This window comes from Lagenorhynchus albirostris, chromosome 19, assembly GCF_949774975.1.
Source record: "Lagenorhynchus albirostris chromosome 19, mLagAlb1.1, whole genome shotgun sequence".
NCBI classification, from domain to species: domain Eukaryota; kingdom Metazoa; phylum Chordata; class Mammalia; order Artiodactyla; family Delphinidae; genus Lagenorhynchus; species Lagenorhynchus albirostris.
Genome location: NC_083113.1, coordinates 5,834,712 through 5,898,592, shown reverse-complemented (window position 1 = coordinate 5,898,592; position 63,881 = coordinate 5,834,712). Strand labels below are relative to the sequence as shown.

At 40.1% G+C, this 63,881-nt stretch overlaps 3 protein-coding genes and 1 non-coding gene across 6 annotated transcripts; all 4 read left to right on the top strand.

Annotated features, from left to right (window-relative positions):
- Positions 1-3,643: 3,643 nt before the first annotated feature.
- Positions 3,644-3,750, top strand: LOC132510540 (U6 spliceosomal RNA). The gene has a single exon (XR_009537344.1). It is a non-coding gene; the product is annotated as a U6 spliceosomal RNA (small nuclear RNA).
- Positions 3,751-29,410: 25,660 nt separating this feature from the next.
- LOC132509831 (zinc finger protein 525-like) lies at positions 29,411-46,090 on the top strand. Of its 2 annotated transcripts, XM_060131346.1 has the most exons (6): positions 29,411-29,555; positions 34,695-34,786; positions 36,170-36,296; positions 41,489-41,584; positions 42,784-42,875; positions 45,743-45,786. In XM_060131346.1, exons 2-4 carry the CDS (start codon positions 34,772-34,774, stop codon positions 41,563-41,565), a joined length of 219 nt encoding a protein of 72 aa, XP_059987329.1. In that variant the 5' UTR covers positions 29,411-29,555; positions 34,695-34,771; the 3' UTR covers positions 41,566-41,584; positions 42,784-42,875; positions 45,743-45,786. The 2 variants fall into 2 exon arrangements, with proteins under 2 accessions (XP_059987329.1, XP_059987328.1); XM_060131345.1 differs by lacking the exon at positions 41,489-41,584 and having other exon boundaries at positions 45,743-46,090.
- ZNF525 (zinc finger protein 525) lies at positions 42,892-45,877 on the top strand. Of its 2 annotated transcripts, none has more exons than XM_060131274.1 (2): positions 42,892-44,091; positions 45,743-45,877. In XM_060131274.1, exon 1 carries the CDS (start codon positions 42,924-42,926, stop codon positions 44,088-44,090), a length of 1,167 nt encoding a protein of 388 aa, XP_059987257.1. In that variant the 5' UTR covers positions 42,892-42,923; the 3' UTR covers position 44,091; positions 45,743-45,877. The 2 variants fall into 2 exon arrangements, with proteins under 2 accessions (XP_059987257.1, XP_059987256.1); XM_060131273.1 differs by having other exon boundaries at positions 42,892-44,098; positions 45,743-45,876.
- Positions 46,091-52,513: 6,423 nt separating the features above from the next.
- Positions 52,514-53,415, top strand: LOC132510211 (vomeronasal type-1 receptor 4-like). Its single transcript, XM_060132010.1, is given in 2 exon segments — positions 52,514-52,535; positions 52,538-53,415. Coding segments are annotated over 2 exon segments (900 nt in total).
- The last annotated feature ends 10,466 nt before the right edge of the window (positions 53,416-63,881 follow it).

The following is a 63,881-nucleotide window of genomic DNA, read 5'->3' as shown; positions in this document are numbered from 1 at the left end:
GGAGGTGGGTCTCAGTGGATATTCTGCTTTGATGACACGTTCTTCCACCCCAAAGTGAGTTCTTCCTAATTATCAGACCACTTAGCTGAACTACCATTAAATTAGGAGCAAAGAAATGAAACCAAAGTACCTGAGAAGGATTTTCAAAGAGATACAAGAAAAAGGGGGGGTTTGATACCAAGAGTTCAACGACAATTAGGCTGGAATTATAGACAATATGGATCAGATCGTCAAACATGCCATTCCTTCATCTACAAGACAAACAAATGCTACTTACTCAATTCAAGAGTGCTGGCTGGTTACCGCAATCTTCTACACTTACTTTTTGTCGAATTTTCAGAAATGAGCACTGGTTGCTTTTGTGATTTGTTCAGGAACATAAAAAAACGGAGTTCAAATTAATCTTTTGGGTTTTTTTTTCTCCTACAAACAAATCTGCGTTTTATCCAGGTCCATTATCCAGTGCCTCTCCGTTTGCAAGTATGGGGTTAGAGCCATAACGGTGGACACCCTCTACCACACGTGAATTGAGCCTATACACAGACACACACAGATACACACACACAAATATAACAAAACACATGTTGGCACACACATACACACCAAATACACAGTGGCTCTTAGTGCAATGCAGAGCTCCCTGAGAAGAAAGGGACTGGGCATTTGGCCTCAGGGCATCTTCTTTTTGGAAACTCCGAGAGGTGTGCTAGTCAGAAATCTCCTGTCCCAACACCTCTCTCCCACCAGCCTGGGTGCCTGTCGTTGAAGACCAGGCTTTGCGGCTTTGCTGTCCTACTCCTTGGGGTTCAGCTGAGCTCTGCTCCCCTGACTGCTTTCAGAGATGCCCCTGCCATCCTCAGAGGGGAGGCCTCCCAACCCCATGAAGCATCAGAGACCCAGTCCTGGGGGCACAGGCAGAACGTCTGTCACCACACATAGTTACAAATTTTGTGGGTGTGTGATGAGGACTTTTAATATCTACTCTCAGCAACTTGCGAATACGCAGTTAAATATTTTAACTCTAGTCACCATGTTGTACATATATCTCTGTGACATTTATTTCATAACTGGGAGTTTGCATCTTTTGTGCCCCCATCCCTGCAACCACCAATCTGTCCTCTGTATCTATGAGTTTGATTCTCTTTTTTAGATTCCACGTGTAAGTGAGATCACGGCGTATTTGTCTTTCTCTGTCTGCTTTCTTTCACTTAGCATAATGCCCTCAACGTCCATCCATGTTGTCACCAAAGGTAACATTCTTTCCCTTTATATGGTCGAATAATGTTCCATTGATGTACATACACCATTTTCTTTATCCATTCATCCGTTGAGGGACACCTAGGTTGCCACTGTATCCTGGCTAAGCCAGGCTGTTCTTAACCTTGGTTTTCATGGGTGCCCAGGAGGTCAGGGTCTCCAAAGTCCTGGGTTGTCACTGAGCTAGTGCCACTGGGAAGACTGAGTTTTCATTGGCAAGATGCAAAAAGAATAAGCCAGCATGTTGAGATATGTTTTTAAAAATAGGCTTTATTTTTCAGAGCTGTTTTTTTTTTTTTTTTTTTTTGCGGTACGCGGGCCTCCCACTGCTGTGGCCTCTCACATTGCGGAGCACAGGCTCTGGACGCGCAGGCTCAGCGGCCATAGCTCACGGGCCCAGCCGCTCCACAGCATGTGGGATCTTCGCGGACCGGGTCACGAACCCGTGTCCCCTGCATCGGCAGGCGGACTCCTAACCACTGCGCCACCAGGGAAGCCCTTAGCTGTTTTTAACTCACAGCAATAGAAGCAGAAAGTCCAGAGATTTCCCATATACCCACTATCCCCACTCATGCACAGCCTCTCCCATAGCGACATATGTATAAATATTTTAGACACAGTGTATATTGTTAAAATTACATAGTTATACGAATGTAGTTTTAAAATCATAGAAAATGGCAAAGACCAAAATACAGCGTATTGTTTCAGATGTACAAATTTGAGAGAAAGTGAGAGTGTGAAGGAATGGTAAACACCCAATAGAACATTGCATCCGGTCAGTGGATTGTGGGTGATGATTGGTTAGCATGTGATTAGGTTAGGATGATGAGATTAACGGCAGGGAAACTCCAGGGGGTCCTAAGACAGTGTAAAGCCCAGCAGAAGAAGGAATTCTGGTCAGTGGTCTCTTCTCCAGGCATCCTGGCAACCACTCTCTCTCCGGTGGTTTTGTCCAGTGTCCACATATCTGGGCGGTTCTGGACAGACAGCAGAAGCGCACTTTACTTTTCATTACTGTTTATCGTCAGTGAACTAGGAGAGTGGAAACAAGCAACAGAGGGCCGTGTTAGACGTTGAGGTAAGGATTAGTTCATTGTTTAATAGAATTTCTTAGCACAGTGACTGATTCACAAAATACTTCCAAAATGTTAATTTTTCAATGAATGTCAGACTTTTCAAAGAATGGTCACCAAGCACTTGATTTGTGTGTGGTGGTGGATGAGCAGTTGTGGAACCCTTTGAGCGAGGGCTTTATAAAACTATAAGCAATTTGTTCATCTATCTTTCATCCTAGTGTATTCATGAGAACTTGTTTGGAGGTGGCTGAAATTCAGGACCCTGACCCTAAGCCTGTACACAAAACAGAGCAGCACCTCAGGTGAGAAGCTCCTAGTGCAACGTGGAAGCAAGAGTTATTCTACCTTATTTTATGGTTGGGAAATCCTTCCTCACTACTTGATTTTGGTCATTGAAATTTGAAGAGGAAAGCGTACTTTATTCTAGACCTTCAAATAAATCAGCCCCAATATCCGACATAGCATGTTCTGACCCTTTCTTTCCTGTTTCTATGGCAAAGTTGTCTTTTCTTTTTCTTAATATAATTTAGTATGATAAATTATATGTACTCTTCATGACAGTCTGTGGAATAAGATATTTTCCTGTTGCATTCTATTTGTATTTCCATTAGAACCTGTTTAACTTTTAGTTAGCCAATTCCCCGTTATTTATTTATTTATTTTACCTTCTGTAATTTTTTTTCTGTCCTCGTTTTCTTAAGATAAACACTTTGGTAATTCTCCGGCCGTCCAGTGGTTAGGACTCCACGCTTCCAATGCAGTGGGCCCGGGTCAGATCCCTGTTTGGGGAGCTAAGATCCCGCATGCCGTGTGGTGTGGTCAAAAACAAAACCAAACAACAACAACAACAAACCCAGAACACTTTGGATAATTTTTTTGTTTTTTGTTTGTTTATAACGTGTCCATTTAGACTAAAGAATTTCCCCTGAAGTCAGATTTTGTCCTGCTCCTAAGTTTTGACCCAAAATGGTTTACCTGTTTTTTCTTCTTTATGATTTCCATTTGAATTTCATTTCTGATTTTAAGGAATTTGATTTCAGCGATCTGTGGCAGTGTATTTCACATTTTAAAAAGTACTTAGTGCTTGCCGGCTTCCCTGGTGGTGCAGTGATTGAGAGTCCGCCTGCCGATGCAGGGGACACGGGTTCGTGCCCCGGTCTGGGAAAATCCCACATGCCGCGGAGCGGCTGGGCCCGTGAGCCATGGCCGCTGAGCCTGCGCGTCCGGAGCCTGTGCTCTGCAATGGGAGAAGCCACAACAGTAAGAGGCCCACGTACCGCAAATAAAACCCCAAAAAACCAAAACACTTAGTGCTTGCTTCGGCAGCACATATACTAAAATTGGAACGATACAGAGAAGATTAGCATGGCCCCTGCGCAAGGATGCCACGCAAATTCATGAAGTGTTCCATATTTTTATACAATGGAGAGGATTTGAAAGTGACTTACATTTTGTGCATAGAGCAAAATAACTGCTTTTGTAGATGGTTTCTAAATCCTATATAAAAAGTATAGTCTTGACATAACACGGTGCAATAATTGGTTTAGAAGCCATGAATCAGAATAAAAAAGAAAACTGATTTTTTATGAATCAGAGATTAAAAAGCAGTAAAAAAAAAACTTAATGTTATTAAGAAATGTAAAAAAGTAGTTATATTTAATTTTGTTAAAATGGACAAAGGGGAACTCTAGATTGTAAAATATCTTGAATTTTCTTTGAGAGCTATTACCTGAATACTTTTTCCAAGTATTTTCTGGTATATAATATAAGGTCTCTAAATATGGAATGTGCATTTATTAAGTATAATATGTTAAGTAGTTGAGGGGGAAAAATCAGAAATTTCTCTATGGCAAGATAGTCGATCTAAGTCAGAATTGAAACACACATAATATTCCTCCACATGTCCCCATTTGAATGGGACAGGCCTTCCTTTCCAAATGTGCAATTTACACCCACATTATACATTAACCGGAACTTCTCAAGGCAGGAGGATATAGTCAAACTTTGAGAAAAATTGTCCCTTTCTTCAGATGCCAGCATTGTAATTTTTTTTTTTTTCAGCCTCTCCTGTTGCGGAGCACAGGCTCCGGACGCGCAGGCTCAGCGGCCATGGCTCACGGGCCCAGCCGCTCCGCGGCATGTGGGATCTTCCCGGACCGGGGAACGAACCCGTGTACCCTGCATCCGCAGGCGGACTCTCAACCACTGTGCCACCAGGGCAGCCCCAGCATTGTAATTTTTAAGATTAATATTTCTTTTTCATCCTGTACATGGGATGTTATTGACCTAAAAGTTCACTCTGTCCGTGCATACCTAACCAAAATATCTCTGATGACATTCAGGTATAATGTTAACCTGTCCATATGATACATAATTCATTGTCTTGAAAAGTATAAAACTGCACCTCTAACTCCTGACCAGAGGAACGTTCTCAGAGCTTCTGAGAGTCTGTCTCCTGGCTTATCATCCTCAGTTTGGTTCGAATAAAGTACTCTTTTTTTCTTCCTAGCTTGATTGTTAATTGAATTTTCATGGATATAGTGGAGAAACTTAAAAAAAATTTTATCACCTTATTTTTAAAAAATTATTTTATTGAAGTATAGTGATTTACAATGTGTTAGTTTCTGGTATAGAGCAAAGTGATTCAGTTTGTATATATTCTTTTCCATATTCTTTTCCATTATGATTTATTATGGGATATTGAATATAGTTCCCTTTAGTATATAGTAGGGCCTTGTTGTTTATTCGTTCTTTATATAATAGTTTGCATTTGTTAATCCCAAACTCCCAATCCATCCCTCCCCCACCCTACCTCCCCCTTGGCCACCACAAATCTGTTCTCTATTTCTGTGAGTCTGTTTCTGTTTCATAGATAAGTTCATTTATGTCATATTTTAGATTCCACATAGAAGTGATATCATATGGTATTTATCTTTCTCTTTCTGACCTTACTTCACTTAGTATGATCATCTCTAGGCTCATCCATGTTGCTGCAAATGGCATTATTTTATTCTTTTTGGCTGAATAGTATTCCATTTTATATATATAATATATATAATATTAATAATTATATAATTATTATATAATATAATTGTATAATTATATATTATAATAATTATACAATTAATAATTATATAATATATAAATATATAATATATAATATATATATAATATATAATTTTGGCTGAATAGTATTCCATTATATATATATATATATCACGTCTTCTTTATCCTTTCATCAGTTGACAGACATTTAGGCTGTGTCCAAGTCTTGGTTATTGTAAATTGTATCAGCTTATTTTTCATTAATTGGTACTCTGTTCCTAGTAGAAGAATATGTACATGTACTTTGAATAAAAGGTAGTAGTTGAGATGGTGGGCAGAGAAGAGGGATGGGACTTGACTGCATCCTGTATGTGTTCCAGGGATGTACAAAATTCAATGGTTTCCTTTTCTACTCTCCACAGAGAAAAAGAATCCTTGGGGTAGTACTGGCAGCAATGGACCCCAGCAAACTTTCAATGGAACAGGGCAAAGCGTTCTTAAAGAAGGTTGGGATTCCACAAAGAGATGTAAGTGTGGGAGATGTTAGGTTGGGCAAATGAGATGTAGAGGGATGAGGTGGCCTCCTGGTCTGGTATCAGTGCTCAGGCAGGTTCTCCTGTGCCCAGGGGTGAAATTCAGTGGTTAACAACATGGGTGCACAAAGCAAAGGGTGGTTGGAGATTTAGTTCAACCACACGGCCAATAAGTCAATCAATGAAACTGAAAATTCTGGATACTGATGTTTGTGTGAGCTTCCTGGCTGGTGAACACATTGATGTGCTAGGAGACGGACGTGTCCTGATTCTCTGTGTCAAGGACATGGAAGCTGTGTTTGGAAACCTCCCAGACCTCACCCTATGTGTATCCTTTATTATAAAACTGTAATTATAAGTTCAGCAAAAAAAAAAAAAAGAAAGAAAGAAAGAGAGAGAGAGAGAGAGAAAGAAAGAAAGAAAAACAAAACAAAACAAAAACATGGGTGCATGGGCATTGGCCAATGAAAATGGACATGCAATGATTAGATGGACAGGACATATGCAACAGCTGTGGCACCTCAGTTCCCACCTGGGGATCACCAGCATTCCCTCAACACTCTGATTTCACTCCTTGCCGCCTGCCCCTTGGAGGTCACAAGCAAACTCATTGGGGGATTGGAGGAAAGAACTTTTCCACTCCAATTAGCATTACATTAAAGAACTCAAGAAACTGGGAGTTTTAATCTTCTGTAATCTCAAGTCTTCTTCCTGTGTTCAGAACTCTGGTTGTGTCTTGATTCTCCATCAGATCAACTTGATGACAGAGAAGTGGGTAGTTGATGCTGCTGTGGAGGTTCTGCTACGGTTTCCTCTGTTGCCGGGAGAGGATCCAAGTGCCCGCTGTGTCCCGATTAAGAAATGTCATCCTTCAGTGGTCCAGCCTCACAGAGCTTCCGGAAGACCTGGAGTCCAAGAGGAGAGGTAGGTCAAATGTCAGGCAGTGATGGGGTAGAGCCTGGAGGGTTTCCAACAGGGCACAGGTGTGCGTTGTAGATTTCTGCTGGGATAGAATTTTGACTTGTGTATCCCTCAGCATAACACAGGCTTTTATTTGTGAGTTGCCTGGTGTGAATTTGCACATATATGTGAGCTTGCACAAGCATCCTCAGATTGCTTGTTCCTCTGTGGCTTTGTGCAAGCCTCTGTTGAACACAGGCATATGGTTCAGGGGTCATGTCTGAAATTTCACAGGTGTTCATTAACTTACTATCAAATCTTTGCCAAGCTTTGTTAGAAGAACTGACAGGTTTTCTCAGGAAGAAGCTGTTCTGCGAAAATTGTGAGTTTCCTGAAAATATGTGGGAAAAAAATCCATAGTTGTTGTCTGCCTGTGCATTGGCTTCAATAAATATTGATAGATGCTTAAATGTTGGAGGGAGGGCCTGTCTAAAAACCCAAAACACAGGCCCAAGTTTACACTGAAATTCTCAGGGAGAAACATTATGAGAAGCCCTGAGCACAGCCAACTCACCAAAGCCAGGCATTCCAGGTTGCAAATCTAATTTCACTGTTTGTTCATCTAGGGGTCTTATCACAGGCAGTGTCCTGCTCTGGGAGTTAGTAATGATGGAAAAAGGTCACAGATTTCCCAGAATGGGACATCACTTCCTGAGGAGAGACCAACTCATAGTGGGAATGACTTAGTGGTCAGTGAGCCCCCACATTCATTCAGAAGTAGGGGTATGATGGGCTTCTGTCTCTGTGTCTACATACTATTTTTTATTTTTTTCTTGTGTCTAGAAAACTGAACAGTCAATTCCCGAGGAAGAATGACCAGAAGCCCAAGGACATGAGGCAGATAAAAGGTCACAACATTCACAATCCGCCCCAAAGACCCGCTACAGCCCAGAATGTGAAGATGCTACAGAGGGGACCAGTGGGGCAGAAGACTCCCTTCTCAGGAGAGAAGGGTACCAAGGTAATTGGAGGCTTGGATATTTCAAGAACCAGGGTGTCTGCATGGATCCCAGAGAGTGGTTTTTTTTTAATTAACTTAAAAAATTAATTTATGTTATTTTATTAATTTATTTTTTATTTTTGGCTGCGTTGGGTCTTCGTGGCTACACGTGGGCTTTTCTCTAGTTGTGGCGAGCAAGGCTACTCTTTGTTGTGGTGTGTGGTCTTCTCTTGTTGCAGTGCATGGGCTCTAGGCACATGGCTTCAGTAGTTGTGGCATGTGGCTCGCGGGCTTTAGAGTGCAGGCTCAGTAGTTGTGGCACACGGACTTAGCTGCTCCACAGCATGTGGGATATTCCTGGACCGGGGCTTGAACCCGTGTCCCCTATATTGGCAGGCAGATTCTTAACCACTGCGCCACCAGGGAAACCCAGAGAGTGGTTTTTACCATGGAAACGCTTGCGGGATCTTTGTTCCCCGACTAGGGAATCAAGCCCCGCCCATGGCAGTGAAAGTGTCGAGCCCTAACCACGGGTCCACCAGGGAACTTGGAAACGCCTGTGCCTTATGACAGATGTTCTTACTTATCCAAGTCAGGCTGGCCCGGTTTGTAGTATCCTCACCTGGGTGATTGGCCCGTCGGCTCCTCTGAGGAGCTACCTTATTCCCTGTTCAGTGTCTTGACATTGAACAGTGTCCCTGTTCAATGTCAAGCTTGGTGTCTGTCCAGTGCACAAATCTGGCTCATTTTCATCACCTTTAGATACTAAATTCTCTTCTCCTTGATCTCTCTCGAAAATGCTCCATGGGCAGCACCATAGTATCTCGAATGTCCTGGCAGTTCTAATCCATGTCCTGTATCCCAAACCGCTATCCAACTTCAAAAATCTGTCCTTATGCAGGTGACTCTGGAACAACAAAGGGGTTAGGGGCAGCAAACCCTAGTCAGTGGAAAATCCACGTATAAGTTTATAGCCAGCCCTCTGGCCCTTTGTACCTGAAGTTCCCCACCCGAGGATTCAACCAACTCTGGATGGTGTAGTACTTTAGTCCAGGTTTATGAAAAATATCTGAGTGTAAGTGGACCTGCCCAGTTCCAACCCACATCATTGAAGAGTCAACTGTGTTAACCTTTGAAACTTGCCTGCAGGGACTACCCTGGTGGTCCAGTGGTTAAGACTCCGTGCTTCCAACGCAGGGGGTGCAGGTTCGATCCCTGGTCGGCGAACTAACATCCCACATGCCCACAGCATGGCCTAAAAAATAAACGACCATAAAATAAATAAATAAATAAATTTTTAAAAAATAATTTTATTTATTTATTTTTTAGATGTTAGGGGTAGGAGTTTATTAATTAATTAATTTATTTTTGCAGTGTTGGGTCTTCATTTCTGTGCGAGGGCTTTCTCTAGTTGTGGCAAGCGGGGGCCACTCTTCATCACGGTGTGCGGGCCTCTCACTATCGCGGCCTCTCTTGTTGCGGAGCACAAGCTCCAGATGCGCAGGCTCAGCAGTTGTGGCTCACAGGCCCAGTTGCTCCGCGGCATGTGGGATCTTCCCAGACCAGGGCTCGAACCCGTTTCCCCTGCATTGGCAGGCAGATTCTCAACCACTGTGCCACCAGGGAAGCCCCAAATTAATTAATTTTTAAAACAAGAAAGAAACTTGCCTGTGGTTTCTGTTGACCCCACCCTCCTCCTCCACCCCCAGGTGAAATGCAGGAACTGTGGAGCCTTTGGACACTTGGCCATCAGCAAGTGGTGCCCCATGAAGTCCTGGGGTGGGGCCCTTGCTCCCCAGCCTTTGGGCTCCAATAAGAAGGAGAATCTGACACCCACGAACCCCCAGGACCTCCGGACTCCAGGGTCCGTCAACACGGCTGCCAGAGAGAAGGAACCAGAACTGAGGTGAGGAACCACAGGGTCAGAATGAGTTGGGGGACAGTGGTATCAAGGGAGACGGTCTTGCCCCTCTACTCTTTCTATATAGATCTCTCAGGTGCAGACGGGGAGACTCAAGAGCAGCGTTCGAGAGCTTTGTGCCTTCCAGGACTGCACACTCAGAGCTCAGTCTAGTCCTGAGAATCGTGAAGTGGGAGGGGCCGGAAACTCCCTTGGAATGATGCACATGGCAGGCAGAGAACCACCTGAAAGTATTCAATGATGAAACCACGGTAGGGAAGGAGGTGCTTCCCGGAAGTGAGGGCTGCCTCTGAAGTCAGGGAAGGACTTGCCTTTACAAAGGTCACAGGGTCTCGGATGCCTCCTTCACCCCCAAACAAGGGCTAGGACTGGGTTCCCACCGTCTTCTTGGTTCCCAGTCACTGGTGAGGGCATCCAGACACTTAAGATGAACTGTTCTGCAGGCAAGAGGGGCGGCAGAGAAATCCTCTACCACAGACGTGTCCCGAGAGACGCCAAGAGAAGAGGCAGAGACCCTGGAAGGAACCCGTGGAATCGTGTGCCTTTGTGAGGGTGAGTCCTGCCCCTGCTCCCCTGCTGTTTCTCCCCTCCATCCCCATTGTGCTTCAGTCCTATGGCCCTCATGTGTGCAGGATTATGTTAAACCCAGGCTGGATGCTAGGAGTCCTGTTACTTTTCTCCCTGTATTTCTCATATTCTAATTTTTTCCTGTGTTTTACATATTCCTTTTTTTTTTCTCTATGGGTCAGGTAATCCAAAATTCTGGTCCCATTTTATTTTTGTCCATTTTTTTTATTTGAATTTTTTTCCTATTTAGTGCAAGTAGGCCAGCAAATGCTAGTGGAAGCCTTTCAGCGCATGTGTGAAGTGGTTTTTGTGTGTGTGTGTGTGAACTGTTTTATCAGCTTCCTTCTCTGGCTTCATGTCAAGACAAGGGATCATTTAACAATTGTCCTTTAATTGTCATTTAATCAATTGTCCTCAAAAGGATAGTTGCTGTTGATATTCTCCACACTGCACAGGAAAATGTTTTTACCCTTGACCTCAACAACAGGCAATATGAGGAAAGTTTTCATACCATATCTGATAGGCAAAAAACTCAGATTCGTACTGTAATTTTTTCTCTTGACCACCTCTGAGGTGGGTATCTCTGCAAATGTGTAATGATCATTTGCGTGCCTTTGTGAAATTTAATTTTGCATGTGTTGTCTATTTCTATTGGGTTGTTCCTCTTCCTCCTGATACAGAAAAGAATCCTAGCGTATATTGGTTATTTTCTGCCTATTAGTCTGCCAGTTTCCCTTTGTCCTAAGTTGCTTATGATTTTCCTGTTTTCTATTATGATGTGGTTGAAACTGTCAGCCCTGTATTGCATGCAGTTTGATAATTCTGGCTCCTGAAGTGTCTAAATGAATTTCCTCCCACAGCATCCCACCCGGCCAGTGCCTGTCCAAACGTCCAGGAGGAGATCTGTCCTGGGTCCTGTTCTCACAGGTCAGCCACCAGTCAAGAACCTTAATAGGAGGTGATTCTGCCCTACACAGTCTCTCAAGAAAGCCCCCGGGCTTCCCTGGTGGCGCAGTGGCTGAGAATCCGCCTGCCGATGCAGGGGACATGGGTTCGTGCCCCGGTCCGGGAGGATCCCACATGCTGCGGTGAGAGGCCCATGTACCGCAAAAAAAAAAAAAAAAGAAAGCCCCTGAACTGAGTGCTTGTGGACCCAAGACATGAGGTGGATTCCAGTGCCTTGCTCCAAGTTCTAAAGAGCTTCTGCCGGGATGCATCTTTCGTGGACAAGTTGACAGCCAGCAGGCCTGATGGTGTCTCCTGTGACGTTCTGCAGTCTAACAGGAAAACACTCGCCCTGGGTTGTGTCTGTGACCTCCAGGCACAGGTCAACTGTCCTGATGGGGATTCGAAGCCCAGCCCACAACCTTCCACACAACAGTGTGGCCAGAACTGTGAATGTAGCATCAAGGCATGATTTGAGAGGTCATCTCAGATCCCCTCCAGACTTGCCAGAATTCTCCACAAAAGAGCAAGACTCAGCCTATCCTACAGCTCCCAGCCCACTTCTCAGTGACCTGGTCTGGGGCTGACAAGCTCTTCAGCTTCCCCTCGTACACCTGGACTTGGATCCTAGCAAGCAACCCCACGTGACCAGGAAGACACCAGCCCTGATGCCCAGCTTTTTTTTTTTTTTCTGGCCGTGCAGTATGGCCTGTGGGATCTTAGTTCCCCAACCAGGGATCAAACCTGCACCCCCTGAAGTGGAGGCACAGAGTCTTATGGACCGCCAGGGAAGTCCCCTGATGTCCACCTTTGACCTGCAGACTCTATCCGACTCACGTTGCCTGAGCCCAGTCGAGATTTGCAGTGTCCCCAACACCCACCATGAATGTTTCAGGCCAGCTGGACAGAACTGTCTTTATGAGACTGGATAAGCAATGGCCGAGCTCTGAATCTCAAGTGCTCTCATCTTCCTCAAGAAGTCTACACTTGTTCGTCGGAGCCCTCACGTCATAGAGGAGTCTGAGGGACAGGTTCTTCAGTCCTAATAAGTGTCCTGGTCTCTTCCTCCCATTGACTGTGTGACCGTCCCCCTCCCCACCGCCATGGAAGGAGGCCCAACCTCAAGTCTCATGTGATTGGACGAGACTGAAAGACTGAGGATGGGAAAGATGTAGGAGCACCTGTGTCTGGTGAAGCAGCACTTCCCCACGTGGTACCGGTGCAACTTCTGGAACTCCAAATACGACTAGGGACTAAGGGACAAACACTGCCTTTAAATTTTGTAAATTCATGTTGTATTTAAAATGGAGCTTGTGAAGTTGTCATATGTAGTCCTTTGTCAGTTACGTGTATAAGAAACGGAGTCAATACAAGGAAACCGTGTTACACTGTAATGTCAGTAGAGTGCTATGAAATTCATCTGTGTGGGTGAATAAATGAAATTTGGGTAACTGGACAAAAGGCCTTTTTATGATTTTGGAAAAGGTCAGCACTTTTTAAACAATGTTTCCTGTGTGTAGAATTTTTGACGCTGGGGAAGAGTTTCAGTAGAAATTCTCTTCACCTTGGTTAATGGGAACTATTTTCTTAATCTGGACAGTTTGTTATCAAAAACCATTGCAATGTTATGTTTGATCGATTTCTTTCAATATTAATAGACTTCTCTGAAATAGAACATATATTGCAGGTGTGTTGATTTTTCCTTATCACCTCAGGTCAATTTTCTTTATTTTTTTCATCAAATTTTACTGACCTGAGTAAAGAGGACCTTGGTACCTACAGTGAAATCCAGGGCCCTGTAGCTTGTAAGGAATACAAGTTCTCAGGCATAAGCCAGCCCTCTTGAACCAGTATCTTGGTGCTGAGTGACAATTCCAGGTGTTTCATATTTAGGTTGAAGTGTGACAAGCATAATTATGTAGGTTGATAAGCACGAAAATAAGCTGTATCTGAATTTGCACATCAGAATCACATGGTGAGTTTTAAAAAGTATAATGACTTGTGCCTGCCCCCAGAGATATTTATTTATTGGGTTTGGTTTGAGACATGGTATGAGACAATTAAAAATATGTATATTCAGATTGCCAACAAACACATGAAAGGACTCTCAACATCACTAATCATTAGAGAAATGCAAATCAAAACTACAATGACGGGGGCTTCCCTGGTGGCACAGTGGTTGAGAGTCCGCCTGCCGATGCAGGGGACACGGGTTCGTGCCCTGGTCTGGGAGGATCCCACATGCCGCGGAGCGGCTGGGCCCGTGAGCCATGGCCACTGAGCCTGCGCGTCCGGAGCCTGTGCTCCGCAACGGGAGAGGCCACCCAGTAAGAGGCCCGCGTAATGCAAAAAAAAAAAAAAAAAAACAAAAACTACAATGAGGTACCACCTCACACCAGTTAGAATGGCCATCATCAAAAAAATCTACAAACAATAAATGCTGGAGAGAGTGTGGAGAAAAGGGAACCCTCTTGCACTGCTGGTGGGCATGGAAATTGACACAGCCACATGGAGAACAGTAGGGAGGTTCCTTAAAAAAACTAAAAATAGAACTACCATATGACCCAGCAATCCCACTACTGGGCATATGCCCTGAGAAAACCATAATTCAAAAAGAGTCATGTACCACAGTGTTCATTACCGCTCTATTTACAATAGCCAGGACATGGAAGCAACCTAAGTGTCCATCGACAGATGAATGGATAAAGATGTGGCACATATATACAATGGAATATACTCAGCCATAAAAAGAAATGAAACAGTTATTTGTAGTGAGGTGGATGGCCCTAGAGTCTGTCATACAGAGTGAAGTAAGTCAGAAAGAGAAAAACAAATACCGTATGCTAACACATATACATGGAATCTAAAAAAAAGAAAAAAAAGGTTTTCAAGAACCTAGGGACAGGACGGGAATAAAGACGCAGACATAGAGAATGGACTTGAGGACAAGGGGAAGGGGAAGGGGCAGCTGGGACGAAGCGAGAGAGTGGCATGGACATATATGCACTACCAAATGTAAAATAGCTAGTGGGAAGCAGCCGCATAGCACAGGGAGATCAGATTTGGGCTTTGTGACCACCTAGAGGGGTGGAATAGGGAGGGTGGGAGGGAGACGCAAGAGGGAGGAGATATGGGGACATATCGCCACCAGGGAAGTCCTGGGTTTTTCTTTATTTAAGTGGACATAAGGATTGTGAAACACTCTGCACTTATGTATAACCTGCATCCTCTCTGGAAGGAGAGGGCAAAGATAATGCCCCACTAACCCATCCTCTCCCGTTTTCAATATATATATATATCACACTAGTGCTGTTTCTTCAACGTTGAGTACCCAGGTTGCTGCAAAGAGGATTCCTTGGAAGCAGAAATAACACCCCTAAGACACCCACTAAGCACTGCAGAATAACAATATGATATTGATGTCAGCTTCAGAGTCTCAGTGAGTCTTCTGAGCTCCCCTGCTTCCAGCCCAGCTTAGCAAGCTGGAGAAAAGTGACAGCAGTTGGAATCAAGAGCCCTACAATCACCAGTGATGCTTTGATAAACAGAAAATTCGGATTCTACAAGAAATTGTCATTGGGTTGGTCCAGGAACCTATGACTTGAATTAATGTCCTGGGTGTTCTTGATGCAGATAATCTAGAGACAAGCACTAAGAAAAACTCATCCTGGGACTTCCCCGGTGGTCCAATGGTTAGGACTCTGTGCTTCCACTGCAGGGGGCATGGGTTCGATCCCTGGTCGAGGAACTAAGATCCCACATCCCACATGCCACACAACATAGCCAAAAAAAAAAAAAAAAAAGAAAGGAAAAACTCATCCTGGAATCTTTAATCAAAGACCCACTTGGTATGCATTTGGTGTTTTTCTGTAGCAAAATTTCCACCATCTGAGGTTATTTACCTCGGTTTTCCAGCTGAGTCAATTTGACAAACCTGGGAGTAAATCAATTTGAAGGCTATTTGTCCCCCTTTTCTATATTTAAAATTTTTTGTTTATACATGTGAATAACTATTAAAATATATACAATTGATATTTGATTTTTTTCCACAGTATGGATAAATACTGTATGTATTTAAGGACACTGTATTAATTTAAGGACATTAGCACATTTATTTATGATAAGGTGACAATGTTTTTGAACCAGGTTCCTTTTGCCCAACACACAGCAAGCCAAAACCCTGAGATGTCAAGGTTTGCAGCAAAGAGAGGGTTTATCCACAAGGTCGCCAAGCGAGGAGACGGGAAAACAAGTCTCAGATCTGCCTCCCGGAAAGGAAAGCGGTTTGAGGTATTTTAGGGGCAAAGAATAAAGAAGCAGGTTGGTCTGAGGCATGGGGGGTGTGGGGAGCTCGGGGAAATGTGATTGGAAAAAGGTGCAGTAATCATCGTTCTGTGCAGGCTTCTGCACGTTCAAAAATGGAGACACAGCACAATCTGGGGGTGGAGTTTTCTTCTCTCAGACACCAAAAGGTCACTGAGTGGACACTTGTGCATGTCCAGTTGCAGGGTCGTGGGTCCTAACCAGACTTAACTGGCTCAGCTCGAAATAGATACAGCTGACTCCACGTTCCTGGAAAATAAGTTGGGCTAACTTATTGTTCAGGCTATACATGCTGCTTGGAGGACACACAGGTCTTTGTAGCAACAATTAAAACGACCTTGATTAGTGAAGGTGGGTTACCGGTGAAATGGATTTAACTAATGATTACCCATGGTTTCAACAACATTCTTCTTGCTGCTAAGGCTTGGTCTGTGTTGGGAGTTGAACTAAGTGTTTTACACACTTTATGTGCTTCCATCTTTCTGAAGCTGTGATTCCCAGTGTAGAGAGAGACAACACACCATGTGTTGGTTTGCAACGTCTGGTGCTTCCTGGGTGAAACCTGAAACGGGCCACTGTACCAGGAGGGGTGAGGAGAGACCGAAGAAAGAAGCTGATGCGTCCAGGTTGGTAGGTGGCAGGTTTAATAAGCAAGGAAACTGACGTACAAGGCTTGTCTTGGGCGGCCACAAGATGAGTAGATCTCCGTACCTGTCTATCAAAATCTTAAAAGTTTGAACAGAACAGGAATAAAGACGCAGACGTACAGAATGGACCTGAGGACACAGGGAGGGGGAAGGGTAAGCTGGGACGAAGTGAGAGAGTGGCACGGACATATCTACACTACCAAATATAAAATAGCTAGTGGGAAGCAGCGGCATAGCACAGGGAAATCAGTGCAGTGCTTTGTGACCACCTAGAGGGGTGGGATAGGGAGGGTGGGAGGGAGACACAAGAGGGAGGGGATATGGGGATATATGTATATATATAGCTGACTCACTTTGTTATACAGCAGAAACTAACACAACACTGTAAAGCAATTATACTCCAATAGAGATGTTAAAAAAAAAAGTGGCAAATCTTGAAAGGGGTCTTTGTCCAGCAAGTCCAAATTCTGGGCTTCTTCAGAGAGAATTTTTGTTAATTTATTTCCTCCTCTTTCTCTTCCTTCTTTTTCTATGAATGGTCCATGCTTTTTCTGTTAAAAAATTTTTTTTATTACTTTGTATGTTTTATTTGTTTGGGTGGAAAACCGTACCTTTGAATATTCTAATGTGCTAACACTGAAAATCAGATTCTCCCCTGTGACGGCTGACTTTATGTGTCAACTTGCTAGGCTATGCTAGACTATGGTGCCTAGCTGAGATATTGTAGTGAGGGTATTTTCCAGATGTGGTTAACATTTAAACCAACCTGCTCCTTTCCAGGCTTTTTGGTCTGTTTTTTTCTTGCCCCTATGGTTGTCCCTTGCCCCATGCTGCTGAAGCTAATACTTACACCTTTAAATGCTTGTAGCAAAAGCTGCCTGGGAAGCTGTCCAAGTCCTGAGAATGCCCTGATTCTAGTGAAGCAAAGGCAAACCCTTCCCCCTGTCCCTCAGGCAGATAGATCAAAACACTAAAGTGCAATTGGTTGTGAGGAGGACAGTGTAACTCCTCCTGGCAAAAGCAATATGCATTAGGAGTGTGTGCTGGCATCCCCATGACTGCCATTCATATGGAATGTTGGTGATAGAAAGCAGGCATTTTGATGCACCCCAGTAGTCTCTCACGGCAAAGCAGTATCTTCTCCCTACATGAAGGCTTCCCCTGGCTGTAATTTTTTTAATTGTTGAAGAGTTCTGCAAAAGTTGACTCTGATAGTTTTCACCAGCTCATCAGTTGCTGTTTTTTTTTTAATTGAAGTACAGTTGATTCATCAATTTTTTAATATTTTATTTATTTATAGTTGTGGCATGCAGGCTCTAGTTCCCTGATCAGGGATTGAACCCTGGCCCCCTGCATTGGGAGTGCTGAGTCTTACTCACTGGACCACCAGGGAAGTTCCCCCATCAGTTGCTTTTGTGGAGAGATGAAGCCTTGGATTTTCATTCAATCCCTCCACCCTTTGTTTTTTCGTTCTTCTGTTTTTTAATAAAGTTACACTGGAACCCAGTTACATCTATTCGTTTACACATTGTTGGTCTGACAAAGGCAAAGTAGTTTACAAAGACTGAAATAGTTATTATTTGGCTGTATACAGAAAAAAATTGCTACTTTTGATGTAGATTTATGTTTTATCGTGTGTGTGTGTGTGTGTGTGTGTGTGTGTGTGTGTGTGTGTGATTATAAAATTTGGGAAATAGAAGAACACCGACAAGTCCATTTTAGGGTCAAATATTAAGCAAGGATGACACGAAATTGGTCTCAACTGGAAGAGTAACCCAGAATTCATTCAGAGCCAGTAGGTCCTGGATTCAAAACAAGGAGAGTATGGAGATGAGGGAGTATGTTGCAATTTGGTTGAAACTACAAAATTTTATTAAATGTTAAAATATTTTCCTTTGTGACATCAACCTTGAAGGTATAGAGTGGTGAAAATTGCAGATTAAAACATTTTTTAAACTCATTAATTTTACTCAATACTCACTCATAAGTGAAAATAACAATGTTCCCCTTGGTGGCTACTGTGGGGACTACAGGAAAAGGGTGTATTCTAAAAAGGACTTGCAGTGTTAGTAATTACACATCTCAGATAGTTTTGGAAAACGACATTAAATTTCTTCCCATTCATTCATTATTTACCCTACCCCAGGAAGTAAATAGTTTGTCCTAAAGGAAATTTTTTGTGAGGACCCCAAATGCGTCTTGATTATGTATCCTCTACTTATATCTTAAAATTCCTAGAGGGAATACCCTGGGGGTCCAGTGGTCAGGACTTGGTGCTTTCCCTGCCATGGCCCGGGTTCAATCCCCTGGTCGTGAAGCTGAGATTCTGCAAGCCAAGCAGTGTGGCCAAAACAAAAAAAAAGCTTCCTAGGGAATTTTTTCTTTATGGTTTTTATTTTTAAAAGCATCAACGATCAAAAATATACACAATCAGTTTACATAGGTCTTGACTTTTAAATCCTGAAAACACACACAAAAAATCTGAAATCCCAAATTATAAATGTGTGCAGTAGAAACACACACCTCACCAAGCTATGTATCAATCCCGGGAATTTTCTCCATCTATTTTCTCTGCCTAATTCTGTTTGTCCCCTTTCATCTGCATGAACAGCTCCATTTATTTCCGTGTCTTGCTCATTTATCACCTTTTCACACAGGCATTCCACAAACAGTTTTTATTTTATTTTATTTATTTATTTTCTACAGCAGGTTTTTATTAGTTATCCATTTTATACATATTAGTGTATATATGTCAATTCCAATCTCCCAGTTTTAAATTAGCACACCCCTCACCCGCTGTAACCTAACAAATGCACTTTCATTGGACTCATCATCATATTGTATTTTTACTTAATTAGTGCTTACTTATCCCAGTTATCTTAGTCCTTTTAGGCTGCTATAATAAAAATACCATAAAAACTAAATATTTATTTCTGATAGTTTTAGAAGATAATAGGTTCTAGATCAAGGCAGCAGCAGATTCGATGTTGGGTGAGGGCCCTCTTCCTGGCTCATAGATGGTCTTCTTCTCCCTCTGTCTTCACAATATGAACTGGGTGAGAAAGCTCTTTGGGGTCTCTTTTATCAGGACACTAATCACATCCATGAGGGCTCCTCCTTCAGGATCCAATCACCTCTCAAAAACTCCAGATCCTGATAACATCAGGCTGAGTGTTAGGATTTCATCATATGAATTTTGGGAGGACACATTCAGTCCATAACACCAATAGAAAAAAGCTACTTGAGGCCAGAGAATAGGTTTTGTTTTCTGCTAGATCACTAATGATTAAAACAGTTCCTGACGGCAAATACTCCACACATATACATTGAAGAAAAGAATAAAAGACTGACTATATTTCGTCAATGCAAAGAGCAAAGTCAGTACAATAAATAAACTCTTATGGCTAAGTAAACATGTAGTTATATCTGAGACACTATAATATTGTGATTTATAATAAAATTATATATTTGGTCTTATTTCCCTTTTCTGGCACAGAGCTCCTAAAACACTTGGAATTTCCTAAGTGGCTACAAAGTTATCATTTGTTATGTTAATGAGGTGACTATTGAAAAGCACCCAAGGATTGGGCTTGGTTGCCAGGGAACCAACCATGTGATTGGTTGGAAGTTTTAGTCCCACCCCTGACCTCCAAGGGGAGTGGGGCTGAGGGTTGACTCAATCACCGATGGTCAATGATTTAATTAATCGTGCCGATGTAACGAAGCCTCCAAAACCCCCTGAAGGACAAGGTTTGAAGAGCTTTGGCGTTGGTGAACATGCATTGGAGAAAGGTTTTCATTCACTGTTTCTAAGTCACTTGATTTTAAATATTTCAAGATTCCCTCTTAAATGCACTCGACTCCCAACACAAAACAATAGTGTGCTTTGTCAGGTAGTTATGGTTTTGTTTGTGAGTGAAAGATTGCCTGGAACATGGTGACAGGAATAAGTAGGTTTATTATTTCATACAATAGGATATCTAGAGGTTGCAGTTCAGGATGTGACAGCTGTCCAAGGAAGTCATCAAGGACCCGGTCTACCTCTTTCTACCCACCCTACTTTTATTATCACACAGCTTTTTTGAAAAAATTATTTTATTCAAGTATAGTTGATTCGCAATGTTGTGATAATTTTTGCTGTACAGCAAAGTGATTCAGTTTTGTATATATTTTATATATGTACCTTTTTCATATTTTTTCCTTATCACAAGATATTGAATATAGTTACCTGTGCTATATAATAGGACCTTGTTGTTGATCCATTCTTTATATAATAGTTTGCATCTGCTAACCCCCATCCATACCTTCACTCCCCCATTCCCCCTGGGCAACAGAAGTCTGTTCTCTATGTCTCAGAGTCTGTTTGGGTTTTGTAGATAAGTTCATTTGGGTCAAATTTTAGATTCCACATATAAGAATTATCACACAGCTCTTATTCGCAATGTGGCAAGACAGCAGCTGTAAAAAAATGAAGAGGGGGTTTCCCTGGTGGCGCCGTGGTTGAGAGTCCACCTGCTGGCAGCAGGGGACACGGGTTCATGCCCCGGTCCGGAAAGATCCCACATGCCGCGGAGCGGCTGGGCCCGTGAGCCATGGCCGCTGAGCCTGCGTGTCCAGAGCCTGTGCTCCGCAACGGGAGAGGCCACAACAGTGAGAGGCCTGCATACCGCAAAAAAAAAAAGAAGAGGAAAGTATGAGGGGTCACCTCCCTACTCTTATAAGATTTGGTCTTATTTACTATGGAAGTAGTAATACCCAGGACACCCAGGGACCTTTTCCATGTTTTATTTGCTAGTTCTGTTAAATGGTGTGATGGTTCATTTATGGGCCAACCTGCCTGCATCACAGGGTGCCCATATATTTGGTTAAGCATTATCCTCCTGGGTGTCTTTGAGGGTGTATCTGGGTGCGATTAACATTTGAATGGGTAGACCTAGTAAAGCAGATTGCCCTCCCCAGTGTTGGTGGGCCTCATTCAATCCCTCCAAATAGAACAAAAATGTTAAGAAGAATTTGCTCTATCTTTTTGGCCAGGATATAGATTTTCTCCTGCCTTCAGACTTGGGCTTAGGTTGCTACTTACACAGTGGGCTCTTCTGGGTCTTCAGATTGCCAACCACAGATCTTGGGATTTCTCAGCCTCCATAATCTCCTGAGCCACTACCTTATAATACACCCCCCTGGCTTCAATATATGAGCACATTATTGAGATACATACTTGCATATTGACTGTGAATGTGGTTTTATGAGTGTGAAAGGGAATGTGTGAGTATGAGTGAGTACATTTAACAGTGAGAGTGTGTAAATGTGAGTGTGTGCTTCTCAATGTGTGGATGAGTGTGATTTTGTTATGGAAAGTGAGAGTGTGTGTTAGTATGTGAGGGTATATTGCTGTGTATTTGCCTGTGTGTTGTAAATACACAAGTGTGTTTTCATTTATGTGCAAATGTGTTTGTATTTGTGTGTGTGTGTGTTTGCACATGTGCAGGAGGGTTGTCCACAGTTGTGGCTCTATTCTGACTTGGATGGGGGAGTATTAAATAGATGATATGGGCCAATTATGTATTTGTTTTTAAGGAAAAAATTAATTGACAATGCATTTTGTTTCTTAATTACAAAAGCAATTAGAGCTGAATACTGAAAATTCAGGAAAAAGTAGGTATAGAAAAATGTGGTAACCATCCAATGTTATTTATTTACTCATTTACTTTTTTTATCATCTTTATTGGAGTATAATTGCTTTACAATGGTATGTTAGTTTCTGCTTTATAACAAAGTGAATCAGCTATACATAAAAATATATCCCCATTCATTTACATTTCAAAATTGAAATATAGTTGATTTATGTTTCAGGTGTACAGCAAAGTGATTCAGGTTCTTTTTCAGATTCTTTTCCATTATAGGTTGGTACAACATATTGAATATCGTTCCCTGTGCTATACAATAGGTCCTTGTTGTTTATCTATTTTATATTTAGTCGTGTGTATCTGTTAATCCCAAATTCCTAATTTATCCCTCCCTCCCCTCTTTCCCCTTTGGTAGCCATAAGTTTGTTTTCTATGTCTGTGAGTCTACTTCTCTTTTGTAAATAAGTTCATTTGTATCACTTTTTTAGATTTCACATATAAGTGATATCATATGATATTTGTCTTTCTCTGGCTTACTTCACTTAGTATGATAATCTCCAGGTCCATCCATGTTGCTGCAAATGGCATTATTTCATTCTTTTTTTCATGGCTGAGTAATACTCCATTGTATATATGTGCCACATCTTGTTTATCCATTCATCTGTCGATGGACACTTAGGTTGCTTCCATGTCCTGGCTATTGTAAATAGTGCTGCTGTGAACATTGTGGTACATGTATCTTTTTGAATTAGAGTTTTCATCATCTAATGCTATTTATTTAATTTTAATTTTTTTTAAAGTTTTCTCCATTGTATCCTCTATTTTCATGTAGTTAACCTATTTCAAATGGAGCCCTTCTATATGTGTGTTTTACACTTCCCCAGGTGTGTTTTTCTTTTCACACACACACACACACACACACACTGTATGTTATTTTTACAAGAGATAAATAAACTGACACCAGGCATTGGAAATGGATGACCACAACAAAAGCAACAATGACTGCAATTACCAAACACGAAACACACTCACACTATGTCATAATATTGACATTCAGTCCAGGAATCCTCCACTGTAACAGCTCCTTTACTTTGCAGTGAAAATTGATTTGTATATTTTTTCCCTCTGAGTCCTTGTGGGATTTTTTTTTTCAATTCAAACAGAAAGTCACAAAAATTGTAATTATCCTCATCAGTTCACTCAGTCCCATGTAATTAATTTTTTTATCTTGATCTTTTGTTAGCACTTTTATGAATTCATCAGTTTTCCATTAGAGTTCTGAAAATGCTTATTCATTCAGTTCAACAGCATTTTCAGTTAACAGAAACCTGTACTTGTCAGAGTCTTTTCCATGAATTCCTTGAAAATGAAACCCTTTTATAGGAACATATGTGCAAAAGCATCAGAGTACACCCAGAACTGTCTGTAAATGACAAGAGACTTAAAAATGACCACAGTTAAATATTTGATGAAAGTTCATAATAATGCAATTGACAAGGAAATTTAGTTATTTCTGAGATATACATTTTAAAGTAATAACTAGAATTATGACTTATAACATTATACCAGAACATATAAGATTTTTAGAAATTTCATGTAATGTTTGAAACATTTATATTAACATATTTCCATACAAATAACTCAAAGAAAGTTTAGTATTAGTTGTTTGTTTGTTTGTTTGTTTATACTGCATGCTCTTATTAGTCATCAGTTTTATACACATCAGTGTATACACATCAATCCCAATCGCCCAAAAGAGCACACCACCATCCCCCCTCACCACAGTTTTCCCCCTTGGTGTCCATACGTTTGTTCTCTACATCTGTGTCTCAACTTCTGCCGTGCAAACTGGTTCATTTGTACCATTTTTCTAGGTTCCACGTACATGCGTTAACATACAATATTTGTTTTTCTCTGTCTTCACTCTGTATGACAGTCTCTAGATCCATCCACATCTCAAAAAATGACTCAATTTCGTTCCTTTTTATGGCTGAGTAATATTCCATTGTATATATGTACCACCTGTTCTTTATCCATTCGTCTGTCAATGGGCATTTAGGTTGCTTCCATGACCTGGCTATTGTAAATACTGCTGCAATGAACACTGGGGTGCATGTGTCTTTTTTTTGTGTGTGGTATGCTGGCCTCTCACTGTTGTGGCCTCTCCTGTTGTGGAGCACAGGCTCCAGACGGGCAGGCTCAGCGGCCATGGCTCACGGGCCCAGCCGCTCCGCGGGATGTGGGATTCTCCCGGACCGGGGCACGAACCCGCGTGCTCTGAATCGGCAGGCGGACTCTCAACCACTGCGCCACCAGGGAAGCCCACATGTGTCTTTTTGAATTATGGTTTTCTCTGGGTATATGCCCAATAGTGGGATTGCTGGATCATATGGTAATTCTATTTTTAGGTTTTTAAGGAACCTCCATACTGTTCTCCATAGTGGCTGTATCAATTTACATTCCCACCAACAGTGCAGGAGTGTTCCCTTTTCTCCACACCCTCTCCAGCATTTGTTGTTTGTAGATTTTCTGATGATGGCCATTCTAACTGGTGTGAGGTGATACCTCATTGTAGCTTTGATTTGCATCTCTCTAATAATTAGTGATGGTGAGCATCTTCATGTTTTTGTTGGCAATCTGAATGTCTTCTTTGGAGAAATGTCTATTTAGGTCTTCTGCCCATTTTTGGATTGGGTTGTTTGGGGTTTTTTTGATATTGAGCTGCATGAACTGCTTGTACATTTTGGAGATTAATCCTTTGTCAGTTTCTTCGTTTGCAAATATTTTCTCCCATTCTGAGTGTTGTCTTTTTGTCTCAATTTTGGTTTCCTTTGCTGTGCAAAAGCTTTTAAGTTTCATTAGGTCCCATTAGTTTATTTTATTTTTTTTATTTTTTTATTTTTTTGCAGTACGTGGGCCTCTCACTGTTGCGGCCTCTCCCATTGCAGAGCACAGGCTCCGGACACGCAGGCTCAGCGGCCATGGCTCATGGGCCCAGCCGCTCCACGGCATGTGGGATCTTCCCAGACTGGGGCACGAACCCACGTCCCCTGCATCGGCAGGCGGACTCTTAACCACTGCGCCACCAGGGAAGCCCCCCATTAGTTTATTTTTTTAATTTCCGTTTCTCTAGGAGGTGGGTCAAAAAGGATCTTGCTGTGATTCATGTCATAGAGTGTTCTGCCTATGTTTTCCTCTAAGAGTTTTATAGTATCTGGCCTTACATTTAGGTCTTTAATCCATTTTGAGTTTATTTTTGTGTGTGGTGTTAGGGAGTGTTCTAATTTCATTCTTTTACATGCAGTTGTCCAGTTTTCCCAGCACCACTTATTGAAGAGGTTGTCTTTTCTCCATTGTATATTCTTGCCTCGTTTGTCAAAAATAAAGTGACCATATGTGTGTGGGTTTATCTCTGGGCTTTCTATCCTGTTTCATTGATCTATATTTCTGTTTTTGTGCCAGTACCATACTGCCTTGATTACTGTAGCTTTGTAATATAGTCTGAAGCCAGGGAGCCTGAGTCCTCCAGCTCCGTTTTTCTTTCTCAAGATTGCTTTGGCTATTCGGGGTCTTTTGTGTTTCCCTACAGATTGCAAAATTTCTTGTTCTAGTTCTGTGGAAAATGCCATTGGTAATTTGATAGCGATTACATTGAACCTGTAGATTGCTTTGGGTAGAATAGTCATTTTCACAATATTGATTCTTCCAATCCAGGAGCATGGTGTATCTATCGATCTGTTTATGTCATCTTTGATTTCTTTCATTGGTGTTTTATAGTTTTCTGAGTACAGGTCTTTTACTTCCTTAGGTAGGTTTATTCCTAGGTATTTTATTCTTTTTGTTGCGATGGTAAATTGGATTGTTTCCTTAATTTCTCTTTCTGATCTTTCGTTGTTAGTGTACAGGAATGCAAGAGATTTCTGTGCATTAATTTTGTATCCTGCAAACTTAAAAAATTCATTAATTAGTTCTAGTAGTTTTCTGGTGGCATCTCTAGGATTTTCTATGTATAGTATCATGTCATCAGCAAACAGTGACAGTTTTACTTCTTCTTTTCCAATTTGTATTCCTTTTATTTCTTTTTCTTCTCTGATTGCCGTGGCTAGGGCTTCCAATACTACGTTGAATAATAGTGGTGAGAGTGGACATCCTTGTCTTTTTCCTGATCTTAGAAGAAATGCTTTCAGTTTTTCACCATTGAGAATGATGTTTTCTGTGGGTTTGTCATATATGGCTTTTATTATGTTGAGGTAGGTTCCCTCTATGCCCACTTTCTGTAGAGTTTTTATCATAAGTGGGTGTTGAATTTTGTCAAAAGCTTTTTCTGCATCTATTGAGATGATCATATGGTTTTTATTCTTCAGTTTGTTAATATTGTGTATCACAATGATTGATTTATGTATATTGAAGAATCCTTGCATTCCTGGGATAAACCCCACTTTAGCCTAAGTTTTTAATGTTCCTTTTTAAAAGACCCATTATAGATGTGCAGATCTTGTGGTCAGAGCATTCTCTCTATTTGCAATCATCTTTTGTATAAAGTGTCTCCTTACCTAAGTCGAGATATTTTTAAAAATTTTGGCAGTCGTAAATATTGTATATTACAGTGTGCTTTAAAAATGTAGTGTCTCTATTTTTCTGACACAGAGTTTAATACAGTAGGTCAAACTACTTCCTGTGTTTTTCAAATTTTTGAAGTCTTTATTTTGAAGTCTTTAATAATCTTTAATAATTTGCATCTGTTTTTATAATACTACAGGGAGACATATGTCAAAATCTTCCTGCGATTAAGGAAATATCCTTTCTTTTTCTTGTGAATTAGTTTGTTTTGCTCCCTTGTAAATTATACAGGCAACAAAACTTCCCTTAAGCAATGTGGATTCATGAATTTCACCTGTGATCGGCTTCTCTCCAGATGTTCTGTTTGATGAAAAGTTTCACCATCCATTTATTTATTTGCATGAGAACATGGGAGTCCATGCTGAAATCTCTTTTGTGCCAACATGGCTAGTTGGCAATAATACATAATACAGCATAATTTACACAGTCTTCCTTCTAAGACCTGAAAATCTAGCCCTGACACTGTATATATTTTTTTCATTAAAAAATGTGTCTAGTGCAGGAAACAAATGCATGGAATAATTTGATAATAGGGTTGGATTGAGCATTCAGTTAAATCTTAGTGAACTGCAGAGATTTAAAATTGAGCATGCATAGAATAAATGTAATCAAGATAAGAAATCTATCAAAATGGTTCCTTAGTTTCCCTACTTGGAAGAATCATTCCGTGTGTCAAAACCAATATTTGCAATAAAGGTGGGAAAGTTTTGATCCATTCTTCATTGATTACAAAATATCAGAGTTATACCATTTAGAAAAAAGCTTAACGAATGCAGCGAATTTGGAAGGTCTTTAGGCAGCATGAATCATCATTGGTCATCAGAAATGCATACTGGGGGATATCTTAAAATTATAATGAATGGGGCAATGTATTTAACCAAAAGCCAAACATTACTAAACATCAGGAAATAAATACACAAGAGTAATTTTTAAAAATATAATGTGTGTGGTGAAGTTCTCGTCCAAAAGTCAATCTGTGGGGGATCGTCAGAATATTATTTTGGGAGTGAAATCTTTTCAATTTATGAGTAATGATGCTGAAGCCATAAATATCAGTTAATTCAAATGTAATGAACATCAAAAAGCTATAATCAGGGCTTCCCTGGTGGCGCAGTGGTTGAGGGTCTGCCTGCCGATGCAGGGGACGCGGGTTCGTGCCCCGGTCCGGGAAGATCCCACATGCCGTGGAGCAGCTGGGCCCGTGAGCCATGGCCGCTGAGCCTGTGCGTCCGGAGCCTGTGCTCCACAACGGGAGAGGCCACAACAGTGAGAGGCCCACGTACAGAAAAAAAAAAAAAAAAAAAAAAAAAGCTATAATCAATGCTTAAAATTTGTGAAAAATCATATAATATATACTGCAGTGAAACCTTACAGATTAAATATACGTTAAAAGACTTTTATTCAAAATGCTTTTATCGCATTAAAAAATTCTTACTGGAGAGAAATCTTCTACGTTTAGGGATTTGAAAGAAACACATTTCATGGTGGATATTAACTCATGGAAATTGCCTTAAAGATTATAAAAGAGACCATTGGAAATTCTATAAATCTAGTTTGCTTCCTTTAGGGTTCATATAAAATAATATAGACATCCCTATCAAACGCCCCTGGAAATATTGCAATAGTATTTTTGAGGTGAAAACAACTTCAGTAGTCTTCTAAAGAGTACATATAGGGTTTGTTATTCACACCTGACAGAACATTGAGAAACAGAAAATAAACAAAAGAGCTAAAATGTAAAACAATATTTTTATTAAAAATAGTCTTCCTAGCTACTCTTGGATAAATGTAAAGTGAATTAGATTGTTATCTTTGGAAATTACTGACAAATGAATTATGACGTCACAAAAATTTATCTCAGAGGTACTTATCATTCGCCTCAGGTGTGGAATAGAATAACAAGTACTATAAAGAACAATACAGTTTATATTAATTTTTGATTTTTAATTTTTTTAAAGCAGTGGTTGGTGACCTAAATCATCATATGCCTCATGCGTCTACCTCCCCCTGCCCGGGTCTTGTACCTATGAAAGCCTCTGGAACTGAGCACAGGGCTGAGCACAGGGTGAATGGGGAATGTAAATGGATATGATGTTCTGATGGACGTCCGTACGAAGTGGCCCATTTCCCACCCATAGAGTTTTGCATTTCACATTCAAGTTTGCATTTCTTGCACAGACAACTGCACTCTTTGCTTAATTATATCGCTTAAATTAAATTCTTATTGCAGGAGGCGTTCCTGGATCCAACTATCTCCCCACATTGACTCCGAATCCAGGTCCGGGTTCCCAGACCGCATAGTCCGCCTCGTCTCTCTCTCAGGACCCGGCACCCCTTTGCAAAAACGATTTTTGACTAAACTCGTTTTCAACTACTTAAAACGCAAACATCTTAGCTTTCAACAAGTGGCCTCTCAACTCTAAGTTTTCCTCTTAAGTTGTTTGAAACATCAACTTAAAACAGGCAAGGAGGGGCTTCCCTGGTGGCGCAGTGGTTGAGAGTCCGCCTGCCGATGCAGGGGACGCGGGTTCGTGCCCCGGTCTGGGAAGATCCCACATGCCGCGAAGCGGCTGGGCCCGTGAGCTATGGCCGCTGAGCCTGTGCGTCCGGAGCCTGTGCTCCGCAACGGGAGAGACCACAACAGTAAGAGGCCCGTGTACCACAAAAAAACAAAAAAAACAAAAAAAAAAACAGGCAAGGAGCAGCCCGGCTCCGCGGCACAGGAAAGAAATTCAAAGTGATCCAAACTCGGAAAGAAAACACGCCCTTAGGGAGCTGCCAAGGGGCGCCCCGTCCGCCCCCGGCTCGGCTCCGCCCCGCCCCCCCGCGGTCCCCGCCTACGCCTGGTCACCATTCGCGCCCCTGTCCGAAGGAGCTCCGCCTAGGCCCCGCCCCCAACATTCCCCGAAAGAAGCGCGCACGCGCAGTATCTCGCAGACCGGAAGAGGCTAGCGTGGGCTTAGGGTCACGTCGGCGTCTGTGTTTTCGTCTTTTTGAGTTTAAACCTGAGCGTCTCAGTCCACAGTCCTATACGCCTGGAGTTTTGGGGTTGCTACGGACGTTAACGTTCCTGCACCCGTGCCTCTTACCTTCGGTAAGTTCTGGCGTCCCGGTGAGAGTTCCCGAAGCCTGACCGCTTCGCTGCTGGGTTGGGGGTCCACGTTCATTTTCGGTTAAAATATTTCCGAGGCCTTCCCCGCCCATGGATTTTGGGCCTTCGGGCCATTAGACCCGCCTGCCGCGTTGTTGTCCTGTAAAACCCTTCACTGACCACTCCTCCCGCCCCGCGCTGTTCAGCGTCATGGCAGATGGACTTTTGAGATAGACTCAAACACTTTGCGCGTCTCCCCTCATCCTCATCCCTCTTGGCCCATAGAGGCCTGGCTTTCTCCCTGGCCCTGGGATTCAGCAGACCCCACCGCCTTCCTGGGAACCTCCCCCCGTTCCCCCCCCCCCGCCCTTAATAAGAAGCCCAGTGTCTCGGAAGAACACACTTTTCAGAAGGATGGGATTTAGGACTGAAGAACTCGGGGTGCCCCAAGAGCAAGTCACCTCCCCCGCGCGGGGATCTGGTGCTTTGTGGAAGTGATGATTGCAAAGGGGAGACCAGGAAAGCGGCCGGACAAGGGAGTGAGGATGATCAGGAGAAAGAGAGACAGAGAGAGAATGAAGAGAAATAGGAAAGTGAGAGGGAGAAAAAGATCAATGGGGCGGCGCATAATTTAAGGCAAAAATAGAGGATCTGGGAAGGACTTGAAGAGAGACAAAGTGAAAGGGAATAACTCGGCAAAGTAGCAAGAGGAGAAAAGAAAATAGAAACACAGAGGAAAGGTAGGAGCTCCAGCCACGAAGGTCAAGGCACTTCAGACAGAGTGGTTAGGAGAAAAACAGTTGGGGGAGCTGAGTGGAGGGACAGAACGAGGGCTTAGGGTTGGCAGAGTGAGAAACAGCGCTGAGAGAACCTAGCCAGCTAGGGATGCAGTGAGGCGGGGCAGAGGGGGTGTAATAGGAAAGGCAATGTGATGGAGAGCAGAGGGAACACAGAAATGCGGGGAGAAAAAGGCAGACGTATATAGAGATTGGGCACAGACTGGGGAGAAGGAGAAACTGAAGTTGAAATAGGTTTCAAGCCTTGTGCAAAACAAGTGTAAGGAAAGGAATAGAGAAAAGGGGAGAAAGAGCAGCGGGAGTGAGAGAGGAAACACAGAAAAGGAGAACGGTGGAGAGAAACAAGGAAAGGGAGACATAAACAGATGAACAGAAATACAGAGTAGAGTGAAAGAAGGGGACCCTGATTTTGTGTGAGTGGTGACTTGATGGGATATGGCTAAGGTGTGGTATATTGACTTGTGGCTTTGTAATATATTTAGTTTAAAATTTGCTTAATTGTTTTAATTTTACAGATGAGAATGAGAGTTGCAAAACTCCTGTTTATAAGGCTTGTGCGTTTTATAATTATTCGCCTCACAGTGTAACTTCCATTTGCAGCCCTTTACTCTGACGACGAGGGGAGACTTGTCTGTGAGTTGTGCGTTGCCATCTTTGCTCGGAATGGTGTGAGGGAGGTGAGCCGGGACAAGAAATTACTGAATCCATCACTACGTGGTGCTTTTTAAGGGAATATTAAAACCGTTGCTTTTTCTTCTTTTAAATGGACACATACATTTTTGCACCCCTCTTACATTTAATTCATTTTTTTTAAAAGCATATTGAGGTAAATTTTAGTATACCGAATTCCCCTTTCTCTGTAAATTATCATCAGCTTCTGAAATAAGCTTCGGTGACATGTGATAACCAGCTGTCATCATTCTATTCTAAATATTAGGTAGTCTCAATTTAAAAAAAAATTTTGACCCCAGAAGTCATTAGATTAAAAAAAATAGTCCCAAATTGTTTTCCCTTTTGAATATATTGTGTCTAGTTCAGATTATAAAGACTGCATTCTTTCTACCCTTTGTCATATGTTGGAACATTGTGTAGTACTTAGTAAATAATTTTAGACTGTTTCAATATATACTTGGTAAGGGTGTATAGCATCTTAATGGTTAGAACTTAGTTTAGTGAGTTAGTCTAATATTCAGCAGCCTCTTTTGTCCCCTTTGTGTGATTTATTGAATTAGTGAGCTGTGAGATACAAAGTAGATGTTCCGCTCAAGTCCCTTTTGTCCATTCTGTGAAAATAATGAGGGATGGGCTGGATCGACTTGAAACTTTGTTCTAACAGCCCATCTGTTCATGGTAAAGAAATTTGCACTGATCCTATTTCCATAGCTAACCCTCTTTAAAAGTTTCAGCACCAAAATCTGTGTTCATCATTTTATATTTCTTCAGTGTTTCACTGTGATTTTCTGCAAAAGAGGGAGTAAATGCTTGGGATCGATGTGATTAAAACCACAAAAGAGGTGTCTTTTGCTCAGGTGTATTAAACATGATCCTGGAATTTTTCAAAGGGGAATGAGATGATAAGGACAAACTGCTCACTGTCTCTTCTAGGCCACCCTTTCAAAATTCAGTGACATGCAGTTCTCACTCAGCTCAGATGTTCTCAAGGTAACTTCCCTTCTGGGCCTCTGTGAACCTGCCTACCACACAGGTGATGAACAAGATCAGGATTGCTGAATGACAGTGATCCCTAAAATGATTGACAATATTGTATGGATATCTATGTGGCATTTTTCCGCAAGAGGGTAACCATTGTAATTATAAGCTTAAAAGAGTGCCAGGCCAACAACGATGATGAAAACTACTAGGAAAGATACAGGGCTCAGAGACAGAGTCTGTCTCAGAGTTCTGTCTCTGCATCGGAAGTAAATCTGAAGTTAGACCATTTCAGTACCTGGCATTAACCCCTCTGCTGGCTTCCCATTGCCTTTGGGACAAAATCCAGGCTCCTGGATGTGACACCAGAGAGCACAGGCAACAAAGGAAAAAATAGTTAAATGGGCCTCATCAAAATAAAAAAACTTTGTGTGTCAAAGAACACTATCAACAGAGTGAAAAGGCGACCCACAGAATAAGAGGAAAATTCTGCAAATCATATATCTGATAAAGAATTATTATCTAGAATATATAAAGAACTACCACTGAAAAACAAAGTTGAAAAAGAGGCAAAACACTTGAATAGACATTTCTCCAAAGAAGATATACAGATGGCCAATAAACTCATGAAAAGATGCCCAATATCACCAATCGTAGGGGAAATGCAAGTCAAAACCACAGTGAGATACTACTTCACACCCATTGGGATGGCTGTTATCAAAAGAAACTGAAAATAACAAGTATTGGAGAGAATGTGGAGAATTGAAACCTTTGTGCATTGTTTACAAGGATAAAATGATATAGAAGCTGTGGAAAACAGTGGTAATTTCCTCAAAAAATTAAACATAGAATTACCGTGTGATCCAGCAATTGCACTTCTGGACATATACCCGCATCACAGGGACGCCACCAAAAAGATTGCTACGGCAGAAAGAAACCTCACCCTTTTTTATAGCCAAGCAGACACAACCCCTTATGTACATGTTCTCAAGACAAACAGTGATTAGTCCTCAAGCGAGAGGACATCATGGCACCATTTGTCAAACACAGTTCATCAGCTTTTGCTTCCAGCTGTTGCTGGAACCCCATCCAATCAGGCTTTCCCATCTACCATCCACTTTCCTTGTCAGAGGCTGTAATGTCCTCCCTGTTTCTAAACTCACTGGTTAATTCACAGTCTTTGTCTTGTCCTGTCAGCAACTGTTGATCACTCCCTCTTCCGTTAAACACTTTTTTCTTTTTTTTCTCATGGCTTGCAGGACATCCCAGTATTTAAAGATAAACAATCATTTTAAGTCTGGCCATCTGTTTCAATTTTCTTTTCTCCTTGTTCACTTTTCATTTTCTTCTCCTGGTTTTGCCTAACCCCTGGTCGCTGATGGGGGCAGGGCCCCAAGCTCCATCTGGGACCTTTTCTCTGGCCGCACTCGGTGACTTTCCATATCATCCTATCTTATGGCTCTAGACACCCTGACATCTCCCAGTTCCACATCTCCTTCTCAGACCTCAGCCCTGAACTCCAGACTCCTGTTGTCCAGCTGTACCCTTCACATCCCTGCTGGCGTGTCTCACAGGCATCTTCTTGCCACACTGTGCAGACATTAGCTCCTGGACCCTACAGCCGTCCACATTTCCGTTAAGAGCTGTGGCATACCTCCTGGGGCCAGTGTGACCATCTTGGCTGCTTTTCAAATATACAGGATATTACATTATTCATATGTGTTTTAACTTGAGATACAAAAGAATTAGATGTTAAGGTGGATGAGACAATACATAGTTTCCAAAATTCACTTGGGATGGGGTAGAAAAATGTCTGAAGACCACGGGCCTTGCTGATCTGCTTCCTGCAGTACTCGTGTGACATCGTCTCCTGCTTGTTTCCTCCCTTCTCACTGAGATTGAGCCACACAGATGTCTCTGCTTTTCCCGGTGTCAGGGTCACCGCTGCCTCAGGGATTCCTAGAACTCTTTGACCCCTCAGATGCGCATGGTGAACCTCCTCCTCCAGATCTTTGTTCTGATAACACACCCGCCCCCATTCTCAGTGGGGCCTTTTCTGAGTCTCTCATTTAACTTTGTAGCCACACTCCTCCCCCCGCCCTAGCCTGTAATGCCTGCTCTGTGTGTTTCTCTCTGCTCTTTCCCCTTCCACTATCCAGATACAGGGGGCAGGGCCCGAGGAGAGAGCAGGGCCACAGAGTGGGAGGTGTGCTGGAGTTGACCCCTCTGAATGATGCTCAACCCTGACTTTCCATTAGATTGCTGAGCCATTTTCAGATACCTCTTTTGTGCCCAGTTCCCATAGAGTTTTCTTCTAGGTCATGGCTGACTAAGTGGCCTCAGGTGATCGAATCTGTATCCAGCCCTGAGCACTAGGGCTCTGGCTCATCTGTTTGTGAGGACTGAGACCGGCCCTTAAACTAGAGGGGTGGAGGGGGTGCTGTCCTCTGCATGGCCTTCGGTCAGGACTGGGTCTCTGACCTGAAGGGGAGGGTCAATCCTTCCTAGGTCCTCACTGCTGCAGCTTGTGTGTGGCTTAACCAGGAGGGGAGTGAGTTCTGAAGAAAGGGGTCAAAAACCTTACAGCAGAGGACCGTCTGTTCCACATGCTGAGGTCCTCCCTGTGTGTGGTTGTGGTACAGGAAGGGGGTGTGTCGATTCCAGCATCTTTTAAACAGCATCTTTTGACACTCAGGATTGGCATCTCAGGACTCACCTTGCCTGAGAAAGAAGCCCTGAAGAGGAAGAAGAGGAAAGGACAAGGAGTCAGGAATGACTCTTTCTCAGGTAAAATCATATTCTTAGTTTACTGTTCAGTCCTCTCTGTCCTGAAATGCCATTTGGACTTGATAATCTCTCACTCGCAAGTATCCTGCCTGACAGGTTTGCTCGGACTCGCCCCACGGCCTTCCTTCAATCTCCTCTCATCGCCACACAGATTCTCTTCTGTATTTTTACACACTCTATGTATTTATGGAGATCAAAGTTAAGTTTTCTAATGTATTTTTTCTCGATTTTTGCAGTGTTTTTTAATAACCAGGCTACTATAGAATAATGTTGACAATCTTAATTAAATTTAGTATAATTTATACATGTTCATTGTACCAAAAATGCTGAAATACACAAGTAAAAAATAATAGAAAATGAAGATGTATTTAAAAAATGTCATTTTAGACACTACCACTTTTATTTCAGTTAATTTTGGTGTGTATGTTTATAGTGCACCCACTTGTGTATGTGAGCAGGAACCCATGGTGTGTTTAAACAACACCATCATTTCATAAATAAGTCTTATATTTATTTTAACTTGGAAAGTGTGTCTTACATGCTTTCCATGTCCTTAAGTTTTCTCCTACCGTGCCATGTTAATGAGTTAAGAGCAGTAAGGACAGTGCTCATTGTATGTACGCATGTGTGTGTACGTGTATATGTATTGACCTTTCAGCCAGTTCTGTGTTTTCAGCCTTGAACTTGTTTCAGGTTTTCTCAGTTAGGAAACAACTGTGTCATCGTACTTTTAATGTCATATCTGATACTTAAATGTATGATGCTGTAGGTTCTGTTCTAAAGCTGGACCACCTGGTTCAGGTGATGACTGCCATTTATTAGCTGTTGAATAACAGAGTTGGGTCCTCTGTAAGGTGGGAATAAATTGGATGCTATGTTGTTATATGAGTTAATACTTATAAAACATTTGGAGTAATGCTTACTGTATGGTAACTTTTGGTTGTTACTGTAATTATCATTATCCCATTTTTTCAGTTCTCACCTTTCTTTAAAGCCACTGTGGACTTTGTCATCCCTAAAGACATTACTGTACCTCATCTGGAAGTTAGTTATCATTTGGTGTATAATGTCTGGAACCTGTGTATAGACAACGCTTTGTTGAATTTTTTTCATTTGTGTATATATATATATATATATATATATATATATATACTTTTTTTGCATGCAATTTTAAATTCCTCAGTAATTTAGTAGATTTGACATCCTCTGATAGAACAGTGTAATAAAGCAAAATTAGGGATATATCGTTCAAGATTCTCTTTGTGGCACTATCAGAACACTCACTTCTATCTAATTGGCGCTGGCGCCTCTCTCCTCTTCTCATTTTATGTGAAGATAAGGACTCTCCTGATGGCCTCTTGGTGAAATGTGTTTTCATTTCAGGCACTGTTGACATTCAGGGATGTGGCCATAGAATTCTCTCAGGAGGAGTGGGAATGCCTGGACCCTGCTCAGAGGGCCTTGTACAGGGACGTGATGTTGGAGAACTACAGGAACCTGGTCTCCCTGGGTGAGGATAGTTTCCCTCCAGAAACTGGGATCTGCCCTCGGGTGTCTTTGCATTTATCTTGAGTCTCTTGGGAACCCCTGCCTTGTTCACCTACGGTTGAAGCCATGTTGATTCAGAAATGAGAGGTCTTATAATGGAGTGTCTGGAATTTAAACCTCCTCTTTCTTCAGCTGATCTGTCCACGACATGCTAGGTGGTGGTGGTTCTGGAAGTTGAGTAAGCACAAAATCTTACGGCGAAATTTTAAGCTATCTGCCTGCTTTTACTTCTGTACTATTGGTTTAGTAGTTCTTGGAAGAAAGCTACATATCTGTATATTTAAAATATTCTTTAAGCATTTGGAAGAAGACCATCATTGAACAAATTTGTGAAATACTATTCTATGCCATCTGTATTGTCCTTTTCAGCTGGGCAAAGGGCTGGAATTGTATTATGGAAAAGGCACAGCACATCATTCACCTTTTTTCATGTAAGCAGGAGTCTGTCTTTCTGAGGTGAATATTATTTTCATCTTGGAGCAGGGGAGAGAGCCCTGGCCTCTGAAGAGTGAGGTGAAAATAGAAAAAAAAAAAAAATGAGGTGGGCGGGAATGTATCAACGATACGAACATACGGAAGAACTCAGACGGCAAAGAGGTGGCTACTTCATCAAACGTTTTTTAGGAAATTCTTCCTAAATGTGAGAGGTCTTTGGGAAGACAGAAGTTTATTGCTGTGAGCTCTCGAAGGAAATTGTACTTCCCCTCCTCTTATTCATGTGTCTTAAAAGTTCCTCCCGTCCCAGTGGTATTCCATCTCGTTGCAAAGACAAAGGCAAAGTCTTTATCCTGACTCACAACTTTCTGTTACCTGCCGTCTGTGACTGTTTTTGTATTTGGACTTTGGGGGACCAGCCTCTCATTCTAGACTCAGTTCTCAGTCCACACACATGGAGCTGAGGTCTCCCTTGTCCCGGCTCCTCTCCTTCTCTGGCTTCCATCCCCATTTCACATACGTGAGAGACCTTCTTTTGGGGATGGGGGACATGGGCTGCTCATCCACTGCATCTGGGGCCCCAGGCGAGTACAGGGGCCTGTCTCAAGCCCTCTGTGCCCCTTCAGGTGCCTCAGACGTTTCTTCGTGTCTGCTTTTGCCTTTAGGAGCATGTATCATGGGACTAGCATGAATCTTTTGAGATTGTTCCTCAGCAGTATTGTAAAGACAGTGGGCAGAGAGAACCTTTCTTTGATCCCCAGTCCTTCGGGGGGGGCATATCTCAGGCACATTTTGGGGTTTGTAGGCAGACCCCAGGGCCCATTTCAACATCCCACAAAATCTGAATCCCTTGCTTTACTCTCATATCTTTTATTTTTCTCTCTCTTGCAGTGCCTACTTAGTATGCAAATGTGGAAAAACTTGGGCTGTACCTGATTTCCATGTTTTTTTGAGTGTGTGTGATTTTGCCTCTGAAACTTGCTTCTGAAATACACCTACTTGGTGTCTGAAATGTTATTCTCTGTTTTCTGCTGTGATAACCCACCCCTTAGGTGCTGGAGAAGCTCTAGTGAACTCTCCCACGAGGAGTGTCACTGGGTAAAATTCTGAGTGGAGAATGCTTTGATCTAGATGTTACAGTATCATCCTGCTTCATGGGCAAGTGCCCTCTGAAGTAACTGAGTAGAGTGGTCAGCATGCTCCAGGATGCAGAGGTAGAAAGTATCATGAGAGCCTGGCACACATGGTTCCAATTGTCCTTCTGGGTTTTGTGGATCATCACAAAAGTGTCTCTGAAGGGCAGTGTGGCAATGTTGATTAAGTATACTAACGATCATCCTGTTTGATTTGGGGTTGTCTCAGGTACAGGGATTTATTCTAGGGAGCAAATTGCAAGTTCATAACCACATATCAGTGAGACCGTTGGCCAAACTGTTTTTCTTGCAACAGTGTTCATTGCATGTGTATGCCATTGTTTATTGTTCAAAAAAGTATGATTAGCATTCATTCCCTGCTAGGCAGTTTCTCAACATTTTCCTCTGTCCCCAGTCCCTGGCAACTACCAGTCTGCATTCCGTCTCTGTGGATTTATCTATTCTGTGTATATCATATCTTTTGCAATACTGTCTTGACTGTTCAGGGCCCTTTGCGGTTCCGTATGAATTTCATCATCTTTTCCATTTTTCCAGAAAATGTTCTTGGAATTTTGATAGTGTTTACATAGAATCTATAGACCATGTTGGTAAATATTATCATAAATATGGAGTGTCTTCCCATTTATTTAGGTCTTCTTTAATTCCTATCAACAATTTTTTTTTAAATTTTTATTGGAGTATAGTTGATTTACAGTGTTGTGTTAGTTTCAGACGTACAGCAAAGTGAATCTGTTACACATATACAGATATCCACTCTTTTTTAGATTCTTTTCCCGTATAGGTCATTACAGAGTATTGAGTAGAGTTCCCTGTGCTATACAGTAGTTATCTATATCAGCAATGTTTTGTAGTTTTCAGTCTATATGTCTTTCATCTCCTTGCTTAAATTCATTCTTCGGTATTTTATTCTTTGGATATTATTGTAAGTGGAATTATTAAAAAAAATTTTTTCAAATTGTTCATTGTTGATGTATAGAAACACAGCTGATTTTCACATGTAGATACTGTATCCTGCAACTTGGCTGACATCGCTTATAAGACTAGTAGGTCTTGTTTGTGTGTGTGTGTGTATTTTATGGAATTTTCGTTATACAGGATTGTGTCATCTGCTCATGGAGATAATTCTCCTTTTTATTCTCCAATTTATATACTTTTAATTTCTTTTTCTTGCCTAATTGCTCTGGGTAGACCTTCCAGTACAACATTGAATAGCTGGATAGCAGTGGTGAAAGTGGGCATCATGTCTTATTTCTTATTTTAGGTGGAAAGCTTTTATTAGTTCATCATTGACTGTGTATGATATTAGCTGTGAGTTTTTCATAAATGATCTTTATCAGGTTGAGGAAGTTCACTTTCTGTATGCTGACTGTTTTCATCATGACGGTTTCTGGATTTTTTTCAAATATCTATTCTGCATACAATGAGATGATTATGTAGGTCCCCCCCCTTCCTACTATTGATGTGGGCTATTATATTGATAGATTTCCATATGTTGAACCAACTACCCTTGAATTCTTGGAACAAGGCTGCCTTTTTTATGATATATAATCTTAATATGCTATGTATTCAATTGGCTAGTATTTTGTTGAGGATTTTTCATCTATATTCATAAAATATGTTGGTCTGTAGTATCTTTTCTTGAGCTGTTTTTGTCTGGCTTTGGTATCAGAATAATGCTGGCCTCATAGAATGAATTAAGAAATGTTCTCTCTTTTCAGACTTGTGGTTGCCAACGGGGAGGAGAGGTAGGGGAGGGATGGATTGGGAGTTTGGGATTAGCAGATGCAAAGTATTATATATAGAATGGATAAACAACAAGGTCCTACTGTATAGCACAGGGCACTATATTCCATATCCTGTAATTAACCACAATGGAAAAGGAAAAAAAAAGAAGTGTTCTCTCTTTTATTTATTATAGGGCAGGTCTAGTCGTAAGAAAATCCATCAACTTTGGTTTATCTTGGAAGTCATAATTTCTCCCTCATTTTTAAAAGACAGTTTTTCTAGAGATAGAATTGGCTGACAGTTTTTATTCCTCTGTCAACACTTCAAATACGTCATCCACTGTTTCTGGACTCCATGGTTTTGGCAAGAAATCAGCTTTTAATCTTACTGAGGATCTTTTGTATATGACAAATACCTGCCTTCTCCCTTGCTGCTTTTAAGATTCTCTCTTTCCCTTTGTCTTTTAACAGTTTGATTATAATTTGTTATCGTGTGATTCTCTTTGAGTTTTCCTACATGCGGTTCATTCAGTTTTTAGATTTGTAGGTTCATGTCTTTACTCACATTTAAGAAATATTTGACCATATTCTGATATTCTTTCTGCCTTCTTTCTCCTTCTCTTTGGGACTCCCATTATTCGTATGTTCGTCCACTGATGGTATCTACAGGTCTCCTAGGCTCTGTTCATTTATATTCAGTCTTTTTAAATTTCTGCTCCTTAGACTAGGTAATTCTGACTGATCTACCTATAAGTTTGCTGGTACTCCCTTTTGCCTAATCAAATCTGGTGCTGAACCTCTCTAGGAAATTTTTCATTTTGATAAATTTACCTTTCAGCCCCAGAATTTCTGTTCAGTTTCTTTTTATAAGCTCTATCATTTTATTGATATTCTCTATTTGTTTAAACACTGTTTTCCTTACTTTCATTGATTCTGTGTCCATCATTCCCTTTAGCTTAATTAGTTGATTTAAAGTGTTTGTTGATTAAGTCCAAAGTTTAGGCTCCATTATGGACAATTTATGCTATTTATTTATTCATTTTTCTTTATGGGTTATATTGATACTTTATTGTTTCTTTGCCTGCTTTGTAACCTTTTGTTTAACAAATGGGATATTTTGAGTATGTTGAAACTTTGGAAATCATAATCCACTCCTCCCCCCACACTCACCCCCCTGGATTTTGTTGTTGTTTCTTGTGACTGCTGTTGTGTCTTTATTTCTCTCAACTAATTTTGTGTGATGTGTTTTCATTGCTGTGTGTGGCCACTGAAGTCTTTGTTGACTTATTGGTCAATTAGTGATTTGACAGATTTCCTTAAACACCTGGAACCAAAACCAAAACAAAACCACCTTATATTCTTTGTAGATGAGCTCTTTCTGTTGGAGAGTTCCTTAAACACTCAGGCAAGGAGTTTACAACTCTGCCTTAGCATTCACTTCTTGCAGAAAATCTGATGTTCAGCTGGACATGAGGGCTTAGGAGCTTCTCAGGTCTTTTCTTATATTGCCAGTCCTAGGCATGCCCAAATCTATCTAGATTCCCTGGAATATGTGGGAGATTTTCAAAGTCCTTAATTCCCAGTACAACTCACTCCCCACTTTTTTCTCAGGGTTTTCGGTTTGTCCATTGTTTGCCCAAGTTGTTATCCCTTGCCCTAGGTGGCAGTGGCTAGTATATTTACCTTTAAATGTTTTTGACCAAGCCCTCAGGTTAGCAGTTCCACCTAGGTATAGTTTTGTAAGTACTTTGAGCCAGTCCTTTAGGTATCCATCAGGCAGATCAAAACAAGAAAAACAAACCCAAAAAAGCAAAACCCAACCAGTTGAAATTCTTTATAAGGTCTGTTCTGTCACCTCTGGTTCTGGAAACCTGTACCAGCCTGTGGGCTCTCATCTTCAAGGCCACTGCCTAGCTGAGGAACAGGGATGGGTCAAGGTAAGAAAAAACAGCTGCCTTTTTCTTGGTTAAGAGTGTTCCTGGTAGCTGGAATCCTTTGATTAATTTCCAGAGTTCTTATAAAGTTGATTCTGACAGTTTTTGTGAGTTCATTTCTTGTTTTGTACAGAGAAGTACATTTGGCGTTCCCTGCTTTGTCAGTTTTGTTGTCACATTTCCCCATTAATTTCTGTAATATTACATATTTACCTGGACCTTTTATTTCAAAATCAGTGATTTTTAACATATTTTCCAGTTCTCATATTGTGTGCTCCTTCTGAAATACGTTCTTTCTTTTAGTCTTATAGGTGAATTCTTTAGAATTCCACATACACTGTGTGTGTGTGTCTCTGTGTGTGTGTATTTAGCAAATGTAAATGCTTATTATTTATGATTTATGGCTGGATTTGTCTCACATTACTAAAATGTTTGTTACTGTTTATTTTGATTAACAGATAATTAATATTTAGCATATGTTATGTAATATAAGCACAGTGAACTAATCGTTATGTTGCAGTATGCCTGTTTTTCATGGGTATAGTTGTATAACAAGTATTCAAAATAATGTTTTGCTATTCTTACAGTGTTGTTTTAGTGTTGTATACAAGTATTCAGTAGTGTTCTTTTTAATATTAATTTTCTTAAGAAACTTTTCCTCCCTCCCTTCCCCCCTTCCTTCCCCCCTTCCTTCCTTCCTTCCTTCCTTCCTTCCTTCCTTCCTTCCTTCCTCCCTCCCTCCCTCCCTTCCTCCCGCCATGCAACATGTGGGATCTTAGTTCCCCTACCAGGGATTGAACCTGTGCCCCCGGCATTGGGAGCGTGGAGTCTTAACCACTGGACCCCAGTGATTATTTTTAATATCTTTTATTTTTCAAATGTTAGACAGTTGTATGCCTCCCATGAGTTGGTGTGTGCTTTGGGGTGCCTGTGGGGAAATTCCTTTTCTTTCAAGGTTATGGTAACTTTTGATAACAGAGCATTTGAAAATAGGCTTTCCTGAAAATAATTTGAATTGCGTGTAATCACCCTTTCTTTTTAGAGGAATCTTATTCATTTGTGTTCCTAAACATTTGCAGACCATGGTTGTAAAGCTTGATAAGTCTGTTAATTGTGAGTTTTACCTTTGGTATAATATTATATTTTTCAGCATAAAATATCTATCTTCCAATCTGGTTAAAAGGAAGCCTTATATCTTACAGATATGTCTACCAGATGTGTGATCAAAGAATTATCACCAAAAGAGGACATTAATAATGGAGACTTATTTCAGACATTGGCTTTTGAAAGACTTGTAAGTCATGATTCTGATGATTTTGATTTCAGTGAAGTCCAGCAAAATATGCACAAGTTTGCGAATCAGTGGGAATATGAAGAAAAAAGTTACAAAGGAGTGACTACAACCTCTTGCAAAAATCTCACTGGTAGTAGAGATCAACAACATCATAAATCCTGGAATAATTTTCCTTTAAAGCAGAATGTTTCTGTAAGAAGTATGTCTCAATATTACAAGTATTACAAGTCATATATGAGGAATAAGGAACTAAAAAGTAAGGTAGGCTGTTCAGGAAACAAGTGTTTGAAATGTTTGGAAACTAGGCTTGGATTAAGCCTTCATTCACATTTGGCTGAACTGCAGATTTTTCAAACTGAGGAGAAGATTTACGAATGTAATCACGTTGAGAAGTCTATCAAAAACTGTTCCTCAGTTTCACCACTTCAAATAATTCCTGCTAGTGTCAAAACCAACATTTGTAATAAAAATGGGAAGGTTTTAATGCATCCTTCATTGCTTACACAACACCAGAAAACACGTATTAGAGAAAAGCCCTACAAATGTAATGACTGTGGGAAGGCTTTTAGCCATTGCTCAGTCTTAGCTAATCATCAAAGAATTCATTCTGAACAGAGACCGTACAAATGTAGTGAGTGTGGCAAAACCTTTAACAGACTCTCAAACCTCACAAGGCATCAGAGAATTCATACTGGGGAGAAACCATATAAATGTAACGTATGTGGTAAGGACTTTATGATACGTTCACACCTTTGGGGTCATGAGCGAGTTCATACTGGAGAGAAACCTTACAGATGTAATGAGTGTGGCAAAGCGTTTTCTGAGCATTCAAATCTTGCTCAACATAAGAGAATCCATACTGGAGAGAAACCTTATAAATGTCAGGAGTGTGGTAAGGATTTCACCACACGTTCACACCTTTGGGGCCATGAGAGAATCCATACTGGAGAGAAACCTTACAAATGTCATGAGTGTGGCAAAGCCTTCACTGGGAGCTCAAACCTTACTCAACATAAGAAAGTTCATACTGGAGAGAAACCATATAAATGTCATGTATGTGGCAAGGCCTTCAGTCAGAATTCAAGCCTTACAGTTCATCAGAGAATCCATACTGGGGAGAAGCCTTACAAGTGTCACGAGTGTGGCAAAGCCTTTAAGCAGTACTCAAGTCTCAACAGACACCAGAATATACATGGAGTGAAGATACAGATGTAAAGTGTGTGGTAAGGCTTTTATTAAATGTTCGTATGTTTGGAGTGATGAGAGAATTTATACTGGAAAGAAACCTTACAGGAGAATATATTAAGGCCTTCAAGAAATGACCTGGCCTCAGGACCACCAAAGATTTCATAATGGAGAAAACCCTTACAAATATAATGAGTGAGGTAAATTGTTTAAGCAGGTTTCAGAATGTACCGTGCATCAGGGAATTATTAGTAGGGAGAACTAAGTCTAGTCCTTCTTGAAGATTAGTCAAATCATGTTACACTCTGCAGAGTAATTAAAAGTTAAAATCATCTAAAATTCATGAGATGGTGGCGGGGGGGGGTCAAAGGATCAAGGATGTTTGAAAAGGCCCACTTACCAAGTTATGAAATGTTTTTATTCTTAGATTTCTTGTTAAGGCTCCATTTTTAGTGACTTTTAATCTGAGGTTCAAAATCTGTTAATGATGTTATATCTTCATCACAGACCTCTCATGTGCTGCCATGATGAAACACACCTGTAAAGGAACTTTACACCTGTAAAGGAACTTTTTAAAAATTTCGGTCCTAATGTAAAAAGTGATTTGTTTTAAATTTTCTTTCCTTTATTTTTGGTTTTTGTTTTTAATTTTCAATTGCACTTGTTCATTGGTGGTATATATACATTAACCTTGTATCCTGCAGCCCTACTGTAGTGTTTTATTGTACCACACTTTAGGGTATTATTGTATTGTAGGGTATTTATTGTATTGTGGTGTTTTATGTACCACACTTTAGGGTATCATGCAATTGTTCAATTCCAGTGATAGGTGCCACCCCGTTTTGTTCATGGCATAAAGAACCTCTCTGTTACCATACTAATGTTGATGCAATCTTACAGTCATTAAATCCGAATTGGTCATGGGCCAGGTTCCTGTTATTCTGTGTTGCAGTCAGAGCATCTGCATTTTATTAAGATCTCAAAAGCTTGGTGCATAATTGGTATTGGCATATAGAAAAATCTTTACTCAAATGGAAACTTGTCACGGCCAAAACTACAAAATAACATACCACTAATCTAAAACATGCTGACAAGTTACGAAAACAACTAAATATAGGTCTAGATTATTGGAAGAACGTAGCTAAACTTCTTCTTCAGTATATCATGATGGTTAAATACTATACTTTGTTACCATCTCCACTAAGTTGAAGTCTCCATATCTGCTGCTCACCAATGTGTGAATTTATTGAAATCACTGAACTCCCTGTGCTTAAGTTTTCTTCCGCTTTAGAATAAAAATAGTAGTAGTTTCCATCTCCAAGATTTGTGAAGAATGAAGATGTTACTGAGCTTCCTAGCAGTGATTCTTACATTGTAAAGGTTTTTCAGAGTTACATATTCAACTCTTTGAAGGCTCTTAATGAAAGTAAAACTTAAGTAAATATTTCTCAGTGAGAACTAATGGTAAGTGGAGAATATTGAATTTCAGTTGAAATGATAAATATAACCATTGCTTCAGGTTCTCCTGCAGCATCCCCTAGAAGAAATATGTCAGTCATTGGGAGCTAACAGATCCTCCAGGTTTTTTTGGCAATAGAAATGGTCTTCTTATCACAGACTATGATTAGATTCCTGGAGAATTTCTCTCTTCTTTACCGTTATATCTTGCTTTCCTTCTCTAGGTGAAGGTTAGGGTCCACAGATTTGATGGTCAGGTTGCCTGTAGCCAACTCCTTCGTCTTCATCTTTACAGGAATCTCCAGGACAGTGATGGCTTTTGGGCAGAAACAGTTTCTCAGCGATTTTGGTTGCAAATTTGTTTACTGTGTCCACAGAGTGATACTGTGCTATATTTGTATAAGATGTAACTATCAGAGGAAACTAGGCGATGCCTCTACTATCTTTGTACATTCCTGTACATCTGTGATTATTTCAAAATAAAAAGTTAAAGGGAATGTGGTTTGCTGTGGCTTTTACAAAATTCAAATCCAGCTGTTTGTTGATATGAGAATAAAGGATATGATAAATGAGTCTTAACAATAATTCTTACAACTGTCTGCTCATCACCTCTTCCTGTTTCATGAGTATTGTAAATGTGGATGTGCCTACATCCACATAATACAGGTCTACTCTACTTCCAAGAACTCCTGAATCAGGAGCACAAGGGTAGAACTAGAGAACTCGGTATTTCAAGTGTTTGCTGTATTATGGTTTGGTGGATACTTCGTTTTGGAACCACCACCGATCCTGCATGAAGTGAGCAGACCTGAAGAAAGAGGAAGACCGAAGTCTAGAAGCACCACTGTGATTCTTTCATTTCTGAATGAACAGAGCTTCGATCTTGTCCTTAAAAACAGGGATCAGAAGCTTGGTTGTTCAAGGCAGGGCTTCTCAAGAGCCTGACCATGGAGAAAGATGCACAAGCACAGGTCTTACCTTTTGGATGGAATGTGTCTTCTAATACGGTTCTCTAATACCGTATGTCTCTGCACAAAAACTCTGAGCGGGGTCCAGGCGTTCCTAGTGCTTTTAAGAGAATTTTATGGGCATACTGGTGAATGTCATAGTTCCTGAAATAAAACACACGCACTTCCAGTAGTGACAGTTGGGGAAATTCTTTTAATTTTGTACAGCATGAACAAGAATAGGAGTATAAAGATAGTTCTGGTGTAGTATGAGGATTACTAGTTGAGCTTTGTGGCAGAACTTCTGGGTCCTGACAAGTTGTTTAACTTTGTGAGTCTCAGATTGCCCCTCTGAGGTGGCACCTGCCCTGCAGATCTCAGTTGAGTACTGTGAGGCTCACAGGGACCTTCCTGTGCAATCATTTGGTAAATAGGAGGCACTATGCTTGTGTGAGCCTTCCCATTATAGGGCGTGTAACTGTATTCTAATTCATGGGATTCTCAATTTAAGAGCAATTTATGCTCTTGTAAGAGCATATCACCTCCAAAGCCATTCTCTCAGCCTTGGTGTGAGTCTCTTTGGGTTCATCTTGCTTGGGACTCGCTGTGGTTCTTGTACCTGGATATCTGTTTCTTTCTTCAGGGTCAGGAATTTTTCAGCCATAATCTCATCAAATATATATATTTTTTAATTATTTTATTTTAGGGCTTCCCTGGTGGCGCAGTGGTTGAGAGTCCGCCTGTCGATGCAGGGGACATGGGTTCATGCCCCGGTCCAGAAGGATCCCATGTGCCGCGGAGCGGCTGGACCCGTGAGCCATGGCCGCTGAGCCTGCGCGTCCGGAGCCTGTGCTCTGCAACGGGAGAGGCCACAACAGTGAGAGGCCCAAGTACAGAAAAAAAAAAAAAAGAAAAATATATATGTCATGGCTTTTTAACCTATTAAAAACACAACATGACCATATAATAGACTTTACAGTAGGTCATCAGTATAATTAAATGGTACTATTACAACATTTATTAAGGTACAATTTCCCAGTACTATTACTTGATGAATAACAAACATAATCTAACATAATTGTGTGTGTGTGTGTGTGTGTGTATGTTTATGGTCTAATATGTGGTAAATATTTCAAAGTGCCTCTTCTCAGCTAAAAATTTGTATTTCTCTATTTCCAGGCCACAAGGTTCAACATTTCAATATCCATTATTTCAAACTCATTCTTTGTTTTTCAATTGATTGTATCTTTAATACTTTACAGAGATAGCTATATTAAAATATTTCCTATACTTGAGACAACTGTTTTGCTCCTGCAGAAATCCACCTGCCATCAACTCCACAGAAACAAAAAGGATTCATAACTTTCTTCCCCAAATAACTATTCCTCCACTGTGTGTGTTTAGTAAAAACCTCCACTTAATTCCTCATGTAATTGACATGAGAGTACTCCTTCAAATCGCTTTCTTTCCAATACGGTCAGCTGGCGTCCTCACACTATACAGAAAAATCTATCTTCTACAGATGCCAAAACCCGTGCCATCTTATCCCAAACATCATGTCTTTTTAAATTGTCTCACTCACCTCATGGGTTTTTTTTTCTTTTTTTTAAATTGTCCAAAACATCTTTATACTCTCTTTTTCCCCACTCCATTTAATCTGGCCATTGCTACATGAAAAAAAAAATTAAATATGCTGTCTTCCTATATATCATTATACTTCACATGAGCACCATCTTTATAACGATGTAACATACAAATTTCATAACTTGGCTCCCAATATACCTACTCTCTGAAACTGATTTCCATTCCATCTTCACCCCATGGTACCTCATTACTCCCTGAGAACATTTTTCTCTTCAGTTTCTTAATGACCATCCTACATGCTATTCTTTATTTTCATGGAACTTTTCCAGAAATTCCATGTTTAGTTAACTTCTGGATAAATTCATTATGTGAAATTGAAAGTTACACACTCAAAGACATCTTCAGGACATCCAGATTGTGTCAGGCTCTACTGTTTTTTTGTTTCTGCTTTTTAAAAATTTCATTGACTCAACTACTCCACTAAAAACATTAATACAATTCAATTGTATAAGTAATTACATAATAATTACATAATGTTTCATTTACAGTTGCTACTACTTTTCATCGTTTATTATGGGGCAGAATTTTATGTCTTGTGCACCATTTCCTTGTGATGTGACTTCCATAATTTCACTTACAGCTCCGTGAGGATGAGTGAATACACAAGTGAACATGGTACAAAAACATAACTTTATCTCTTTCTGATAAGATCAGGAGCTTTTGCATTCCTTACACAGGCAAAGCAGAGCCTGTATTACATTGATGTTATGGCTTGTGAGAAGAAAGGGACTGACAGTTGGGAAACATGCAGCAATGAACGCAGAGATGTTCACTGGTAACCAACTGGGATTATTAAAAAGAGCAACACAGACTTGGAAGATGGAGAAGAGAGTGTAAACCTACTAGTAGGTTTACTACTAATCAACCTACTAACATTCCAAGCCTCCATCTCATGCTTATCCCTCTTCTTTTATCAGACCACAACAATCTTAGTCACTCTGATTTTATAGCAATAACAAATGAACGTAAATTCTCTGTGTGTGTGTGTATATAGATGTAGTAGTTACTGGGGAAGTCTAGCTTATTGCTCTTATTTCTGGCTTGGAAATTGGGAGGGTTTGAACAGTAAACCCAGAAAAAAAATGTAGATTTGTATGCAGATAAAAGGATTAGTTGAACTCACATTTTATATTTATTTATTTACAAAAGCAATCAATTTTGCTGAAAATGCAGGGAAAAAATGTTGTAGAGGATGGTAGTAACCATTCAACATTCTTGAACTGAGCAAGTAGCAATGACTTATGTGACAGTTAAATAGTAGCATCTGTTAAAACTTACTATTGAGGTGCTTTTTGGGGGGGAAAGGCTTATAGATTTATATATTTCTATGTATATTTTTCTATTTAGACTACTTGAGAATGGGTCCATATTGGCAAAATACATTTTACTAGAAAGCATCTTTATCACCACTTAGACTTCCAAATTCATTGGCATTGAGTTGGACAAATATATGCAATAATTTATAATATAAATTGTCATCATGGCCTTCCTTTTACTTATAGGGCTTGGAAATTCTCAGGCACTTTGGTTCTTTTTCTCTGCTCATACTTAACTGATGCTGGTGCTTGCGGGTCTGAAGATTAGGAAAGAACTCACTGTTGGGTAGAAAAATTTCTCAGGGCAGCAGAGAAGTCAGCAAGATACAAGAGCTTCATTGCCAGACTCTCACCAGTCAACTCAGTATTTCCTGCTCATTCCGTATGAGAACCTGTCTGCCTCCCCAGATCATATAAAAGAAAAAGCTTCTCAAAGCACTACAATGGTCTCCTTGGGAATGACAAGTTGATTGTAGCGTTAATGGTAATTAACAGCTTTTAAAAAGTTAATTAAGTTTTTCACACATACCCTCTTGAGCCTGCTTTCGCACTGCAGCTAAAAGTGAAAAGATAAATGCAGTTCTGAGGGGAGGGGAGGTCACAGAAACGTAAACCCATATCTAGGGGTCTGACTGCCCCCCATGTAACACAGGTGCTGGTTTTCAAACCATCACACTGCATTGCACAGCATCCTGGGAACTGAAAGAAGTCGTGTTACAATTTTCTATTTCAGTCTGAGAGGGAGAGTCTGCCAGTATCAGGAACAGGGGTAAGTGATTATCTCAGAAAGAGGAATTCTTCAGGGTTCAAATCTAGTCCAGCGCCAAAGCCACACAGAAAGATGGAATGATTCTGAGACTTGAGCTGGACTAGTAAAGAGAGATCAGGATTATAGATCCAACGTCAATCCATAATGGCTCCTAATTTATAGAGTATGATTTAGTGTAATCCACAATGACCTTGATTCCCAGCATTGAATCGAAGTGATAATGCAGCTTGACTTTTAATTTTCTGAAGAACCATAGTTTTGAACGCAGTCTGAAGTTCAGCCTCGTTTACTGAAACCATATATTAAATTTTCAGGATTACTGCAGATATGTGTGCCTATAACCCCTTCTGCTTATCATAAAGAGTAAGATGAATCTACAAGTCATTTAGGCCTGTGCAGAAATGGTGACTCGAAATGGCAGTTCCTGGTATAAAACTGTTTGCTCTAACTCTGGGTATACGAAGTACTTAATGGAGACCGTAATTGTTACCTCCTGAAAATGTCTTTGGTCTGTTTAATTTGATGAGTCTGTTTTCCCTATTGAAGAAAAGGAATCAGTACATAAGAAAAATGTAAATTTATGATGAGTCTCAGATAGCCGCAGTCAGACACAAATATATCGTGATACTTTCACTTATTTAAAAATGTTCTCCTATCGATTAAAAATGTCTAATTCCAACTTAATAAAAAGCACAGTTTTACACATTAGAGATTCCATTTTGCATACTTTCTTAAAGGTTAAAATATAAGACAATCTACCTTTCTTGTTAATACTTTTACTCATGAATTAATATATTCATGAATACATGATCAGAAATTATTAAAAATTGTTCCACACTAGCAATTATTTTACACACTAGTGATTCATATCCACTACTTTACGGCACAGTATGATGTTCGATAATTCCTGTGTTTGGTGGTATTCCCTTTTGTTCAGGTACAAAAGCGAGAGACACTGTCTATTGTGGTCCTGACGCTGAGCCACTCTTGTATTTATTAAATCCAACTTGGCCGTGTGGCAGCTTTCTGTAGTATTTAAAAATCCCAGAATTTACATTTGGTTAATATCTCTAAATCTTTATGAACAATTGTTATTTGTCTATGAAATACATTTTTACACATAATGGAAACTTGTTACAACTAAAATTATAAAATAAATGACCACTGACTTAAAATATTATGACACATTATCAAAGCAGCTAAATATATATTTAAACTATTAGGAGAACACAGCTACCTGGATTTGTCGGTATGTCATAGTGATTAAACGTGCTAAGTTTTTTTTTTTTTTTTTTTTTTTTTTTGCTGTATGCGGGCCTCTCACCGTTGTGGCCTCTCGCGTTGCGGAGCACAGGCTCCGGACATGGCTCACGGGCCCAGCCGCTCCGCGGCATGTGGGATCTTCCCGGACCGGGGCGCGAACCCATGTCCCCTGCATTGGCAGGCGGACTCTCAACCACTGCGCCACCAGGGAAGGCCCCTAAGTTTTTTATCAGACAAGTCAAGTTTAAGTCCTCTCCTGCCTATAACTATGGTGTAAATTTAGTCCAATCACTTAATTTCTCTGTATCTAAGTTCTCCTCTTCTTGAGAATAAAAGTAATAGTAGTTCCTTCTCACAGGTTTGGGAAAAATAAAGAAGTTACCAAGTACATGTATGACCTTCACAGCAGTGATTCACTCATCAGTAGAGCTCTTTTTTTTTTTTTTTCAGATTTTCTCTGCTTTTATTTTATTTTCATTTTAAATTAATTTTTAATTTTTTTATTTGAGTATAGTTGATTTACAATGTTGTGTTAGTTTATGCTGTACAGCAAAGTGAATCAGTTATACATATACATATATCCACTCTTTTTAAGATTCTTTGCCCATATAGGTCATTACAGAGTATTGAGTATAGTTCCCTGTACTATACAGTAAGTTTTATTAGTTATCTGTTTTATATATAGTAATACGTATATGTCAATCCCAATCTCCCAATTTATCCTTCCCCCCTTTCCCCCTTGGTAACCATAAGTTTGTTTTCTACATCTGTGACTCAATTTCAGTTTTGTAAATAGGTTCATTTGTACCATTTTTTTTTTTAGATTCCACATATGTGATATCATATGACATATGAAAGCTCTTTAAAATTTATATATTAAAATCTTGGAAACCTCTTATTAAAAGAAAAACATTAAGGTAACTATCTCAGTGGAAACTAATAATAAGTTGAGAAGACTGGATTTCAGTTGATATGACACATGTAACATATGCCTCATCTTTCTGTTTAGGAAACTCTAGCTCAGAAGGGAAATATCATTCACAGAGAACTGACAGGATGGCTACCAGAGATTTTGCAATAAAATGATCTTCCTATCCCAGAATATACTTGGAATCCTGGGAAATTTCTCTCTTCTTTACCATTATCTCTTCTGTCACTTCACTGGATACAGCCTAAGATTCACAGACCTGATTGTTGAGCGTCTGCTTATAGCCAACTCCTTGGTCATGCTCTCTACCGGAATCCCAAGGACAATGGGAGCGTTTGGGTGGAAACATTTTCTCAATGATATTGAACGCAAAGTTGTTTACTGTATTCACAGAGAGGCCAGGTATGTGTCCATTGGCAACATCTGCCTCTTGATTGTCCGCCAGACCATCAACATCAGTCCCAGGAACTCCAGGTGGGCACAGCTTAAAGTGAAAGTTGAATCCTCTATTTTCCTCTGCTGGATTCTGCGCATGTTGATAAATATTATATTTACTAGGTATGTGACAGATAATGGGAGTAACAAAAACATCACAAAGAAAAAAGATTTGGGATTCTGTTCTGCTTTAATTCGTAACAGAATCACAGTCTTACTGAATGTAGGATTATTGTTATTTCCTGGTGTTTCATGTTTGGTGCTCATGATCTGGTCCAGTGGCTCCATGGTTTTCATCTTGCCTAGGCACAAGCAAAGGGTGCTATACGTTCATACAACCAATATCTCTCCAAGATCCTCCCCTGAATCTAGAGCCACCCGAAGTATCCTTGTCCTGGTGAGCACTTCTGTGTCTTTGTACACTCTCTCTTCAATCTTTCACATTTCTTTCGCTCTTTTTAACAATCGCAGCAGGTGGCTGGTGAACTCTGCTGCACTCATTACTGCATGTTTCCCAACCGTAAGCCCCTATATTCTCATGAGTCATGACCTCAGAGTATCCAGGCTCTTCTTTTCTTGTATAAAGATTAAATAATCACCTAATCTTATGAGACATATGTAAATTGCTTGTATTTGCACTTTGTTCAGCTGTTTATTCATCCCTCTTTGAGTCCTAAGTACAATTATTAAACAGTCACTTACAAGGGTGGTAAACAAAACAGTTTAGTTTGTGCTCCTAAAGAAGCAATACAATTTTAAATACATTATTGTGCAATTATCATATAAATACTTATGTAAATGAAATTTTATTAATGCTTGTAAGAGAGCTTCAGAGTCTAGGCAGTATTAAGCAGGAGTTGAGACTTACGGAGAAGTGTTTGTGTATGTAACTATCAATCTGGAATAATAATTTTCCCAGAAATAAAGTATGCATGGAACTGTAGGAAACGCTACATGACATAAACAGCATCCAAGATGGTCATTCAAGAAAAAAAATCCCAGAAAAGAGTTAACAGTGTGGTGTTAGGCTGAAGGGTATTTCAGATTCAGAGAGTAAAGATTTGAGGGGTCCTAAATATGAACGTCTTCTATTTAATCTTTGAAGAGATTGCATTCATTTGAAATGTGATGTTACGAATGCACATTAGCACATTTAAACATTTTCATTTGGAAGTGGCCAGTAAGATCTAGAGTGGCTGAAAGAGAGCACAAAACATGTTTTTGCTAATTTTTTAAAGACATCAGGTGAGCGTTGAAAATTTTAAAATACGTGATTTCTGGGGTAAAATTGCATGTAATTTGAGATCTGTAAAAAGGCATTTTTTCCCTATAATATTCAGAAGCTAATTTGGCATTTTTGCAAGTAAAAGAATTCAAGATGCAAATCCCAAGGCTGCCAGTAAGAGTAGCTCATAGGGCTTCCCTGGTGGCGCAGTGGTTGAGAGTCCGCCTGCCGTTGCTAGGGGACGTGGGTTCGTGCCCCAGTCTGGGAGGATCCCACATGCCGCGGAGCGGCTGGGCCCGTGAGCCATGGCCGCTGAGCCTGCGCGTCTGGAGCCTGTGCTCCGCAACGGAAAAGCCACAACAATGAGAGGCCCGCGTACAGCAAAAAAAAAAAAAAAAAAAAAAAAAAACTCTTTAAACTTAAAAAAAAAATACATTGGTATGGGTGCATGCACACTTAATAGGATATTTCAGAATATTTAATGCTCTCAAATAATATTTAGAAAATGGACATGTTTCCCTTGTTTTATTTTTATCTCAATTAATGCACTTTATAGATGTGATAAAATATAAGTATTATGTAAGGAGTGGGGAGAGAACAAACTATAGCCATACAATTCTTAGAACATAGAAACACACATACAATAGGGCAAAAACACCAAAAAAAATCATCTGTTAATTCAGTTATAATGTGCATTATTACTTAATATTGATCATTACTTCCTTTGTGTATCATCAAATACACATTTATGACATCATTTCCAAAGGCTTTTGTCCCTTTCCAACATACATTTTAATCCATCCTCCATTGCTGCCTTTGGTTTATTTTCAAAGAAAGCTGTGATGTAAACACCTTCATGCACCTCCTCTCTGAAGACGGAGGCTCTCTCACCTACAGATAGGAGGTCGCTGCAAATCATTTTGTGAATGCATGTGGCCCCAGGGAGAGGAGGGGGTGAAAGGACCTAAGGACTCAGGGTAACTTTTGAGAGAATTCTGAGAGCAAAGTCTCACACAATCCCAATGTCATCATGTGATTCCTGTCAATCACTCACCTCCCCTTCCCCAAGGGCATATGAACTAGGCTATGACAGGGCCATGCCCATAACAAAAAAGGCCCCATCCCCAGGATATCAGGCTGACAGAGCCAGTGCTTCTAGAAGTTACGGCCCCAAATTGCTCACCCTACTCAGAGGTCTCAGGTGTGCTGTGTGTGATATCTCTATAGCTCAGTGCTATGGAAAACAGGTCTTGTAGGTAGTAACATCACCAACAGAGAACTTGTTAAACATGTCATTTCATGGGTTCACCTCAAACCTGCTGATTCATAACTTCTTAGATTGGGGAGCTGAGCCCCAAAAGATTTGTATTCACTTTAAAGCTTCAGAGAAAACGTTTAGCTCAGTGATTCTCATATGGTGTCCCAGCGGGATCACATGACCAATATCAATAAATCACATCACCTGTGCCCTCCCCACAGCGTCTGGCTATTGGTGCTGTGGGAGCGTCAGCGTTGTTTCTATTACGTGCTCCAGGTGATTCTAAGGTGATGCCTGGGTGAAATACATCGGCTCCCGGCTACATTGTGAGAGTTCAGACAACGCTTCAGTCCTGGGAGAGGCAGCGGGGTCGCCTGTACGTGGGGTTGGAAGGGGAATGTCAGTGCAGCCCACATATTCTGTGTTAGAAGAATTTTTGGTTGTCTCTATGAGGAGAGAAGACATGTAGACAACAAAGAAAAACCTCAGTTTGTTTTCCTTGTAGGAGCTGATTGTTCCCCAGTCTCTCCTGAGACAAAGGACAGGAGAGGTTGGCTTTTTCAGCATTTCAAGGTCCTCCTGCCTGTGGCTGTGCTGGGAGCAGGTGAAGGAGCTGTGCTGACGCCGTTGAAGGCATATTCTCAAGATGCTGGTGTGATTCCTCAACATAATATTGATGAGAAACAGACCCAGCACAGGAGGAGAAAGGAGGAAACGGCAGTTTCTCAGGTAAATATCCAGTCCTGTATCAGAGGCTGTGTCTGCTTTTCCTCCTGAAATATCATGGGCTAAGAACTTACAAACCTTTAATTCTCTACTTCTGATGTTACCTAGTGTGGTCATTTTCAACTACTTAATTTTTTTTCCTTTTATTATAGTCAAAATCAGTGCTTTAGAATATTTCTCCCTCATGTCCCAGAGCCTTTTCTCAGGTGTCTGCATCAAGGCTCCCTGCAGAGCCTGAAGAATTCTCACCAAGAATTAATGACTTTCAGCTACTGAGAGCTCTTTGTGAGAGATCAACACGGGAAGGCATTGATAGCCAAGCTTCCCACTGGGGTGGGGCTGGATCTGGGGATCTTAGTGAAGAAGGGAAGAGTGAAGTGTTTAGTTGATATATGGATGCAACATCAGCTCTTTAGAACAGGATTAAGGAAATGCACGTATAAACAGGTTGACTTTAATGGTCCAGAATTCCTCAGAAAGTTCTGAAGAAAACATTAGACTATTTGTAAGAAAAACTTACTATTTAAATGCACTGTTAGGGATACGGAACAAGGGAGGTATATATGGATTGGAATTTGCATAAAACTCATATTTTCCCCTGGTAGATTCTGGTTTCCTTATTTTTGCCCAAAATACCTAAGCAGTGATAATGTGTCCCGCTGCGTGCTTCAGTCACCTGATACCAATTTATCCCATTACACCTGAGGTTCACTGATTCAGGTACTTTCTGCCAATTTCCTGCACTATGAAGTTCAAACTTTTTTTAGCCTTAATAACAGTCTTGGAAAGATCTAATGAGGGAAATGTATAAACCATTCCAGTTAATGTAGAAACTCCATTTCTTTTTAGTTTCTCTTTGTTTGCAGTTGGCTTTGAAATATAAAAATTCAACTTTACTTATTAGAGATACTGGGTTTTGTAAGTGAAGGTTTTTTTTTTTTTTCTTGCGATACACAGGCCTCTCACTGTTGTGGCCTCTCCCGTTACGGGGCACAGGCTCTGGACGCGCAGGCTCTGGACACCCAGGCTCTGGACGCGCAGGCTCAGTGGCCATGGCTCACGAGCCCAGCCGCTCCGCGGCATGTGGGATCTTCTCGGACCAGGGCACGAACCCGTGTCCCCTGCATCGGCAGGCGGACTCTCAATCACTGCGTCACCAGGGAAGCCCTTAAGTGAAGGTTTTCTTCAAGCCTTTTCATCAGTCAAGGTTTTGTCAGTTTCCATTATACTCCACACTCATGTCGCCGACATACTCTTTTTTATCACTCCTTTGCATTCTCCGGAAAGTTTCCAAGCATCATATTACATTAATGGTGTCAAATTTCTAATATATAGCTCAGCACAAACTATAAAGATCTTAAAGGAATGAAAAGATTTAAACCAATAGCTCTAATTTATTTTATATCACTATGTATGTTTGCACCCTAGTGTATTTTTAAAATACAAAGATTATCCTCCACAGATTTATAAGATTTATCTAAGTAAAAATTTTGATTTCATTGACATGTATATTTTCTTCTGTCACGTTTATGTTTTTAAATTTTATTGAAGTATAGTTGATTTACAATATTGTGTTAATTTCTGCAGTGTAGCAAAGTGACTCATTTATAGATATATGTATTCTTGTTCATATTCTTTTCCATTATGATTTATCACAGGATATTGAATGCAGTTCCCTGTGCTATACAGTAGGACCTTGTTGTTTATCCTTCCTATATATACTAGTTTGCATCTGCTAATCCCAAACTCCCTCCCCCAAATACCCTCCCCCTTGGCAACCACAAGTCTGTTCTCTGTGTCTGTGAGTCTGTTTCTGTTGTTGTAGACATATTCATTTGTGTTGTAGTTTGGACTCCACATACTCTATCACTTTAAATATGTACAAAGTTGCTCTTTTTATGTATAACTGTGTGCACGATATGTTAACATTGTCTGATCCTTTTTTATTGTTTCTGTTGCTCTTCCCAGTTATGGAAACTGCTATAAACTTTGAGTAGGATTGTCTGTGTATTTGTCTGTGTTCTTTTTAGATGAATTCTAGTTCAAGTAAACTGGAGTGAAACCCAAGCTCTACCATTTTATGGATGTTTGACAAAATATTCTCAAAAAAAGGAAGAGTAACATGTTTCTTCAATTATTTATGTGGTGCATTCAATAATATGTTAAAAAGGTAGAAAGCTATATTATATATCATAAATATTGAAAAAGAATTGTTGCTGGTATGCTTACTATTCTATTAGACCTGCAAAATCCATTAAACACTTTAAGTTCAAAGTTAACCATAGATTGTTACCATGCTGTTCTACTGTTATGGTATCAAAATATGTGGTACATGGACCAGAGACATTGGCATTACTAGTTAAAAGTGAGCTTGTTAAAAATGTGGAACTCAGGCTCCACTCCAGATCTCTTGAGTCAAAAATCTGCATTTTTACATTATCCCCAGTTTGCTTTCTTACATATTAAAATATGACAGTTTTACTTCTAACTCATTATGACTTTTCCACCTGAGAAATATATACAGTTTATCCTGTGTAATGAAAGTACAACATTCAAAAATGCATATGCCTGTGTTGATGCCATCATTTTATAATTTCTCTTCAAGATAATAATAGTCTCTACAGTGGTGTCATGAATCATATGTCATCCTCTTTTCTTGGAGTTAGAAATATGATACAGAACATTTCTGTGTAAAAAAAATTATTTTATTGCATAATTCAAGACACTGTCCTAAATCAAACCAGTTCTCTTAACTTGCTGTTTTCATCTTGAGTCAAATAATGAACTCTTCCCATTGCCACTTGGCAAATGTACTCTTTAATCTCAGGGACTGTTGACATTCACAAATGTGGCCATAGAATTTTCTCAGGATGAGTGGGAATGCCTGATCTTGTTCACAAGAATGTGATGTTAGAGAACTATAGGAACCTGGTCTCCTCGGGTGTGGATAACTTCCTTCCAGAATTCCTTATCCGTCCACAGGGTTTTGGTTCCTTCATTTGTAGAAAGTCTCCTGGAATCTTTTGTGTCCTACAATAGAGTTTCAGATCCCTGCTTTCAAGGAAAAAATAAGAGTTTGTGGGTATAGACAGAAAGGCTGCATGATGATTCATCATAATTCCAACCTTCTTTCTTGAGGTAATCTTCATCCTTCACTAGATTAGTGGTAATTCTGTAAGTGCAGTGCTATAAGATAGTGCTGCCCGCATCTTAAAATCAGACTTTTACCCTTTATTTTTTACTTACTAGATCTTGGTCAGAATCTCAGGATCTGATTTTTTAACTGTTGTCTACTACAATAAAGGAGCTTTCAAAAGACCGGTAATTGGGGAAGTCAATTTCTAGAATATTTTAACATTCTACAATACCTTCTCTTCTCATCTAAGCTCAATACTGGATTGGAAACTGTAGGATCTCCAGGAAAAGTTATGTTCATTTTTCTAATTAACAGGTCCCCTTTTTGGAGTAAAAGAAGAATCCCTGAGATGTGAAGGGAATGGAGACAGTAGCTGTAGAACCAGGTACGTGCGAATGGATGAAGCAGATGACACAGGTGAGAGGTCCAAAGATCGCAGAGGAAGTCATATCTTATAATATGGCTTGGGAAGGCATGCTTCAATGGAAATGATTTTTGCGAAGCCTAGATTTATTTCTGTTGCTGTCATAGAGGGGCATCTCCTGCCCCCATCTTAGGCTCTTAAATCCTCCGTGTATTCGTCTTCAGCCCCAGTGATTATCCCTCACCTTCACAGTGAGAGCCAAAATCCTCCTCTTGGCCTGTGATGACCCTCATGACCTGACTGCTGTTCGGTTGCTTTGGAGGTTCTAGGGAAAACTGTTTACATTTCTGAGTAACTCTATGTTAAGTTCTGTTTCTGCCTCAAGTCAGAACTGTGTGAGGAGAGTCATGGAGATATTGGGATTAGGTGACAAAATTCTTGGAATACCCAATCCAATGGAAACTTCAAACATGACCCTACAAAGTTCAGACTCAGTCATTTCATCAGAGCATCAAGCATCTCCCCAGAATTATAGAATGTAATCGTCCATTTTACTTCCAATGAACTAACATGAGACATTTTTACTTTCTATGAACTAACGTGAGACATTTTAAGTGTACTAGCCCAATCCATCAATGGTAGAATAACTTAAGATGTTTATTTATCTCATAGAAGTCTTGAATATGTTCATTCCAATGCAGCGCTTGGAACATTGGCTACCATATTTTAAAGTCCCAATTGTTGTTTAGTTTCCTAATAACTGTAATTTTATAAGTCTGCCTTATTTAATATGGCATTATGCTTGCTGTGTCCTGTATTTTTTCACTTTCTCATTAGTTCTGTGTCAAAATCATACATGATTTTAGATTCAAAAGATCTAGTATAACATGCTCAGATGAAAACGTCTTTGGTAAGAAGGGCCTTAGATAATTAGAAGGCACCCTGTATTTGTGAAAATGTGTGGTTCATTTCTCCAACCCAAAAGTAGTCATCTTATTCATTTACTTTCCTCAGTGTGTATCTGAATCATGGTATCATGTGATCACAACTATTATTTTATATATCGATGATTCTCTGCAGATTTTACAACTTTCATGTTCTTTTATTTATAAATAAGGTTTTATTTTTCTTCTAAAGTATGGGTTACAGCCTTGATAATTTGTGTATGTATAGCAGTAATATATTAATAACGTGACAGATTTCTCTGCTGTTACTTAAATAATTCATTCAAATTTTCCATTAGAGATTTTTAAATGATTCATTGTAATGTATTTTCTGTGAAATTCTCCTGCCTTGCAACACATGCCAGTGATTCAGAATGGTTGCTTTATGCGTGCATAAACCATTTCAAAATTATAGTATTTAGAAGGATTATATTTTAATAGTATATACACAATTTTTCAGAAATTGAGAGAGTAAAATTTTCTCTTATTCTTGTTTAGCAATTCCGTAACTATTTGCTTTTTTTTTAATGATAGGTTCTCCCAAGTTAGTTAATTGTATTTTTGTCTTTACCTATATTTCATGAATGTACATGGCAATTTTCAACTCAGTACACTTAAGACAGTGTGGTGTTGCATTCAAATTTGAATGTCCCATATGTCTACTGCCAATAAAATTATGCATGTCTTTGTCTTTTAATTATTACCCCTACTGTGTTTGTGGCTTACCTACTTTATTTCTCTTCTTAGTTAATGATCAATGTTTGTTTTATTCTGTCCTGGTGAGTAGTTATAGAAATAGTCTTAATTTCACATCTATTTACTGATGAATTTATATTATTGTTGTGTGAGGGAAATTCTATTTTTAATTTTTTGAGAAACCTCCATATTGTGTTTTATAGCGATTGTGACATTTTATATTTCCTTAGTGCATAAGGATTCTAATTTCTCCACATCCTTGCATATATATATATATATATATATATGCAAGTTGGGTGTAAGGTAACACCTCATTGTTGTTTTCTTTTTTATTTCTCAAATGATTACTGATTTTTAGTATCTTTCACATTTCTGTTGTCCATAAGTGTATCTTATTTGGATTAATGTCTATTTAATCCTTTGCCCATATATTGTGTTATTTGTTTTTTAATGTTGCTAGGAGTTGCAACATAAACATAATGTTTTATGTTGTAGGAGTTTTTTATGTATTCTGGATTGTAACTCCATATGAGTTACATGCTTTGCAAAATTTTTCTGTTATTCCACAGGATGCCCTTTCACCCCATTGACTGTTTCCTCTAATGTGCATGAGTTTTTACATGTAATGTAATCCCATTGACTTTTCTTTAAAAATATTTATTTATTTATTTTATTTTTGGCTTTGACGGGTCTTAGCTGCGGCACATGGGATCTTTGTTGGGGCATGCAGGATCCTCCCCTGCAGCGCGTGGACTTCTCTCTAGTTGTGGTGCACAGGCTCCAGAGCACATGGGCTCTGTAGTTGTGGCAAGTGAGCTCTGTAGTTGCAGCACACGTGCTATCTAGTTGTGGCCTACGTGCTCAGTAGTTGCAGTGTGCAGGCTTAGTCACCCCACGGCATGTGGGATCTTAGTTCCCCAACCAGGGATTGAAACCGTGTTCCCTGCATTGGAAGACAGATTTGTAACCACTGGACCACCACTGGACCACCCTGACTGTATTTGCTTTTGTTGCCTGAGTTTTTGGTTTCATATACAAGAAATCTTTGCCAGAGCAAATGTCTTAGGACATTTCCCCACTGTTTTCTTCTAAGAGATACATAGATACAGGTTTATGTTTAAATCTTCAGTCCCTTTTGAGATAGTATTTGTAAGTGATGTTAGGTAAGAGTTCAACTTCATTCTTCTTCATTCAAACATCCAACTTTCCCAGTGCCATTTGCTTAAGATACTATCCTTTTCCCATTGGGTGGTATAGGCACTCTTGTTGAGGATTATTTGACCATGACCTTGAGACCTTATATTTGTGCTCTCTTTATTGTTCCGTTATTCTTTTTCTGTCTACATGTTTGTATTACCCTTTTTGATAACTATAGCATTGTAAAATGCTATAGTTTTATGTTTTAAAAATCAGGAAGTGTCATGCCTCCAACTTCACACTTTCTCTACTAGAATGTTTTGGACGTTTAGTGTTTTGTGATATTCCACATACATTTTAGAATGAGCTTTTCTATTTGTGTCAAAATTTTGATTGGGATTTTGATAGAGATTGCTTTGCAACTATAGGTCATCTTGGGTACTATTGACAGCTTAATGATATTAAGTATTCCAGTTCAGGAACATGGAATGTGTTTTTGTTTATTTATATATTCTCTATTTGCCTCCAGCAATCTTTTATAATTTTTATCATACAAGTCTTTCACCCATTCATTAAGTTAACTCCTAAGTATTTTATTCTCTTTGACGCTACAGAATATAAATGTATATATATTCTTTTTTTAACATCTTTATTGGAGTATAATTGCATTACAATGGTGTGTTAGTTTCTGCTTTATAACAAAATAAATCAGCTATACATATACATATATCCCCATATCTCCTCCCTCTTGCGTCTCCCTCCCACCCTCCCTAGCCCACCCCTCTAGGTGATCACAAAGCACTGAGCTGATCTCCCTGTGCTCTGTGGCTGCTTCCCACTAGCTATCTATTTTACATTTCGTAGTATATATAAGTCCATGTCACTCTCTCACTGTACATATATTCTTAATATCTTTCTTGATTTTTTTCTGTTATAGAAACACAACTAATTTTTATGTTTGATTTTATATTTTGAATTCTGCTAAATTTGTTTATAAGTTCTGTATTTGTTTATTCATGAGGATTCTTTAGGGTTTTCTATGTAAGATTTTATCATCTGTGAATAGAGATCAGTTTACTTCCTCCTTTCTGAATTGGATGCCCCCCTTTTTTATTGGTCTGATAGTTTTATCTAGGCAATACAGTACTATGTTGAATTAAAGTCATGAAAGTGTACATTCTTGACTTTATTGATTGCAAAGGAAAGGCTTTCAGTATTCCACTATGGAGTATATTGATAACTCTGGGCGTTTTGTTGTTTTTTTTGTTTTCTTTTGTTTTTTTTGGACCTGTTGGAAATGTTTGTCATTTCTTCTTGTTTATTAAAGTTTTTACTGAATACACAATCAAAAAAAATTTTCAATTTCCATCTTTGTTTAAATGCCATCTTTATCTAAATTCTTTTGATCTTCTCCAAAACCAGCAACTCTTTTTTTTTTTAACATCTTTATTGGAGTATAATTGCTTTACAATGGTGTGTTAGTTTCTGCTTTATAACAAAGTGAATCAGTTATACATATAATGTTCCCATATCTCTTCCCTCTTGGGTCTCCCTCCCTCCCACCCTCCATATCCC

Excerpts from the sequence above, each read along its gene's own strand:
- LOC132509831 (XM_060131345.1), top strand. Across the intron at positions 36,297-42,783 it reads CAGGAACCTGGTCTCCCTGG|ATATGTCTACCAGATGTGTG; the intron begins GTGAGGATAGTT and ends TATATCTTACAG. Across the intron at positions 42,876-45,742 it reads CATTGGCTTTTGAAAGACTT|GTGAAGGTTAGGGTCCACAG; the intron begins GTAAGTCATGAT and ends TTCCTTCTCTAG.
- ZNF525 (XM_060131274.1), top strand. The coding sequence starts at position 42,924 with ATGCACAAGTTTGCGAATCAGTGGGAATATGAAGAAAAAAGTTACAAA.